Source organism: Neopelma chrysocephalum, unplaced genomic scaffold (genome assembly GCF_003984885.1).
Source record: "Neopelma chrysocephalum unplaced genomic scaffold, ASM398488v2 Primary Assembly neopelma1_43, whole genome shotgun sequence".
Lineage (NCBI taxonomy): Eukaryota > Metazoa > Chordata > Aves > Passeriformes > Pipridae > Neopelma > Neopelma chrysocephalum.
In genome coordinates this window covers 9,507,861-9,570,696 of record NW_020897702.1, presented here as the reverse complement: position 1 = coordinate 9,570,696, position 62,836 = coordinate 9,507,861, and the positions used below count along the sequence as shown (strand labels likewise).

The 62,836-nt window shown below is 40.8% G+C and overlaps 1 protein-coding gene and 1 long non-coding RNA gene across 4 annotated transcripts; one reads left to right on the top strand and one right to left on the bottom strand.

Moving 5' to 3' along the window:
* Window positions 1–4,671: 4,671 nt before the first annotated feature.
* LOC113964711 lies at window positions 4,672–11,931 on the bottom strand. Its single transcript, XR_003533266.1, has 2 exons — window positions 11,841–11,931; window positions 4,672–5,800 (listed from the first exon to the last, which is right to left on the bottom strand). It is a non-coding gene; the product is annotated as an uncharacterized LOC113964711 (long non-coding RNA).
* On the top strand, window positions 11,443–59,438 carry ELMOD1 (ELMO domain containing 1). Of its 3 annotated transcripts, none has more exons than XM_027677292.1 (12): window positions 11,443–11,564; window positions 28,610–28,715; window positions 29,018–29,112; window positions 40,244–40,389; window positions 40,538–40,566; window positions 41,758–41,855; window positions 45,997–46,126; window positions 49,159–49,292; window positions 50,507–50,575; window positions 52,952–53,002; window positions 54,506–54,639; window positions 58,059–59,438. In XM_027677292.1, exons 3-12 carry the CDS (start codon window positions 29,096–29,098, stop codon window positions 58,229–58,231), a joined length of 981 nt encoding a protein of 326 aa, XP_027533093.1. In that variant the 5' UTR covers window positions 11,443–11,564; window positions 28,610–28,715; window positions 29,018–29,095; the 3' UTR covers window positions 58,232–59,438. The 3 variants fall into 3 exon arrangements, with proteins under 3 accessions (XP_027533093.1, XP_027533091.1, XP_027533092.1); XM_027677290.1 differs by lacking the exon at window positions 11,443–11,564 and adding an exon at window positions 11,859–11,981; XM_027677291.1 differs by lacking the exon at window positions 11,443–11,564 and adding an exon at window positions 12,132–12,210.
* The last annotated feature ends 3,398 nt before the right edge of the window (window positions 59,439–62,836 follow it).

The window sequence follows — 62,836 nt, the reverse complement described above, 5'->3', positions numbered from 1 at the left end:
TACTGCCCAGGGAGATGGTGGAGTCACTGTCCCTGGAGGTGTTTAAATAAAGATTGGACATGACACTTTGTGCCATGGTCTAGTTGACACAGTAGTGTTCAGCCAAAGGTTGGACTCAATGATCTCAGTGTTTTTTTCAAATCTAATTGATTCTGTGATTCTTTGACAGGAGCCAGTGCTCTGCACCAAGACTTCGTGATGACCGCGGTGATGTTCTCCCAGGGCATGCAGCCACTGCTTAGGGGAGGGACATCCATGCCCAGAGGTCTGGGGCTCACAGCGCTGAGGGGAGCAGCTGGAGTGGCAAGGGGAAGGGCGCGAGCGGTCCCCGACGACTGCCTGCCATGGACACATGCTTACTGTCACTGTGCCACCTCCTGTTCCTGCTCACTCCATGCTCCCCAGTTCTGCGTGCCAGCAGGGCCTCTTTGTGCTACCTTTTCTCCAGGTAGAGCCAACTCCTTGTCATCCTCCTCTCCTTCAACAGAGTCTCCCTCTGAGTCTGCACAGAACAAGTGCGATGCTTTAACCCCCCGTGCAGTGGTGCACCATCCCTCAACCCCACGCCTGCCTCCACTCCTTCACTGACAGCACGTTGGGGCAGAGCCTCATCCACCATGAGGAATCCAAAACCAGCCAGTGGGAGGCACATCCACACTGCAGGTTAAAGATAGCTTCCCCCAGGCCAAGATGAACTAAAGGCAGCACCCCTCAGGCTGGGGTGCATTAAAGACAGTTTCCCCCAGGCCGAGGCACTCCCTCAAAGAGACCATCACCTGGACAAGCCACCAGCACTGATCATGTTACCTTTGGCACGCTGCCACACTAGGGACAGAGGAAGACAAAACCATGCCCGTCCAGACAAGGCCACGTGAAGTCGAGCCTCTGGTTGTACATAAATATTTCACTGCTCCATCCTTGAGCTGGCTAGCAACCCCAGTAAGGCTGCAGAGTAAACCCATGCTATTGAGTGACCTGCCCCGCTGAAAGGAAGCATCTCCACAGCTCATGACTCCCTCTGTGAGAAAGTGGTCCCTTAAATCAGAGATTCAGTGTGTAAACCTTTCCTTCATTTTTCTTCATCATAGACTAAAGGAGCCCTTAGGGGCACTACTGTGCCCCTAAACATAGCCTTTCCCCCTTCTTTATCCAAAATACTGAAATTAAGGATTACCTACTTTTTCTGTCTTCACCTGGCAAATATTCTACTTCTCACTGTAGCTTATTACCAAAAGCCTTTTTTCTAACTTTTTTTTCTTTCTCCGTTTAAGTACCAAGCTAATTTTTATTTTTCCTCCCTCAGTCTCCTGTGGATATGTAACTTTCCTCAATATCAATTATGTGTGGGATTCCCAAGTGGATAGTATGTAAGGTGATTGATGAGCATGTAAATCTGTAGGCAAAAGCCAGCTCCTCAAGTTTGTCCCACACTCTGGAAGAATCTACCCATGGCTGTGCTTACCCAGAAAAAAACAAATAAATGAACGAACCATATGCTTCCCTTGGAGCATATACCATTCCCTGTGCCAGGCGCGCAGCTATTCTGTGTGCAGGAGGTACAAGTGCACTAAGGATGTGAGGCTAACAGGGCACATCCACCAGCCAGTGAACATAGTATTTGGTCAGAAGGGTGGTTCCACTTCTGTCCTTCCTCCACAGTTTGTGGCATTACATCACTCTCTGTCCTTGACCCACACAGAGGGTAGCAAAGTCTTGTGATAGCACAGATCTTCTGCTTCAGTTTTCTTATATGCAAAGCGTGAATATTAACTGCCTGCCTAGTAAGAGTATAGCATATATCTTGTTAACCTTTGTGAACACCGAGCATTAGCATCATCTGGTCTTCTTGTGAGCCAAAATGAATGGGAAAGAACAACCAGGCTGCATCAACAGCTGCTGTCTCTATTAAAATATTCTCTGAGGCTCTCAGCCCTGGAAACCACCCAACCCTGAAAGCTACTAAAAAGATGATCCTAATGAAATCAGTTTGTAATTCATTACCAATTTGTTCTGACAAGTGGAAAATACCTGCCCAAAGATTGTTCCTCTTAAGTGCCCACATTCCATATTGTGTGGGCTCTCCATTCTTCTACTTGCATGTCCATGTGTGTTCTCTGGGCGAGAAAAAACTCCCTGTGGGGTTGGGTTTTTTTAAGTATCTCTGTATGATTTGCATTGGTCAAGAATTTATCATGCATATGGCAACATCATTTCCACTGTAAATGCATCAAGATTTTGCTTCTATTAACAACATTCTCACATAGGAAAATTCCACCACTTAAAGAGAAAACAGTTAAAGGCTGGTTAGAAGGGTTTTAATACAAGCTTACTCTGGTCAAATCAGAACTGTTATTCTCTTCAAAATTTAGGCCCTGAAGCACTGTGCAGTCTTCTCCCATGCTAGATAACATGGATACAGACTCCTTCTACAGATACCACAGTGCTTATTGACCACAAGTAAAAATACATCTCCATGTGATTAACAACATTATCACTGATTAACCCATGAAATAGCTCACGGAAGTAGGGATTCAAATACATTTACCTTTTATGTTAATATGATCTCTGATTTAAAGTGCTTTGGCAGAAGTCTCAATATTTCTTTTTAAAAACCCAGTTTTTATGATTAATACTATTTTGGTTTTAAATGTTCTAGTTTGATATTAAGGTTTAATAGTTCTCTTAAGATGAAGTTTATATTAGAAAATCTTTGCTCTGGCTCTGTTTTTTTTCATTGATAATGAGGAAACATCTTCTAAAGAAGAATATCATGCTCCCATTTACTCATATGTGAAAAATAAAATGCTGCTCACTTTTCTCAGGAGCAAATTAGAATATTTGCTATGCTGTTAGCTATTTTATCTTTGCCACATTCCCAGGGAGAGTCAAGGTATTTGTCAGTCCCTGGGAATCAACTTCTATGATAACAAGTAAAAACACTCTTGTTTCCTTCAACAAACAGGAGGTTACTGGTCCATATGTGGAAAAACAATTTTACTCCCTAGCAAACTAAGCCAAGCCATGCTTTAGCCTAATGTGATCATACTGGATTTCCATCACTTTCAAACCGAATTAAAAGAGAATCGCAAGAAGACAGTAGGATTTTCTGTATCAAATATCTCGATTTAAGAAACTGCAGTTTAAGAATCATGACAAATAGGATATATTTCAGGATAACAGTTTGTTACAGAAGTAAGAAGAAACTTCTTAGCACAAAATCCAGCTCAAAATCATCCGCGACTAGTACTGCAGAGGAGTACCGTAGTAAACGATGAGACACAAGATGAATTGTTTTAGGGTAGCATTCATGTAATAGTTAAGCACTTTGACAAATATGTGTCGACCTAAATTCAAAATGTGCTACTGCTGCTGCTTGCGATAGTAAAACTCTCCATAACAAACCTCTGCAATGCCAAAGGCTTATATTTTTCAGGAAGACAGCAAGGCTGACTCTGTGCTGAATGTCATTCTGATTCTGCATTTGTGCTGTTCAATGCTAGATTTCATATTTTTTTTCAAAAAAAAAAACTCAAGAAATTTTTTAGCAATTGTATAAGAATGGAAAGAGATGTGAAAAATCTAGGTCCTGGTAAAATCAGTAATGAAAAAAAAACTCTTGTATTCTCAAGAGACTTAAAATGTCAAGTAATATCAGTACGCTTTCTGACTTCTAAGCTTTAGGCTATACCCTCTTCATACCTCCAAGCTTTTTTCCCACAAACTTAAGACTTTGTAGTACTTTTTTTTCCCTTTCCTTTAATGAAATCTGCAATTTTCCTGAAATCTCAAGACTCAGCATACTGGAACTTTAAGAAATACATTAAATAGCATAAGTCTCATGATAAAATTGTAAGATTTGGCAACACTGTGTTTGTGGCACAAATACATGATTATTTGCAGGTTCACTGCCTCCTTTAGAAGGTATGATGCTCTTGTAGGACAAGTTTCTTTAGTGTGACGACACAACTTTTTCTGGGTAGGAAGATTCCAGTTCTGTACTGGGACAGCTACAGGTCTTGTCATATAGAGAACCAAACTGGTCAGTGAATGTTTAGAATTATACAGAGGTTAGCTAAATTGACCACTTCTGCTATGCCATTAGATTGCATTAATGAAATGCAAGCCTGTCTATCAGAGCCAGGGAGGAACAACTTTAACTTCTGTTGTCAGAGACACAGCAAAGGTGTGCCTATATTGCTGGGAGCCTGTATTGCTGACCATTAATATTGCACTAGGACTGGGAGCACAATCTGTAAGCTTCAATAAACAGAAAATCTTTGATCCTTTTCTGGTGAGTCCTCAGAAAATTCCTCTGAACTTTCAGGCATAAGACAGAAATTACTGTAATTATGATGTGCATGCTGCAAGTCTGAAGACATTTCATTGTACATACTGCCAGTGCAAAGCATCAGTTCTTGTGAGGTTCCTGCAACACGCGGACACATATGTCAAAAACTAGATAATTTCTTAATTTGATTAAGGAAGAATTTAAGACATGTAAATTCCCTAGGCCCAACTACTGGAAAGCATGATATCCATGAAGTTCAGATAAAAGTTCCCAGTGAAGATCCTGCCAGCTTTTTCTGCTCAAATAAAAGCTCTCAGTGAATAGTCTTCAGCCTTCAAAGTCCCACATGCCCCAATACTAAGCAAACCACACATTGCGGGAAATTGTTTTGTCCTCAGTTTTAATTTTCTAGTTTTTCTCTGGGCATAAACAATCTTGGAGACTTGGGGCTTTAAATCTTTCCAAAGCCATGCAGGCTTTGAAGAAGAGATGATAATTCTCTGCTGAACAGGAACTGTTGCTTTCACTGCCCATATGACTCTTTCTCCACAGTTCAGGCAAAGTCTAGGGAAGACCTTGTGCCAATCTAATACACTTTTCAGGCTGTCAGAAAAGTAATATGAAGTACTGAAGGAAACATTCCAAATCAGTGAACACATGGTTTAGTTTAGCCTTGAAAACAACGTTGTTAGAAAGATTCAAACAAAATATTTCTGTTTTCTCTGACATGAAGACTGAAAATTATCAACTCTTCTTCAAAGTCTGCATGTACTTTACAGTCTCACTCTTTATGCCTGTTTTCCATAAAGAAATAGGAAATATATTTTTTTTTTAATTACTGTTGGAATTGTATTATACTCTTCTGGCCCTACAGTCAAAATCTTACACTAACCTGGCAAAATTCAGTTCTGTCACAAGCAATTAGGATTTGATAGGCATGCAGAAAGCAATGCAACCTTACACAGGGATCCTCCCTGATATCTACACTGGGCAGGCAGCCTGCTTTCCTGCATATCCTTGGAAACCATAGTTTCTCACAGTTATAACTTCAGGGCACAAATGTATCATAAGGACAATAATGGAATAGCAGGCACTAATTCTGTCTACTTCATCAATCAATACATTTTTAAGGATGTGGTGCTTGCAGTCTGGACACAATCTGTGAAGTTATTTTTTAAAGACATAGTATTGTTTACATACAAAGAATTAAATATTTCATTTCCATCATAAGTGAGATCCTTGAGGCCTCCAGTGAGACTGGAGAGAATATTGCAATGTATTCCTTAAACTGGAACTCCATCCTTTCAGTTCCATTCAGGCATCATCTCAGGAGGTCTTATTAGCTGTTGCTCATGCAATAGGTTTACCTTCTTCGTAAGAAGAATAGCTGTGCAACCCTAAGTTAAAATTTTCTACACAAAACATGGTTGGATACTTGGGTCACCCCCACTTGCCGCTCTTGTAATCTGGTTTTCATTTACTTCTCTGGATCTATATGCACACTTGACATATCTGAAAAACAGAAGTTGTTAGTTTTTCAACTGAATAGGCAAAACCAAAGAAGATGCATCCTAACTTACTGAGTTTTTTTTACAAACACCACTTCTCTGTGACTCAATTTGGCAGTCTCGATGACATTTACATAAATATTTACCCAACTCGCCAAGGTTGTGAATCTTCATGAATCATTGTTTGTGAAACACTTTGTAATCCTTGAATGAAATGTAGCACATGCATTCAGAGTATGGATCTGATGAATGGCAGAGGATAAATGAAAAGAATTGATGAAAAAATTATCACATCAACTTTTTTACTTGTTCAATAGTGGTTTAAAAAAATTTCTCTTTTACAAATGCAAATCTTTCTTTTCCACACAGACATAATATGGTTATATCACATCTTGGTGAAAATTAGGACACAGTTACAGCATATTTGAGTGTGTTCACTTTTATTAAGATAAATAAGCAGGCATTGCTAGCATATAGTATTTGAAATTCATGTCTACATCACTCTATTTTACTCTTCCTATATAGAAATATCAGTCAGAATTATTTAAATTAAAATATTATAACATTAAATGCTCTTAACTCATACGTAGACAAAGTCCTTTCTGGCAAAAAGCTTTGCTTAAAGAGACAGGTGAACTAAATGAGCATACTGGCTGCTTCACTTAGCTGTCATCTCTCCAAAGGCTCTATGAGTAAGCCTGACAAACTTCATCTCCCATGTTTTCATCATCTACATGCTTGTGTTAGTGTCTTCTGTGTTAAACTTAATAGCATCTTTAGTCAAAGGAATACAAGTGAGGCAAAGCGTGGGACTGTAAATGAACAAAATAACAAGAAGGTTGGTTTAAAAAATTATCATGAAGCTTGTGTACACACTGCTCCAGTTGCTGTGATATCAGTCCATGAAAGCCATATAATTCACCATTGCAGGACAATCTGTATTTGATGCTTGTCCTAAGCTAGGCACAAAGAATTGACAGCTGTTCAATATTTCAAAGTAGAATGTAGATTTGAAATAGATGCTCAGACATGACAATAAAATAGTTTTTAATGTGAGGAATCAGATTTCTTAAGCATGAAAATTATAGAAGTTAGAGTTTGGAAATATATTTTTTCACCCATCCTTCTCATCACTGCAGCAGAATGTTTCTTTACAACATACTTCTATAGTGTTCTGCAGCTCAGTTTGTAGGAATGCATTTTGGGGGTGAGGATATCTGCAGGGAAGTCAACAAAAACCTACCAATTACACAGCACACTGTCCTAGAAATGGAATCACCACCTACTTGAATGTGCATGGAGACCAAAGAGAGGAATCTATGACTGAATCACATAATTCAGGGTCATGCCCACTACCTGAGCACTACTTGGATAGGGAGGAATGAACTACAAACCCCAGATCCCACTCAGTAAATCCCAGTGCAGATATACATGATTGTATAGAATAAAACCAAATGGCCCCTACATATGTTGTGCACTATCAAACATAAAACAGAGATGCTGACTCATGCTAACACATGAGTATCCTCAGATGAAAGGCTCCAAAAGAGCAATAATTCTTACCCATAAGCGAATCTACAGATGTTTAGTACTCTCTTTGTAGATTCTCATGGATACCCAAGAGAGCCTATTTCCAAATATTTTATTTATTTGAATTACGAGAAGTAAACTATAAAGTTCCAGGTAGATATAGAAAAGTTCATGGCTATGCTGGCACAGAAGTAAGAACTGTGTTGGGAGCACCTGTCCAGCTGCATCCATACTACAGTCCAGCAGCTGGAATTCAATTTACTATAGACACTTTTCATTCCAGAGCTTGCTATAGTTAGTATATCTCTCACATGATTTCTGGTCCCACTGGTAGCCTCCAAGACTACAGATTCAAACCCTGCAATGATTCTTACTGGAGTTTTCTTCTTTTTTGGTCAGCAAGTACCTTACACCCCAAATGTGTAGAAGCACTGAATGGTTTCAGTTAGAAGGGACCTTAAAAGATCATGTAGTTCAACCTCAAAGATCATGTAGCTCCCTTCCACTAGACCAGGCTGCTCAGAGACCCATCCAACCTGGCCTTCCACACTTCCAGGGATGGGGCATCCATATCTTCTCGGGACAACCTGTTCCAGTTCCTCACCACCCCCACAGTGAAGAACTTCTTCCTAATATTTAATCTAAATCTATCCTCTTTCAGTTTAATACCATTACCCCTCATCCTATCACTACACTCCCCAATAAAGAGGTCCTCCTCATCTTTCCTGTAGAGCCCTTTTAAGTACTGAGAGGATGCTTTAAGGTCTCCCCAGAGCCTTCTCTTCTCTAGGCTAAACAACCCCAACTCTCTCGGCCTAATCCTCATATGGGGCATGATCCATGAGAGCAGAATGGTGACAAACTATGCTCAGACAAGTGTTCTCCCATCTGCACCTTTACCTTAACATCCCACTCACTTGGACCATATAACACCTTCCAGAAGACGTCTGGAATTTTGCTTGATGATGTCCTACGCCTAAGGTAATCTGAACTTGATTCTGCTGTGAGCAAAAGCTGTAGCTCAGACTCACTGATGACAGCATTCTTTTGTCACCTGTTTGTTACTGGCTTTGGAAAGGCTCCATTTCACCACATAGCAATGTTTGGTCATTTCTTATAGAGGTCTAACACCAAGATCCCATGCAATTTCATAAAAACATATGAGTTTCCAAATTACAAGAGTTGAGATGCCTTTTCCTGTGGAGAGCAAATAGCTGTTTAAACTGAAACCTTACTCCATGTGCTCCAATAGCTAGGAGAAAGGTATAACCTTTTTAATGCAAAGCTTTTCTCCACAAGCAAAAATATTTGATCATCTCAGTCAAAGTAATAAAGAAAAAAGCAGCTGGTCTTGCAGTACTTAATCCACTCTTGTTCCTTTGATATCTCAAGTCTCATTATACTTAGCAGTATGCCTCCATTACAGCTATTTTCTTCTAAATGCACAGCACTGTCACCAGTTGCCTAATATACTATGGTCTCTTAAATCACACTTGGGTAGATTGAGCCCGAAGATCAAACACTAAGAAATAAAAAATAAAAACTTTCTGGTGATCCACAGGTCTCTGGAAAACTGTCAGGTTAAAGCCAAGGGTGTGATCCCTGATAACCCCCAGATGACTAGAGTCCCCTCAAAAGAGGCAGGTGAGGAAGACTGAAAGCAGCCTTTGAAATTTTTTATTTATGATGAGAGTATCCTGTCTCATGCTGAGTAAAAACTAGAGAGATTGATAATCTGGACTATAGATTTTGAAAACTGAGGTAAGAAAAATCCTTATGTAAATAAGGAGTTTGTTCTTATTCCTTCTTTATCTTTTTGCACTACAACTTTTTAGATTATTTCAGGAGTACTAGGATTGTTAGATAAAATATATTTTTTTCTTGTCTGTTTTAAGTAAAAGAATACAAGCGTATCTAAAATATTTTTGCCACCACCGTATTGTCACAAAATGAAAAATTACTTGTTAAAAAGAAAACAAAATAACACTATAAAAACATTACTAAAACGTAACTCCTTATGGTGCATTTAATAATGCACGGGGGACACATTGAGAAAAGTGCTGGGTGGTGTCAAAATATGTTAGGTTCTTCACAAGGGCATAGCACATGACCTTGTTATCAATTTCATCTTTAGCAGTAAATTGTGTAACAGCAAGAACTTCCATCCAAAATAATGAGGGACTTGAGCTTTTGATTTTTCACCAATATCTGAGCAAGGAATGTTGCTATCTGGGTTTTTTGCTGCTTCTGTCACCTTCTTTCTAATGCTAAATTAATCATGCAGGTGACCTTGCTGGTTTTTATTAAGCACAGCAGGCTGTATGAGCTATTGCTGGAAAAGTGTGACATTGCTCAACTAGTGGGGTCCTACATCTACTTTTTCTAATGTGGTTTTCACTGCCACTTCTAAGTACGAGCTATATTTCTGCTGTCATGCACAGTTTCTCTCATTTGCCATAAATTAAAAATAATTATGCTGTTGGAAAGAAAGTACAGCATAGTAAAATATTCTGTAACTGCTTATAATCAAAAGACCTGGGGATATTTTATAAAATGCTGGTTTGCCTCAACTTTCCATGAGAACAACTGAACATAGAGTCATAATAACCTGGGTAGCTTCCATCCCAAGATACTGAGTGAATGGGTACATCAAATTGAAATTTGGTAACAAGTGTTTTTAAAAAATCCTGTCAAGTCTGAAATGGCACTTCATGACTACAGTATAGCCACCTGCCACTATGTGATTCCAGAGAATGGGCAGAATGCCATCTGGAAACTCCAAACCTGTTGTTCAGATCCCCTAAATTTGCCATAACAGTAAGGAAACAAGTCAATAAGTCTTTCCAGCTTACATTTTGAATTCCTTGATATTTGTGAACAAGCGCATGTTGTCTGAGAAAGTGAGGCCGCTTCTGTAGCAAAGATCTGGCTTTTCATGCTCATGATTCATCTTGCATAATTATGAATGAAATGTCTTACAAATCTCTGTTCCTAAACTTGGGAAGTGTAGCTGAACTCTGCTCCTGAAGCCCCTGAAAAGATCCCTAACACTGGATTTCTCTCTTCAGAGAGCTAGGGACCTATAGTGGCTCCTCTGGCCTAGTGCTAGAGAAGTTTCTGACAGGCACAGGACCTGAGAGCAAGAATGTGTTGGGGGTGGAAATCAATTGATATAGTAATTAGAAAAACTGCTGCAATGCAGGAAACAGGAGAAAGAACTACTTTTCTAGTTGCATTGATGCATGGAATTAAACTTGTAAGACTACTTCAACGTGCAAAACACGATGCAAATAAGAGCTGAGGCAGTAAAGCTGAAGTCTAATACTGACTATTTTAGTTGTTCCTTTGAGCATCAGACCTTGTTTGCTCATGACCACACAGCTGTAGTGGAGGCTACTGGGACCCCCTCTGTTCCTGCCATTTAATCAGCTCTGCAGATCACAGCATCTGCCAGCCAGGTGCATCAGGCTCATGACAAGTGGAAGAGGGACTACATAGCTCTACCTAGAAGGAGAATTAACTACCGTTCTACTTTGTCTTAAGACATGAACAGCATTTCCTAGTCATTAAATGTTTAGCTCAATGACACTAAAGTTTTCACCATACTTCTTGAATGTGACAGTTGATTATGGGATCAAAATGAAAAAGGAGATTCAGAAGAAATTAAACCATGTTCCTGTAACAGGTATGCAGAAAGCTGTTTTCAAGTTAGGCATAGAAAATACTTTGAAAAGTAGGTTAATTAGCATTTTCAAAGGACTTCTGGAAACCCGAGACTATTGGACAATGTTGGGATGCCAATGTGGCCTGACAGCCTAATTACAGCTTCAAAGGAACATCTGGACAGATGCATGCAGCAGTAAGGATGAACAAAACAGAGACTATTTGCCTACTGGCAGTACTTACAGTACTGGACAACTTTAAATGATTCTGTGGATGCTCCACACAACAGTCATTATTCTCTTGGGGGGAAGAGCCATATAAATATACTGACATGCCTGTGATCCTGGTTAGCAGACTTTAAACTTTGAAGATCAAAAGCCTTCAGGATATACTGCTGGGGAAGAAAGGACGCTGATCTCCTTGACAGATCGGTGGGATGGCATATGGAGGCAGAATGCTGACTCGCTAGATAATACCCTAGCTAGCCGGGACCTTAACTCCTTGGAGATGTTCCCCGCTTTCTTATGGGACCTTAAATGTACTACTGTGGCTGGATTCCCCTGAACCGCAGACAGGTATCGCCTTTCCTCGGCAAGAGTTGGGAGGGCGAGGGGGGAAGGTCTCGAAGTCCAGAGAGGAGAGGTGCATCCTGCACCGGGGGCCAGGTACCACGATGGCAGGCGGCGCGCAGGGACCCAACGCGCCCGCGGACGCTCCCCGCGCACCGCCTGCTATCGGCCCCCGGCCCCTTCCCTTCCCTGCGGGGCGGGCTCGGGCCCCGCCGCAGCCTCCCCCCGCGCTCGCCGGTAGGCGGCACCGCCACCCGCCTTCCTCCGCCTCCTCCTCCTCACCTTCGCCGGGCGCCGCGCCGGGTGACCCAGATCGCGGCGGCGGCGGCGGCAGCTCCGTGTCCCTCCCGGCGAGGCAGGACGGCTCGGAACGGCTCGGAAGGGCGGCTACGCTGCGCCGCGGGGATGTAGCGGCGCGGAGCGGTGAGTGCGCGGCGGCAGTGGGCCCGGCGGCGGCCCCGCGGGTCGCTTAGCGACGGGAGGCGGCTCCGGGCATCGCATCGCAGCACCCTGCGCCGCTTCCCCCCCTTCATCTTCGCTTCCCTGCCCGGCAGTGGGAGCGAAGTTTTGGCCCTTTGAATGCGGGACGCTTCCTAGGAAGACCTTGGGGCGTAAGAAAATTTGGAACCGCTGAGTGGTTTGCGCATTTAGGGTATTTTTAGCTGATTTTAAAATTTTTTTAATTTAAATTTTTTTTATTTTTTTTTTTACTGCCCCATCCTTTGTAATTGGGCAGGAGGAGGGCGGCGCTGGGCGACCGACAGACGCACGGCCCTGCGGCTCCGCAGTGGGCTCTGCGCCCTGCCCTGCCTTGCCCCGCAGCCTGCCCTGCCCCGCAGCCTGCCCTGCCCCTCAGCCCACCCTGCGCGGCCCCGCCGGCGTGGCTTGCCCCGCCGCACCTGCCCTGGAGTCTGTGCGCCTCAGTGACACCAACATGTTCACATGATAATGATGACTTCTTTTTTTCATGGCATTCTCTTCTTTCCTGTCTCCCCTTCATCCCCCGCATGGTCATTGTGTATTGAAGTTACGCTTGCTCCCGAATTTACTCCAGGATTGATGTCTGTAGTCTTTGATGTTGCCCTTTGTCCTTGCCGTTTCTGGTTTTCTTATAATTTCTTTTAAAATGGTAAAAGAGAGTAGCGAAAGTCTATGTCAGAATGGGGGCGGCGGGGCGGGGGAGGGGGGGGGGCGACGCGGGAGAGGGAAGAACAACACCTTTGTCCCAATTCAGTCAACTCAACAGCCAGATCACAACAAGCTGGGTTTTTTGTGACAAAGGCATTTGAAACAAAGGAGCCATTTTTGAAACTGGAAGAAATTTGTTTTGTGGCTTGCATGCTTTAATAAATCCAGATTTTCATTCTTTTCTTTTCTGCATCCCCATGCCCCACCATCCCACCCTTCTACTATTGTAATGTATCCTAAAATGACATAGAAGAAATAGCATCCCTAAAATCCTGCATCATCCCTATGCACTACAGCAAGCTTACACATTGCCTTCTGTTTCAAACATTTCATTGCGCGTTTTTAAAGAATGTTGTTTTCTACTGATAGATCAATGAATAGTTGAATCAGTTGAGTGTGCTTGTGATAAAAACATCTTGTCTCCCCAAGAACAGAACAGCAAAAGACTCCTTATGTATTATAATTTGGTAGGTGTTGCATACTTATGTCTGTTTAGCAAAGTGCAAGTTCAGATGAGACTTGCGATTCTTAGGAGACCCTGCTTTTCTCTGACTGTCTTAAAAAATGTGGACTACCGCACTGCCAAATCAAACCGGTGGAGTCTAGAAATATCTTTTGACTTGTTCAATTCTCATAATTTGCATGTCATTTTAAGCAATCATTTCAACTAAAACAAATGCAAAACTATATTGCTCTAGCAATTGACTTATCAAGGCTAATAGAAGCTCAGAGACAGGAAGGCTATGGTTTTCAGGAGTGAAATCATGTGACAGCATCAGATGCTGTATGTGTCACTCTAAATAGAAAATGGACAGAAAATAATCCTGGGAAAGCACCAAAAAATGGAAAAACTGTGCAACAGAATGAATTTGTTAACTTTCCTGCTGGTTCACTGATAATATATGTTCTGCTAGTGTAAAAACCTGCTACAGCTGAGTGCATAACAAAGTGCCTACGAATTCTTTGCCTGCTCAGCTCTTGAGACAGGGCTTTATTAACCATGGGACAACATCATATTAGCTGCACTGACACGTGTGAACCCAAGAATTTCCTGTGATCAAACATCTTTCTGTTGCTCTTGACGAGGAATTACAGCCCCTTCACCTAAGCAGAGAACTTGTACTTGCAGTTAATCTGTGATCAGCTATAGACCAATTTAAAAAAAAATCTGTTCAGTTATACAGTTAGGGCACAGGAACTATACAGAGTTAGGTGAGCTTTATTTTTCCCATTTGAAGTCTTAGCAGAAAAATTGCAAGAACAAGAAGCTTGGGTTGCCTGGAGATCAAATCTTGTTGGATTTAATGCCCTCTGGCTGATGAGACTACCTTTTTTTTTTTTAATGAACATCTGCTCAACCTTCTTGATTGGAAAACTTCTTTTATTTGCCATTCCTTTGAAATCCTTTGCTGGTAATGCAGGGCAAAGGACTGTGTGAAGTATGTTACTCTCATTCAATGCAAGCTTTGGGAAGGAGGTGTGAAGAGTAAACTCCAGAGTAAGGTTTACTGGAATACTGAGAAGGAAGCCAGGTGGTGAGAATCTAAGCAGGTAAGAAGGATAAAGTAGAGAAAAATAAAATGAATAATGAGCCTGATGTAAAGAGATGTGGATAATGTTTATGTTAGTGCAGGACTGTGGCTCTGGTTCAGGCTTAACATCCTCAGCATCCATCTAACATGATATGAGCTCGAATACTGAGCAGTGCTGTACTGCAGGATTTGCCAAGCCTGAGCCAGAGGTGGAAATGCTGCTTGTTCCTGCCAGGCAGTGGAAAGGGAAGTCTGACAGCAGAGACTGTGGGAGCAGCTACCCAAGTCACTTCTTATGGTACGTGAGACTGCATGAGCACTCCTTTTCAAGGCAAAGCAAGCATTTTGGTGGCAAGCTGACCTGTTTGACTTTGCCTTGAGACAAACTATGAATATGTTTACACTAGTGATTTGGCTCACATCCAGCTTGAGTATCTGACACATTTCCTGAAAACCTTCTCCAGTTGCCTTGTGGTGGTTGAGGTCTCAGGGCAGGCTTGCTACAAGAGACCCGAAGTCTCCCATTGAAACTAAACCAGGACTTCCACTTTGGAAGCGTTCCCATTCAATTACTGAGTCTTGCATGAAAGACATTGGTTTCTTTAAAGTACCTCTCAGCTGTAATCAAGTGAGCAGTTCTCATCCACTTTAGCGTAAAACCAGTAAAGAGCCCCACACCAGCTTTTTTAGCTTGAAACATTTCTGGCAGTTTGTTCTGGGGTGCTGTGTCCTATTTCCCTGAAAAATGTGAGCAAACACTTCTCAGCTTTCTGTTACAGCTGAGAGGCCCTTCAAAAAGATAGTTTCTAGCATTACAGTAGGTATAGTACTTACTACATAGGAGTGAATATATATGAGTGAAACTAATCAATTGGGTATGGTGTTTTTTACATGTCCTAATCTGTCTGCAGATCCTCAGGCTGAGCACTCCATCCTGCTTCAGATAGATATAGTCACAGACATGAAAAGGAGCCTGGGGAATAGGAGAAATACAGGAGGTGCAAAGACTGGAATTGAAAACGATTGACAGTGTAAGCATGTAAAATTGCAAATTGTTAGAGCAGATTTAGGAGGTGCAATATACTGTGGTCCTCATGACTATGTCTGTAGGAAACTGTGTACCTGTCAGATCTCCCCTCTCCGATGATATTGTACCTAGAATTACTTCACAGGCATTTTCAGTCCAGTTGTCCCTGCCTTTTTGTTCTTCACCTCACTTCATTGGTTTCTTGGAGCACCTGAGAATAAATAGGAGGAACTATTTTGGGAGCACATCAACTGCAACCCAGCATTTAGTCCAAGGGACCAGATTGGAACTACTCCAGCATCTACATAGAGTGTTTTGTTTAAAAACAAGCAGCCTTTCCCCAGCCTATATGGTTTCAATTTCAAGTGCTTGGCAGGACTTTTTTCCTTGGCAGAGGCACTTCTGTTGGTCTGTGCTCTGCACTGATGTAGCTGTACCTTCAGCAGTAGTTCTGTATTTTGCTTTTCTGGGGAAAGATACTGAGATAGAGAGATTAAAGGACAGGACCAAAACCAAAAATATTATTTAAACCAAGTCCTGTCTCCACAGCATTCTGTATCATCCTGCTAACTCAGTCATTGATGTCTTCTGATGGTAAGAAGGAAAGGCAGCTTCTGTAAAGAAGGCTTGTTTAGGCCTGTGTGCAATCAGCTATCAGTTTCATAAACACAAGAGTTATTCCTTAGCATATGTATACCATCTGCCATGTGTGCCCATATTGTATGTCTATGTCTGCCACAAGTGAACCAATAAGTTTCCTAGGACTCCAAAATCATAACACTGTTGGGGTCAGCATATTGAGCAAGTGCTTCTATGGCCAATTACAGATTGCACTGATAATGAACAGAAGTTTTCCACTGTTTTTATATTCTTCTTTCTCTTTTTAGTAATCTTGTATATATGAAAAATAAAGATAAATCTCTACCTTTTGTTGTCTTCCAGGATGACTTTGGTATTGAGATTTGTCCATGGTGTAGCAAGACCATTTGTTACTACACTCATAATACTTGCACAATCATGTGGGTGTGCAGGTGATATGAATTGGGCCCCTTAGTACAACGCTGTCCTGTGGTCATGGAAACGGTAGTGCTCCTCCATAGCTCTGGTAGGCAGTTATAAGAGCAAGTCTCTTATTCCCTCTCCCACTCTGCTTTCACAAAGCCATATCCATATCAACATTGACTTGGATGCGTGCCATCAAACAGGTTGTGCCTCTGAAACACTAAGATCAATGCAGGGTTTGTTAATTTTGGGCTTGCTAGGCCTTCGTGCTGTCAGTGTTAAAGCAGCCTGAGGAGAACAGATGGGCTGAAGGAGGAAAAGAGTTGTTCTTCCTGAACCACGTGAAGAAGGGAGAAGAGTGGGAAAAGGAAAGGAATGGTGGTGCTCCCAGAAGATGATATGGAAAACAGGACATACCAGAGCGCGAATTAAGACAAGGCTACGCAATCTACTCCCAGCTCTTTCATGCAGGCTACAACATTATCTCCAAGAATTTGAGACAGTCGTTCTTCTTTGAACCTCATTTGTCCTGACCAGCATGTGCTATATCATACAGGTTACTGCCTCAAGGATAATATCAATTCATGTTAATGAACTATTATATCTGCTGCAAGTATTCTGCAAACTTGTTTTATTTATTTTCTTTTAGAAGTTTTTCTCTCACTTTACACTTATGGGGTAAATGGTAGGACTATACAAAAAAAAAGTATGCTCACTTTTCTAATTAGAGACACTGAAGGAAGAAGACTTTGTGTTGCATTGTGTTAAGAATAAACCCGTTATGGCAGTCCTGTCAGTCATCCTGTCCTAGTTTGTATTTCTCCTGGCTCTGCTTTGTTGTTCTTCCCCGGGTGACGTTGTTACAGGAAGAGTTTCCAATGGTCTTCATATCTCTTCTTTCTTTTTTCTTTCCATGTTGTCTTCTCCCACCTTTCCAGTTTGCTGCTATCAAATCTTTGCCAGTATCCTTTTCTGTTTGAGACTGAGCACCTAGAAGAAAGCAAACATTTGGTAGGACCAAGCAGGAAGTAGCAGAGGGAAGGAGAACACCAGAGCACCTTGTACTTCCTTTGTCACTCACCTTTTCCCTACTTGGTTGAGAAAGTACATTTTGTGCAATTACCACATAAAAATGGTTCCTGTACCATGCTTCAAAGTGTGCTTCATAGGTCTTGCTCACCAGCCGGTATAACTTCATTGACCTTCAGACCATTCTTTCCACCTTTACCTTTTGCAGATCTTCATCACCTTTTTCTCTTACTTAGTCATGTTAGTGGTGGTTGTGTTGCTGTATCCCTCCTTTCTACAAATCTCCCTGTCACCAAACTCTATCATAGCTTTCTTTATCCACTGCCTATAGAAGCAGCACTTGATCTTGATGCTACTTGGAGTTATCTTAAGCTACAGTAGGGTGAAGTGAGTCTTAATGCATTTTTACAGTTGTTCACAACCCTTGTTAATAGAAACTAAAATTTGGTAAGATACTTGTGAGTCTTCCAAGTTGAAGAGTCAACTGATAGCTGCTGGTACATAGGCCTGTCTGGATAACAGATTTGGGAAGATACCCTAAAGTGATGTGGGGTTTTTTTTTACCGTGTTGCCATTCAAAACTTTTCCTTAAAGAAGAGCTTAAATCTGTTTCAACCAAAACATGGAGTTTGCAATATATATTGAAGAAACTTAAGAAAAATTTTCTGTTTTCCATGATAAAATAGATTATTTCTTCCCCTTCTCCTCACCCCAGGCACTGGAAAAACCAGAACAATCTACCCTGCATATGTCCTTCTGGGCAGAAAATGCATAACCAGAGATTCCAGCAAGGTCATATACCTGGAGTTGTCCTGATTTCCTTCCTCCTGGGATGCAGAACATCTCACTGAGCAGCAGACAGGAGATGAAATAATAGGCCATGAAGCTTGCAAAAAAACTGCAGTGGGATTTAGGTCCTTCTGTCCACTGATTAAGTATGTTGCTCGTTTATTGTGGTCCCTCTGCAGACTGCAGGACTCCAGGCAGCTAACAGCTGGTGCATAACACTTGCTGTAGGATGCCCTTGGTTTCACAATTGTGATGCTTTGTGACATCATCTAACTGTCTTACTGCATGGGAGATCATCATTCTTGAATCCTGTGTTAGGGAACAGTTTGTCTGTAAAACTACAGCAGGAAATGCAGAAACTCTCATGTACCCTACTTGCCCTACACTTGCATGACTGTCTCTCAGAGCTCTGTGGAAAAGTTGTCATTCCCATGCTGAAGTAATTTGGTGCAATGTTGAGAAAATGGCACCACATGGAGTAATTTTTTGTTAGATCAGTATGAATTGTGTCTGATCTTCACCAGGTTCCTAGGTAAATAAATTGCTTTATGCTCCTTTAGCCTGAAAGCTGAGTTTGACCTTAGACCTGACACCTCTGGTGTCCTTGTCTTAACTTCCTTTCTTTTTTTTTTTTGGGTGGCGAGGGGTGTCAGCAAACTACATCTCAAAGTCCTTAGTTTTACATGCTTTCAGGCTGATGCTTGGTGTGAGCTTGTATTAATAGGATGGCTGAATTCACTCTGCTTGGTCCAAGCAAATATAATGGTAGATGGAAAGGTAGGGAAAAGGATAGAGCAAGCATCTCTGGTGTAATTCCATTGACATTGCAGATCTGCATGTGACCCATTGATAGAAAGATGTTCCTTCCCCACAAACTACTGTTTATTAGGAATTGATAGGGCTCTAAAGCAAATCCAGACTTTAGTTAATTTTGGTGGCAAGGGAATACATCCTCTTTGCCTTTTAACTTGTACTCTCCACTCATCTTCAGGCAATGAGGTGGAAACCAAGAAGGGAAGGCAAACGCGCATCAGTCATTCACTTTTGAAAATAGTAATTTTGGTTTTTTTCCATGAAGCTTCTGCAGTAATTAGTCTGGGAGCTAACCAGGCAGCATATTTGGATTTTATGCATCTAACCTTGTAGGTTTTATTCTAAACTTGATGGAATGTTGCTATGAAGTGTGATGTTTTATTTAGAACAGACTTCCTTGCAATTCAAGCTGTTGTACAGTGTGTCTGGAAGCAGATCAAGTGGGCCAGAAACTTTGTACTGCAAACCATGTAGACATGTATGAGCCACCCAGACGATGCTGCTGTTCTCCTGGGTGAAGTCAGCGGTCAAGTGAAAGTTCATGAGAGGTGGCTAAAAATTATACCATTTTATAATATATGAAGGAGGGGGGTGGAGGAATTTGCTGTGGGTTGAAGGCTGTTTTCAAGTATGACACTTCATTTTTAGCTGATATGTCATCTACTCTGTTCTCTTCCGTGTAAAATACACTTTCCTCAATATGTAAGGTGAGCTTGTTAAGAGTGAAAACACCATAGACAGAGACAACACTGGGATACTTTAATTCTGTTGAATTTAGGCATCTGACAACATTTCTAGAAGTTTACAGTTCTCTGGGATGTGGAAAGCTTCCTGTGTTTTTTAACTTCATATTTATTATTAGAAATAGAATGTACCCAGCAAAGTCTTCACTGGTAGTCTGAAGTGACTTCATGTAGTTTTGTCCTCCACATCTTTCAACATTGTAATAGAGCAGAGCTAATAGAAATTGGTAAAAGTATTACCACAGTTCTGCATCCAAAGCATGTCTGTATGCATGAACATCTCCTCTGTTGAATTTCTGGGATATAGTTTGCTTTGAACAGTCAGGTAGAGAGCCATAGCCTTCTCTTTTAATGGGCTGTAGTGGTTTGAACCAGGTTTTCCCCCTGAAACTAAGAAAGTGGTAACCCCCAGGGGGTGGTGACCCTTGGGGCTTGACCAATCAGTGCTCCTGCAAAATATAAACATATCTCTGGAGACCGGAAAAGAAGCAGTAGTACTTCTTGTGGGGAGAAGAAGAGGTGGCCATGTTGTAGAGGCCACGAGGAGAAGGGGCTCCGGCCCCTTAGGGGGCTTTGCCCCCCCCAGCCCCCGGTTGGGGGGCTTGCAGGGACTCGGAATGGTGTTGAAGCTGGGCTGAGTGCCTGCGGCTAGGAACTGGGGGAGTTTTCTCCCCTGTAAGTAGAAGTGGGAGACGCTGGGAGCAGCGACGGAGCAGCAGCGGAGACAGTAGCGTCCGAAGAGCAGTGGCAAAGAGCCAACTGATAAGGACCAAAAGGAGCAACACAAGCCGGTATGCAGCTAAGGCAGACACAGAGGTGTCTGAGGAGAAGGAAAAGCAGCAACAGGACAAGAGAACCAAGCCAGCAGCAGGAACAGAGTTTCGCGGGGTAAGAACTGGATAAACCAAAACCCCCAAACTCGCTAGAGACCCCTCCGAGAAAGAGGAGGGGGTGGTGGACTGAGAGGAGTCCTAAAGTGCAGTATGCACTGCTGAGAGGAGCTAGGAAGCTCATGGCCTCCTGAGAGATAAGCCAGGACGGCCGAAGGAATGTGTGTGTGTGGGGGGTGACCTTGGCCCCCCCTGCTCCAGCTTCAGAGAAGCTGGCAGCCATCTTTGAGGCAGAGCATGGGAGCTCTGCACAGGGGCTTGATTTCCCCTGAAGATACCAGACTGTCACGAAGACCCCCGTGCTTCGTGATATGACCGTGGTGGAACGACCTTGTCTGGGGTTACGTAGTCCACGGAAAGACCCCCGTTTGAAGACGGAGGGCCGAGGGGCTTGGAGACCCCCTCGTGTGTGCTGGCAGAGAGCCAGCAACTGCTTCTGCTGCCTGGAAGAGAAGAAGAGAGCCTGCTGCCTAGAGAGAGCCTGCTGCTGACAGACTGGAAGGGGTCTTTTCTTCTTCTTCTCTCCTGGACTTTTATTTGGAGGGAGAAGAGATTTGGCCCATTGTAAATATTACTGTCATGGTAGAGATAGATATAGAGTTAAGATTGTATGCAGTGTATTATAGTATTTATTTATTTGTATAGTCTTTGTAATATATTCCTTCCCCCATATTGAGTCTCGTGTTTTTGTCTGGAAAACCCATCTCACATGGGGTTGAGATGTGGGTGGGGGGCTAGGAATCAGAATTGGATTTTGGGCCTTTTCAAACCATGACATGGGCAGAGATCAATAATAAAAGGTGGAGATGCTTCTACAAGTCTGAATTCTGGTTTGATGTTATCTTCATTAAACTATAGGTTATCACTGAACAAAAATCTGTGGAGGAATTGCATTATGTAGACTGAATTGGGTAGTGTTAGAGGTAACTTGCCATGTGAGACTTGATAAGTAAATTTTCTTGAAGCCAGATACAATCCTATGTGACTGCCTCTTACAGGTATTGCAAGACCCTCTTGATCTTTCGTCGTTGTGTATCAGGGATGCTATTTACCATTTTAAAGAGGCAGTAATGGTGCTAAGGTAGAACTACAAAATTAGAGACTTTCAAAGCATTGTTCTGTAGCTTGAGAGAAAGTGGGGGTTTTGTGCTCTCCCACCCCCCAACTCTGCTTTTAAGCTTTTATTCAGGGCTCTTTTTATCGCTTAATTGTGTTGTATGTGCTCATGCTCACAGGACTAAAATTCAGTTAAATTTCACTTCACATCTAGGCTTTCTTTCACTCTCCTAGTGAAATACTGAAATGAAAAATGTCAACCAGTGATGGAGATAAGGAGGGGAAAAAATTTTATTACCTGTGACAGTGTGACTGAAGTCAAGTCTTGCTTATTAACATCATCAATCAAGTGTGACATTTTGTTCCAAGACTTTCTTCTAAAGAGTGCTTTACGTTGAATACAGCCTCATCATGGGCACATGGAAATGAAAATATCCTTCTGTACTGAGATGAGAAACTAAGCTCACACAAAACAGGCATCCACTCTTGATCTTTGAGGTGAGTCCTAGCAGTGGCTGCATCCACTGCTGTCAGGCAAAGCAGCTTCTGAGCCAACACAAAGTGCTTTTGCACTCCATGGAACTGCTGTTTGAGGCAACCTGTTCTTGGGAGCTTTTTCAGCAGTAGAGCCATTTGCCAGGATGCGTTCTGAGTTGGAGAAGTCAGAGCAGTGTTCTTGCTGTAACAAAGACCTATAAATGACTATGCTGCAATTGAGATGGTTGAAGTTCCTCTGGTTTTACTAGGGACTTTTATGCCACCTTTGGGCATGAATGCAAGCTGGCAGATGCAGATAGGTATATATCTATTCCATGGATAGCCTGATAAACAATACTTGCTGAGAATTAGAATGGCTTACCAAACTGGAGTCCTAGAGTTGTTGGGGATTTATTTGTATCTGGGGGTTTTGTGTGTTACATTGATACCGGCGGGACTCTTGGAGGCTGTCATTTTTGAGTTGTACAACCCTTATAATGATTTGTTTATGGTCAAATTGTATGGTGTAGGCTTCTGAGTGGGAGTGAAGGGGAGAGATAAGATAGAGGGAATGATTTTGTTCCATCCTAAAGCTAAGCTTGTTTCTTGGGAAACACTAAAAAGTGTATAGGAATTTAATGAGAAGTTGGTAGGTCTTAAACTGATAAAAGAGCGGGGACTTGGGCACCATATCTGATGTATCTCTATAGCAATATAGTACTATGAGTACTTGGGTATAACTCAGGTTATCTGAGACCTTCCCGTAAAAGTGACCATGGGGGAAGTAGAGAATCAAAGGCTGAAAGAGACATTAGAGTATATCCAGTCCAACCTCCTGCCCACATCAGGGTCAGCTCTGCGATCAGGCTACTCAGGCCTTCATTCAGCTGGGACTTGAAACCTCAAAGAACAGAGACTGCACAGTCTCACTGGAAAACCTGTGCCACTGTCTGACTGTCCTATTCAGGAAAAATTTTTGCCTTGTATCCAGGCTGAACCTCTCCTGTGAAAGTTTCTGCCTGTTGCTTTTCACCTTCCTGCCCTGCACTGCTGTGAAGAATCCATCTAAGACTTCTCAACAACGTCCCTGTAGGCACCGGAGGTGTTGTTACATCCCTCCAAAGCTGTCTCTGCCTGGGGCTGAACAAGCTCATCTCCCCCCTCCCCCCACCACCACCTCAGTGGCCTCTGCTTAACTCTCTTCAATTTATTGGTGTCTTTTGTGTATTGCTGGAGCGCCAAACTAGACAGTGTCTAAATATGGCCCAGAGTGCTGAGTAGAGGAAGATAATCTCTTTCTTCAATCTACTTATTGGCTGTGTTTGTGTTCATGCAGCCCAGAGTGCTGTTGTCTGTCTTTGCATACTGCTGGCTTGCTGCCAGCTTGCTATCCTCCGGGACCTCAAGGGACATTTCATAATGTGCATCAGCAATTCTTCCCCTTTCTAATTCTAGTTATCGCAGATTGGTGTTCGAGATACAGAAGCACTAACATTCCCTTCAGAAAAAAAAAAAAAAGGAATATACAGAGGCAAAACTCTTTTGCTGACGTAAGGCTCAAGCCTATTGTCCCTCACAGATTAATACATGCAGGTTTTTGAGGTAAATGACGGGTAAGTGGTGACCCAGGATACTGCTGGAAAGAAAAGTTGCAGCCTGAAATCAACATCATGATGATGGCATTCAGAAAACCATACTTTGAAACTGTAACAACTAAACTTAAAAATAAATTACTGGGCTTTGGGGTTTTTTGGTAATCTAAGGATCCACATAAACAAAGTTCTATATTCAGCCTGCTTGTATTATTGGTTCCAACAATTTTTCTCTTCAGCACAGATACTCTTTCTTTATAATTGGAATATAACCCTTGTAAGTGTTTGCAACATGCCAGGTGAACCATTAGCTTGAAAAACAAATATTGTCAAGGAAACTACCTTGGGTTTATATTTTACTCTGAAAATACGGTGATTTATATTAAATAACACAACTTTTCTCTTCAGCTGTATCTTCAGCTTTCTTGAAGACAAACAAGGCAAACCCTGAGCTTCAAATGAAGAGGTGACTTTTAAGGCTTACTCTTCATTTCTTTGAGCTTCCAGCAACTGTTAACCTTTCAGATTGATGCATGTTTTACTGTACTACCAAAAAGATCATAGAGTCACAAGAAATTCCAATAGTTGATGTTTATTTAAGGACAGCTTCAGTTATATTTTGAGGCAGAGTTTGCAATGGTTTTGCAGTTCTATGTGATTACAGTAGTAATGCTTCTCTTCCAAGAAAAGCTGTGGTTAGTTTTAGGAGGGAAAACTGCTGTCTTGTTTAAAATAAACTGGATGAAACAATTGGCAATGAATTGATATGTGGGTGTGGTGTTGGAGGGAGAAGGAAACTGCTTTGTGGAAGTGGTGTGGTACAGGATAAAATCCTGCAAGCCGAGAACTTGAGCATGTGGGACATCCAAACTGTGTCCTTGCTCCATCATTCTCAATCTAGAGCCTTACAACATGGATCAGTCTCTTCATCTCGAAGAGCAGACTTCAGACATTGAGTCAAGAGGTTTTCTGTAGTGGATCTATATTGTTGGTGCAAGCTACTTCTAGAGAGTTAATGGAAGATAGATGACAAAGTCAGACCTACTTGTCTTTAGACTTACTTCAGCTGCATGACTTAAAATCAGAAAAGGCTGAAAATCTGACTACAAAAGGAGAAGAAAAGTATCGTGTAGGTCCCTTAGTGAGAAAATGTGTGCATAGCACGAAGCTGGAACATTTTCTTAAGCTCTAGAAAAACACAGCTAAAGTAAAACCATATAAAAGTGCAAATTTGGGCTCTCGGTGGTGAGTGGAAGCTGTTTCCACCAGGTTGCTCCCTATGGGGCACTTGCTGGCTCTGGGTGTCCCACTGAGAGTCTGGTACTTTTTGACAAAAGTGATATTTGAGAAGTGCATGAAGGAGGCTGGACGTCAAGTCCTTCTCCCTGACCAAAAATGGGGTGGTGGGGGAGGGAGGAGGGGATGGTTTGTTTGTTTTCTGTTGTCTTTTTTCTAAACACACCTAATACAATTGACTTTTTGGGTAAACTCTGAAGTGTTGATTGAACGTGTTATCCTAAGCTATAGCTGCTCTTCCTGTTCACTGAGATGCTGGAAGTAAAGTTTCACTTATGAGAAATCTGTTACATTTTGAGATAAAGAGACTGGCAGAAATTTGGTCTTGTGGCTCTATAGGTTTATGAATAGTTGAACTTAATCAGCTGTGAATTGTGATAACAATCTTTCTAAAGAGTTTTCTTTAGAACACTGTTTTCTTCACAGAAAATCTTTACTGAATTCCCCTAGAGAATCACTTATGGAGATATATGGAAATAGGGAATCCTGCCCTGCAGTCCTACTTGTTTGAAGATGACTGTAAATTCTCAACTTCCGATTTGGCTTCCCAGTCTAGCCTGGATGTAAATAGCTTAGTGCCACGTGTGTGTGTGTCCACAAAAGTGAATTGTTGCAAGAATCGCAGAGCATGGCACTGGTTTTTTATCTCTACTTAGCAGATTACAGCATTTAGAAAGCCTGTCTGCCACACATAAAAAGTAAACTTTTTACCTTATGAACCAAGACAGCAGCATAGATTGTCTGTGCATCTGCTTGAGCTGGAAGTCTTGCCTCTAGGTCTTGAAGCCTTCTTGTTAACAGAGTCAGGTGGAATTTGATTACATTGAGCCCCAGTGGAAACTGCTTTTGAGACCATGGCCTTCCTATGGACCTGGTTATTACCTGGGCCTGTGCTATAGGGAACTGGCTGTTGAACATGCAGAGTGAACTGTTCCTCTCCAAGTTGAAAGGCTTTGATATTGATTTCTATGGCATCAGGACTTCAGCTGTAAAGTTTCTTTCTCATGACTTTCCCGCACATGTTTTAGTTAAAAGGGAGAGAGCAACAAAAATTATTCATGTAATTCCAAGGGCGTGCTTTTAAAGATATCCAAAACTGGCACTTTTAACCGTTTGTCATGCTTGTTTTGTCACTTAGTTTTTTGCTCTTTCTTTGCAACTAGTGACCTTCCTTTGAGTTTAGCTTTCTGGGAAGAAGACAAGGGTGTATGAACAGCTTTTCATTCACTCATGGCTAGGCTTCGCGAACGAAGATTTGGGAAGGGCTCTACCCACGTTTGTTACAAGCATGCTGGTGGCTAAAAACGCCAATACAAGATAGACACGTCCGGTTGCAAAAGGCACAACAGAAAGACTCCTTAGGTGGTATATTCTGCAAGACACGATTCTTTCTGCATTGTCTTTTCTCCTCAAGAGTGATCCTGTGTGCTTTCTCAAAAGCATCAGCAGTATTAAAGATAGTGTGTCTCCAGACCTCCCGATTGGAGGCCAGAGTAGACCACTTATGTTGATCAGTATGGCCAAGGCTGAGATGTTGTTTCAGGGAGTCCTTGTATCTTCTCTTTGGGGCTCCTCTCTTGCAGCAGTCGGTGGCAACTTCACCATAGAGCACGATCTTAGGGAGGCGGTGGTCCTTTATCCTTGAGACGTGCCCTGCCCAACGCAGCTGTGTTCTCAGCAACACGGCCTCAATACTTGTAACTGCTGCTTGTTCAGGAACAGACATATTAGTCACATAATCTGACCAGTGGATGTTTAGGATTGTACGAAGGCAGCATTGATGAAAGCATTCTAGGAGTCGCAGATGGTGGCAGTAGATGACCCATGATTCGGATCCATATAAAAGAGTAGACAGCACTATGGCTCTGTAAACACTGATCTTTGTACTTTTCTTCAAGTGTTTATTTCACCAAACTCTTTTATGGAGTCTTCCGAAAGTACTATATGCCTTTGCTAACCTGTTGTCTATCTCTCCGTCAATCTTACCATCCAAAGAGATGAGGCTGCCTAGGTAATTAAACAGCTACATTGACTTAAAATACAGTTTTTGAAACAGTCTAATTTTTAATGAGCATTCAAAATGAATTTATAATTGGCTGTAGCTGGTAACTGTTCTTGCAGGGAGAGTATCTGGAGGCTCCATGCCACACTTGGATGAACCGGTTCTGGAGTTCAAGCAAGTTGAACTTCTTTTCCCTTTAAAGCAGTAGTAAAGCAGCATAATTTTCAGCAAGTACCTTGATCAGAATCAAGAGGGAGCTGACCTTGGAGACTGAGGCCAGCTCACACTTTTAGAGGGGGTTGATCTGACAGCTCGTGGCAATTCTGGCAGTCCTTTATACTGATGCCCTTATGGGTCAAATTTTGTGTTGGAGCTTCCTTTGTTCAAGTTGATGCTAAAATGCTGAGACTCAGCTGTAAGAATTTTTCACAAACTGTATCTTTTAAACAGCAAATTATTAGACTGGAGAAGGGGAGCAGGTTACATCCCCTCCAGTTTTTGCCTGTCTCCTGCGCTCCCTGTGCTTTCTGCAATAGAAGACGTATCAAAAGCTCTATCAGGAAGTGTTAGGAGCCTGCCTACTGTGTTCATTAAAGAACCAGAGTTTGATGTTATCATCTCTCTACCCTTGCAAGCAGGTGTCACTGCAGCCAGCACCAATTACAGCTGTATTCAGGGGACAGCAACATGATTCAGCCAGTCAAAACTAATATAAATGAATGAAGCTTTCACAGTTCAGGGATTATATATTTTTAGCAAGCTGTACGTGATGTAATCCGACAAGATAGCTGCATTTTTCTGAACTTAAATGCTTGGTCTGTTCCTGTCAGCAAGCAATAACAGAATGTGAAACTTGCAAGTTACAAAGGGGAAAGAGTATGAGAACAAGGTAGGGCAAGAAGATTTTTATCCCGTCAGTGCTGATAGGTCCTGGAGAAGAAAATAGATTTGAGGTTCTCTAGATTTATAACTTTGTGACAAAAGAGGTCAAATTTCTTAAGGCTTTCAGTACTTTTCAGCATGCTGCATGCAGTGCTAATGGAAAACAGGCTCTTAAATAATTTCTTCACAGCTTTTACTTAGGCCTTTGTGTGTGGTTTATACTAGTACAGAGCTTGAAAGTGTGGTCTTGTTCCCCTTTAAGTCTTGGATTAAGCTGTCCCAACAGCAAACACATGTAGCAGTACCTGTTTTCTGACAAGTAAAGAAATTAAAAATGTTTTATTACCTTTTACAGGATATCAAGTACAGTAATCTGAGAAGTCTGCATCGTTTAGTCAAATATCACTTGTAAGTGAATACTTCATTTCAGGAACATGAAGTAAAGAAGTGGTGACCAGGGAGAGTCTGCAGTACACAGGCAGGGTTATATTTATAATGTTTCTTCATTATTTCTTCCAGTTCTCCTCTACTGGGACTAACTGGTAATCATAATGAATATTAACTGTAGGACACCAGATCTCAGAACCGATGGGCAACCTGGTCAACTCTATTTTAAGACCTCATATGTATCATTTAATATAGTTGGTCACCAGGAAAATTGATTGATATCTCTTGTAGTGAATTAAATCAGGATCAGTAGTATCTCTTTGCTTACATTCTACTTTTACTCAAGGTCTCCAAGTGCTGTTGGAAGTTCTGGCAAACAGAGGACTTTTAATAGCAGAGTGAACCGAGTGTCTCTTGAAACTGCCACTTGGAAACTGCTGTGAACCAGACAGGTATTTGAAGAACACAAGAAGCATTTGTCTGGATGTTTCTTTAAGCTTTCTCACCTTCTTCTGTATTCTCATTCAAGTTTTTACTTCTCTGAAAGGAGACATGGGTAGTATAGTCTGGTCAAAGTATGTGCACAGGCTAAAGTGTGAACAAATTATGATTTTTCATTTTGTTTTTGTTGACAGAAAGTTTTATAACATCTTTCCCATGTCTTTCCATAGATGTTTGTTTCAAGAGCCGTTTAGACAACTGAAATATCACTTTTTTTTCTGTTAGTAAATAAGTCTCAATTCTATTTCTACAGCACCAATATCCCCTTCAAAGAAGAGGTCATCAGTGATCAACAGATTACAGCTCTAGCAACACAAACCAAACCATCACTATGAAGCACTTCCTGAGGTAACTGTTCTGTATTTTTTCAAAAGTGTTAAATTATTCTGATTACTTTAATGCTGCAGTGAGTTAAGTGTTTTTACTGTTACTAGTATTACAGAAGCTGTAAACTAGTTTATACAAGATTGCTTTCTATTCACCTAGATCTCACTATTTAATTAAAGCTATTTTAATTTAAATTTTCCTTTCCAGTTTTTTATAGAAAAAAAGAATGTGTCAACTGTCTTGTGGGATTGGAGCAGTGATGTATCAAATATGTCAGGGGAAAATAGGGGAAATAGTAATGTAGAACAGTGCTTGAAAAATTATGGGCTTTTGCTTTCCCATTTTTGTCTACTGTCTGGATTTTTGGAGTGTTATTTGTGAAAGCAGAGAAGGGGAGATGCTTGGGGAGGAGGTGCAAGTGTTTTTGAAGCTGATCATGCTCAGTTTGGGGGAGAAATGTCAATTACGTGCTCCTACATATGACTTGCAGTTGTTTCTCCATAAACCAGGGGTAGAGCGAAGGACTTGAGAGACAACAGCTATAGGTGCAGAAAGACCATGTTGTCTTTGTTCTGTAGTCAATGGAGAGGGTTGAGCACTTCTCAAAATTAATACAGATCAAGAGCCTAATTTGTGCTCATAATCTATCTGGATGAGAGAAACCTTTTCAAGAGAGCTAAAACATATGCTTCTGTATAGAGCATCTGTCACTATATTTTTCTCCCTTTTTAGACTGTTTACTGCAGAGAGTCCTATACACTATGGATATCAGCATCATTACTTCTAGGCTAATCATCTATAATGACTTTGCTGCCAAGCCAGACTTGGTTTAAGCATTTCTGTGGAGTGTTTGGGTCAGCTTCCTCAGGTATCCTGAGCCAGTTGCAAAAGGACACTGTAAGCAGGACATATACAGGCCAAAAGTATAAAGCAAATATTTGTTTGCTAACATCCACAAAAGACAGATAAGACTGAATGTGCTAAACGTTAGTGTGCTTACCTCCCTGATAGGCACCAGCCTGGAGGGAAAGAATTGGCCTTGCAAGTGGCCCATGTCTTGGGTGGTCCCAGATCTTCCACCAGCTCCATTGGTATGGGTCCAGTAAGCTGACAGTTCACAATTAACCTGGATAACATCCCTGTGGTGCTTTTTCGCTTTATAATTTTATATAGTCTCATTCTGGAGCCTTCCTTCTGGGATCCTGCTAATTATTTCCATCTCGGCAGTCCTGCCTCTATAATTTTTACCTTTCTTTCTCTGTACAGACTTATTCAGCAGCCTGACCCAAGGTCACAAATTGGTGCCATAAGGGATTTGGGTCATGAGTCCTGCATAAAGTGGACTCTACCATCCTGTGAGTGGGGTGAGACCCTCTGGCTGGGGTCTCAGAGGGTGTTACAGCTTGCCCCCATAGTGATCTGGTATTTCCTGAGCATAAAATAATTTTGGTCCCTCCTGATGGAGATGCTGAGCTGCTGCCAACTTCTAAACTACTATCTCTCCTTCTATTAAACTACCTGTTCTGCTCGCCTTTGTCTGTCCTGGCTCCTTGGTGATTTTTCCGTGTTGGAGAAAGTGTGCTGTTTTGAATATGTGGGTTCCTGAGGCTGTCTTGAAGAAACTGCCTCCTACTTCTCTTTATGGTATTTCTGAAGTCAGTGAATCCTAAAAAATTTGAGAAGTCTTGGTGGTGTTGGATTCTCTGAAGTGGTAAAAGTAGATATTCTGAAAAAAATTGCTTATCTAAATAGCACAGTCTAGGACTTTGTTATGGAAAGTCCAGTATTCCAAATGCTGAACAGGAAGTTGGATTAAGGAATGGGGAAGGGGGAGAATACAAAGCACCTAAAATAGGAAAATACTATTGAAATAGGGAAGCTATTTCTGTTTACTTACAAGCATCTGGATTTTCTTATTTTATGTTAATCCTTTGACATAAACTGATAAGAGTACTCTCATCATAATTTGTCAATATAGAAGAAAAACAGATATTAAAAAGTAAGCTGGGGTCATACTGGGGATAGTGATTTCTGTTATATGTGTTGCAGCCTGTGGTTGCAGGTTTGTGTGATGAATAATAAGGCAGTGAAGGGTGGAGCTGCAGGGACGTATACATGTGAGGCAAGGATATTAAGTCTCCTAGCTTGGGAATCAGCTGGAAAATAAACAAGGTAATATATATTGTGTCCCCTGATGTTTGTCCATTACCGCTAGCAGCAGCCACCTGAGAGCTTAAAGTATTCTTAACTGTTTGTGAAGATCAAATGCAGGGCTGGGTGTTGTGTGCTGATGGCAAAGACTGCTCAGTGGCACAGTGTTTTCCTTCTCGCACATCATGGAGCAGACACTGGACTAGTTGATGCTGATGGCAGAGATTATCTCTACTTTGAAACCAGTGAGCTTAGTTAAGTCTGCGCAAACTGCAAGTCATCTTGTTGATTGCAACATGGAAAATGCCATAAAACGGACGGAGAGAGGAACAGGGCTTTTATCTTTGAAGTTAAAATTACCTCAACTTCGCTTTCTAAGTAGCGGCGGTACTTTCCCTGAAGCAACTTCATGTAGCGTGTATTTGCCTGGACACCCAAGGAGGACTTTGAACAGTGGCTTTCAAATCCAGCTTGTTGTAAGAGAAAGCTCTTACCTATAGGCAGACTGGCCACTGAGCTCTGAGTTAAGTTTGTCAGCTGGAGACACACTGTAGTCTCTGGTTTTTACTGGAGCTGGTCTTCTAAAAAAACACTGCAGTTGTGAATACAGATAATGAGTCATTAGTGTAATTTGCATGCTACTATTACTCATCTGTTGGACCTTTGACATGACTTTTTAGAATCAGCTTGACATCTCCTGTTTCTCTCTTGACAGTCTGTTTTGTATTTAATATTAGTGAATTGTCTTTTTCTTCCTCCCCCCCCCCCCGACCTTTCAATTTAAGAAGCCTTGTTTAGTGTTCTACCGTTCTGTGTTTAGTGAGGTTGAAAGACACCTCTGGAAATCAAATTCTATCACATTGCTCAAAGCAAGGTCAGCTATATCAATTTGCTTGAGGCTGCATCCAGTCACATTTTGAGCATCTCCAAGGGTGGAGATTCTGCAGCCTCCCTGAACAACCTGTTCCTTTTGTTTAGAATCCTAGGTGTGTTATGATCAGGTTCTTCAAAATTCTTAGAAATGCCTCTGCCCAAATTAAGGCGCAAACGAGACCATATACGAAAGTCAATAGTATGGATTTTTATTTAACATTAAATGTGAGGTAGAGATAGAAAGAAATAGGAAAAAGAGAGAGCATGGTAGAGAAAGAGAGTGACAGAGAGACAGATTAAGTAAAAAAAAATATGACCACTCCATGGATTATGACAGCATCCCGTTGATCCTCTTCTTATGGTCTTCTCAGGGGTGAGAGTCACAGTTTTGTCAAAGTGATGGTTGCAGTCTGGATCTGTCAAGGGAAGCCCACGTTGGTGAGGGAAAAAGCCCCATGTGGTGATGGAAGAAGCCCAACATAGTGAGGGAAGAAACCCAAGTGTGGTTAAGGAGGAAGCCTCTGGTGGTAAGGGAAGTCCCATACATTTATTATGCTTAGGATAGATAGGAACATCCCTGGTACCTCCACTAGGACAGGGAGTTTTACACTGGATGATGTAATACTGGATCACTGGATGTTTTCTGAGTCTTTGACACCTTCTAAGATGTTAGAGCTGCCTAATGTTACATCAGTGCAGTTGAGTCCATTATGGCCCATTATGGCCTGCCAGCAGAGATGAATATCTTCAGGCTCCATGTGAATTGTTGCAGTAGTTCCCCAGAGAGGAGTTATCATAGCTAAGTCATTTGTGTAAGGACAAAGAAACACTACCCTGCCTTGCAGGACTTGCCTCTTTCCTTACCTTGTACAACACACAGCTTGTAGCCTGAGGTGTCGAGTGCGCATGCCCATAGCATCTGGGCAGTTCCTTCAAATGTAATCAGCTTGCATCTTGATTGTCTGAGCCATCAGCATTCCAGTCTCTCACACTTGTGGATATATTCTTCTCCTGGGATAATTGAACAATAGTACCACCTTTATCTTATCTCAATCATTTATCTTATCATGGTCCAAATTAGTAGGGATGGGCTTTGGGTGAGCAGTTGCTTCTTTGCACAATTTGCTACAGTGGACAAAAGTCTTTCAGTGGTTTTGACAATGTTTAAGCCATTAACCAATTTCAGTCTCTCAAAAGATTGGAAAAGACTTTTAAGATCATGCAATCCAACCATTAACCCAGCACTGTCAAGTCCACCACTAAGCCATGTCCTCTGAGTGCCACATCTACGTGTCCTTTAAATACCTCCAAGAATGGTGATTCCACCACTACCCTGGGCAGCCTGTTCCAATACTTGACAATTCTTTTGGTGAAGAAATTTTTCATAATTTTCAATCTAAACATTACCTGGTGCAACATGAAGCTATTTCCTATTATCCTGTCACTTGTTACTTGGGAGAAGAGAACGACTTCCACCTGGCTACAACCTCCTTTCACACAGCTGTAGAGAGTGATGAGGTCTCCCCAGAGCCTCCTTTTCTCCAGGCTAAACAACTCCAGCTCCCTCAGACACTCCTCACAGGACTCATGCTCCAGACCCTTCATCAGCTTTGTTGCCCTCCTTTGAACATGCTCCAATGCCTCAATGTCCTTCTTGTAGTGAGGTGCCCAAAACTGAACACAGGATTCAAGGTGTGGCCTCACCAGTGCCAGGTACAGAGGGACAATCACTGCCCTGGTCCTGCTGGCAACACTATTGCTGATACAGGCCAGGATGCCATTGGCCTTCTTGGCCACCTGGGCACACTGCTGGCTCAGGTTCAGCCACTGTCAGCCAAAACCCCCAGATCCTTTTCCACTAGGCAGCTTTCCAACCACTCTTCCTGCAGCCTGTAGCACTGCCTGGAATTGTTGTGACCCAAGCACAGGTCCCAGTACTTGGTCTTGTTGAATCTTATACAGTTGGCATCAGCTCATTGATCCAGCCTGTCTAGATCCCTCTGCAGAACCTTCCTACCCTCTAGAAGATCAACACTCCCACTCAACTTGATTGGAAAAGGAGAACCTTTTATTAAACAGACAGTCTAGTAGTTGGAATAACTCTAAATCCTTGAATTTAGACTCTTGTGCTCATAGCTCTAATTCAAGGTGATGTCCAAATGAAAAGAGCTGGTTTAGGTTTCTTTTCTTTCCCAGCTTACTCTGATATTAATTATTCCTGAAATCTGAAATATTACTTATGAAATAATAAAACTGTTTCTCAGTTAAATACTGAATCTTTCAGTGCTTTTTTTTGTAAAGGGGTTTTGTGGAGTCTGTCAGTGACAATTCCACTTTGACTTTATTTTATCTTTCGCATCTGAAATAATAACAACTTGGAGAGCCAACTGTAGCAGACATTTAGATTTTCTTCAGTAAACCCTAGAAACTTGACACCCTCTCTTGATCTACTGAAAAAGAATCTGTAAGCACTAGCAGATTTTAAGCATAAGGTCTGTTACTGGAGTCATATCAGATAAAATGAAAATCAAATCAGCAAACAGCAAGAGAAGCAAAGTGAGGAAAGCTGCTGTTAAAAACTATTCTTATGTCTTCCTTAGTTGCCACGGTGACTTGCTTTCATGTCTAAATGAGGAGATAAGGTGGATTTCAGTTGTCAAGTCTGCAAAGGCATAGAATTAAAACATTTCTTGTGTTTTAAAGGAGGTGATAGCAGGTCTGCCTATGGCAGAAATGGTGATCGGTACATTACTTCTTGGTTGACCTTGTATATACGCTGTAAGTTACGCACATAAACCAAAGATAGTCAAGGTAAATAAGCTCCTAACAGGGTAGTATCACTTGCTTACTCACCTATTTGGACTCCTTATCAGCCATAACTAGTTTGATTTCTCAAATTGTAATCAGAATTCTCAGAAAGGAAATACTCCTGTAATCCACTCTTTTCTGAGCCGAGTATGTCCTTCAGGAAAAATAGTTGTGTAAGAATCTTTACTATCCGTATGACCTGAAACAGGATACACAGGAAAGAAAATGATGTGTAAGTAGATTCAGTGACTTTTTTCATTCTTTTAAACTACTGGATTTGATGTTGGGGTATTTTTGGTTGGTTTTGGGGGTTTGCTTGCTTCCCTCCCAATTTTAAGTCCAGTAACTAGCACTGAGTATCTAGCTGAAGTTTTCATTTTACCCAAAGTATTTGTGTTTGTTACTGACTCTGAAAATACTAAGGTTCTGAAATTACTGGGGGAGGGAATAAGCACCTTCCATTTTATTAGTTTCAAAACTGTTGCACAGTAATTAATCTCTACTTTCCTTCAAGAGGTATTTCACGTTGCATTGTACGTACATCTTGTTATTTAGGTGAACAGATCACGCAGGAAAGAACTTCACAGAAAAACTAGGCAACTTTGGAAACTTTTGGTCAATTTTGCTTCTGCCAGTTTATCATGCAGAAGGCTGTCTAAAACCAGTCACTCTGAAATAAAAAGACAGACTTCATGAAAATGTTATGTCATAATGGACTGGAGAGAGATGTAAATTCTAATAGCCATTGCATGTGCTGTTCCTGTCACAATGACAACATCAGATGGCTAGTCAAGGGCAAACATTGAGAACCCCTTGTTGAGAACCACTTGTGTACTTCCCTTCACACCTTTAGGGTGTGAAACAACATGCTCAGCGTTCTCGGCTTCTTGCTGCCATGTGCTTTCTTTCCCCAGACAGATCAGCACATGCTGTGGAGAATAGAAGCACTGTGACTGTAGCAGCAGTACTCTTACTTTTTGACTCTAAATTTCTCCATGTCTTGCAAGGATCCTAACAATTGTAGAAGCTCCTTTCTTCATCCCCTTCCTCATGGAAGAGAGCTCTCCAGAACCTCTGCTGAGCCTCATTATTGCTGATAGAGATCGGTTGCTTAATTGGTTTTTTCGTACAGCATCCTTGGCAAGGGAACTGGCTGTTCATTTGGCATGTGCACATCAGCATCTTATTGTGCAGTTCTTTCTTTATTTTACTTGAATAAATGTTCATATACTGTTGAAATGCAACTATGAATATATATGGGTCTATACAACAGCTTGTAATACAGAGGGAGAAGGAGCTTGTATTGAAATGGGAAAGAGCAGAGTGTGAGTCTCTGAGGAATGCCTTAATTTCTATAATATTTCTGTTTTTAAACCTCGCCTCAGGATCTGAAATCATGCTGTACATGGCCACACAAACTGTTTTCTGTGCTGCAAGGGCAAGAGGGGGGAAAAAAACCACAAACCAACCAACCAACCAACAACAAAAACAACAAACAAGAACAACAGAAGAGATTGACTGGAGAGGAGTTTTGGAATTGGACACTAAAACAAACCAGAAGTTAATGCCACTGTGCCATAGTCAAACACATGGCTCATGCTGTACTTTCATGGGAGTTCTTTTTCATGATACACTATGTTTTGTTTTATAGCTGCCAGTGTCTCAATTTTGCACGCACTGAAATGCGTAGTGGCTAGCAGAAAACTTGTCTTACATAATCACTAGTGTACTTCTATTACAGGACTTCTGCAAGCAAGAGGTGCCTTTTATAAAGAGCTTGTGTTACTTTTTATGCCTTTCATGTTGTAAATGGAAGATTTCAACTAGTGTAAGCCTGAGATGGATGAGTAGTAGAAAACTGAAGGTACCCACAAAGGCTAACTTTCTTCTAGTCAAAACTAGTGTGTTTGTTTGATTAGTAATAGCTGATAAGTATGTTTTAGTGAATCACAGATGTAGTGTTTGTGTGCTGTAGTGTCATGCTTTTAGTAGATGGATTTTTATTAACCTTTATGCAAACCACAGCCAAAGCAGAACTTTAGTGGAGAAAGTGGTTGCAACTATATGCTCACAACATTATCCCATCTGGAGTTTTTCTTTTGATTTGCAAATCTGTCATTGATCCTAAGGCAGAAACACATAATTCAAATGCACTTAATACCTTCCCTCCTCACTCCCCCCCCCAAAAAACTTATGCACATCACACAATACAGTACTCAAAACCTTGTTTTTAAATAAATGGGTTCAGTCCTGGAGGCAACTAAGTATAGGCATGAACTTTCTTAAAGGACATGAATTTTATGGGAGCTACCTAGCTCGTTAGAAGGAAATCTTATTACATGGACTGTTGACATGAAGTTACATGACTCTGAGTCTTTCTTCTCATTTTTCTTATAAATGAGCTCTCTCTGTGGTTGCTCTAATAGAGACCTAACCTTTGGAAAGAAAGCAGACCTAAAGAAAATAACTCTAATTTCTACTACAAATATATGATGAAAACTCAGAACTTTGTTTTACCATACTCCACCTTTCAGCTTGGCATTTTTCTCTTGTGTTTGTTTTTCTGTGCCTTCAGCCTGACTACAGAGCTGAGTTGTGTTGAGGAAGCCAAGGGATGGCTATTCTTCAAATTCTTCAGGGATGGTAGACTAGTCAAATCTATGAAGTTTGATATCAAACGTCTATTGGAAAACCAAAATGTCCAATATTAACCTATAGGGTTTTCTAAGCCACTATTAAAGGTTACAGTTGAAGATATTAGTTGACTTAATGTGAGATTGACTCTTTAACAGACATATATCCTAAGAACAGGTTGGATGGGGCTTTGAGCAGCTTGGTCTAGTGGAAGGTGTCCCTGCCTGTGACATGACTGTTGGAACGAGATATCTTTAAGGCCCTTTCCAACTCAAACCATTCTATGATGATTCTGTGATTCTACTTCTAACTATTGAATGGCTGTTGGTTGATGATAGCTTTGTCTCCTGGTAACCAGTCTTGTTCTTAATACTGAAGGTGATAACCTTCTGTAAAACACAAATTAACTTCTCACAGTAGTGTGTTCTGGCACATTTGCAGCAGGGATGAGGGGATGTTTTGGTGTCAGCATCTGAAACTTTTTTTTGTCTAAAACTTGAATAAATCATGGGGCTGATTTCTCATTCTTTAGGTTTCACTTTGTATCTAAAATAGTGGCTTCCCATTGCATAAAACCAAGGGGGTTTGCCTGCATGCAAGCATTTGGGAGTGTTAGGTGAATTAACTAAAAGTGTGAAGATAAAGTGGATGCTTTTAAAGCATGTTAAATACTTGTGTTGATGCTTTCCATTTAGGCATAAAATGTCTTTAGTTCCCTTAGCTTAATCCCCCTTCAAAGACGATTAAACTGAAGTTAATATAAAGCAGATTAAACTCCTGTGTAGACATTAACATGCATTAATTCATCTTCCCTTCCTTGAATGTCCTTCTACAGCATGCCCTTCAGGATGATTTTAGGAAGTGATCGAGCTCTTCAAGCTTTTTTAAATCTATAACTGATTTGAGTATCTGTAATTCAGTACTTCGAAATAACCACCGCACTTCATTGAAAAGGTTAATAGAGTCTCCAAACAAATAACCGTCCTTCGAAAACATCAACAGCAGAAAATAATGGGCTAATGATGAATATGCATACACACAGGCTTAGAACATAATGGCCCAAATTATTTTTGACTATTTATTGGCAAGCTATCATGTCAAAGCAGTATTGATGTTTTCCCATAATATAATAATGGAATATAATCACAGAGAGGCTGAGTTTGGAAGAGACCCATGGAGGTCATATGGTCCATCCCCACTGTTTTAGCAGAACCATCTAGAGCCAGTTACCCAGGACCACACCCAGATGGCAATGTTCCCACTGTCATATCTTTGCAATTTGTCTTTTATGAGATGTGCCTCTGAACCCAGGGACCATGGGTGGATCCTCCCCCACCTGGTGCACCCTGTGAATCTGTGCCTTCATAACCATAGAAACAAGAAAGCTAAATTGTTTCCAAATAAGTTTTTTCCCCTTAAATCTGTGTTTGGGGTGTGTTATGTAATTGTGGCAGTATGTGGGCTTCAGTAGCAGCTGCAGTGCTAATAAGGTTTAAAATAGAGCATTTCTCATGTATGCAGCCTTTTTCAGGCTTTCATAGGATCACAAGATAGTTGAGCCTGGGAGGGACCTAAGCAGGTCTCTGGTCCAACCTCCTGCTCACAGCAGAGTTAGCACTGACACCAGACTGGCCTGCTCAGGGCTTCTTCCAGTCAAGGCTTAAAAAACTCTGAAGAAGTAAACTGCACAGCCTCTCTGGGAAACCTACACTACTACCTGACTGTCCCCATGGTGAAAAAACTTCTCCTCACAAGACTGATCATCTTGTGATCATACTTGCTGTCCCTTGTCTACCTGCCCTGCAGCACCATGAAGAGCCCAGCTCTGTCTCCTTCATGATCTTCCCGCAAGCACTGGGGGCTGCTGTTAGTTCCCCCTGGAGGTACCTCTACTTCAGGTGGAACAAGCCCAGCTCTCCCAGCCTCTCCTCGCAGGATTTGTTCTCCAGTCCTACCATCTCCACTGAAATACATCCTGTTTGTCAAAGTCTGTCTTCTGTTGCTGGGGCTCAAAACTAGATACAATAGCTAAATAAGGGATTTCTTGGCTTACTGTCGGTTCTGTACTTTGAGAAACTGTGCAGCATCAGTGCTGTGTAACAGTTGATCTTGGGAAGAACTGGTGAACCTCAGGGTAGGTTCTTAAACACCCTTTCTGCTGAAGTGGAAGCTTTGATTTCCTTAATTATAATTCTTAGGGACCTGAAAAGAATGCTGTCAGGATGTCAAGTTTGTCAGGATAACCAGCCAATCTGTTTGGAGCAGCTGGTTGCAGAGGCAAAACTAAGTGAGGGTGTAATGACTCCCTGGATCCTCAGCATCCATTATACCAGGGTGAGCTGTACTCCCTTCTCATGTTTCCCAAAGCATTTGTAGGAACTATACAGCCTTTTTTTTTAAGGGGACAAAGAGTTTTTTATAAGTATTCTTCTGAGAACTCTGGAGTTGACTTATTCTGTGCTTCCAGTTCTGGTGCTTTGTGCATGAGTTTTTTGTTGGCTAAGACTAAAAAGCACAATTTAACATTTACCAGGATAAATGTTTGTAGTGTGATTGCTGCTTTTGCTTTAAAGGTGTCCTTAGGCAATGGGAATTTAGGATGAGGAAGTACTTTCTGTTTGGGTGGTGACAGCATTGAAACAAACTCTGCTCTAGACTCTTATTTTCAGGCTTCTTCTTTTGCCAGGATGTTTGTCCAGGTATGCCTGTACTTCTACTGCAAATGCTTGTGGCGCTGCCTGAAATTCGTGGTCAGGAAACTAACAGGTCAATGTGAATTGCAAAGGATCTGTTACAATACCAAACCTGGAGCTGCCAGAACTATGAAAATAGGTAACTGCAAATACTTAGTTCTGCATGCCTTTGTAGCTTTCTGCACGTGCTAAAAATAGTATGACATTATTATAAATAAACTGTTAAATGGATCCAATGTAAATTTAGCTTGTCTGACATGGTGCTTTCAAATACTGTTCTCTTACAGAGGCATCACTGAAAGGTTCAAAAAGTAAGGTAAGTGAAAGATCTCATCATTCACCTTTTGTATTGTGTCTCGTGTTGTTGGTTTGTTCAGTTCGCTGTTTGCTCTCCCCAAAAAATCACTTTAAGATTTTATATGATTTTACATTAAAACAATTTTCAACTGAAGAGGGTCTTGTGGCTGCAGTAGCAGGTGATCTTCCAAAGTCAGGTAGAGTGTCCTATGCTCCAGGGACAGGCACACTGTAGCAATGATGGAATCAAGGGGAAAACAGGCCATGGTGGAGATGATGAGAATGATGTTTTGTAACTTGGGGTTTCTTGGCTTGATTCCTCATCCATCTTAGAATATCTGTAATCTGCAGTCAGTCACTTACACACTTACAAAAAAAATCAGGTTTTTTGTCTGGAAAACAACTTTCACAACCGGAAAATCAACTTTACCAACTTTATTCTTTTCTTTTGTTTTAAATACATTAATGGAGAAAAGCCTCTGTCACTTCATCCTTTCACTGTGCCACTGGTTGTGCTCACCTAAGTTCTTCTCTAAGGCATTTATGTATATGTTAAATAGCATCATTCAGGCTTTAAATTCTCTGTCATGAAAATGAGTGATGTTGAAAACCTTACCTCAGCATTAACAAAAATGATGTCTTGTAGCTCTTAGTTCAGCATATTGCTTTCAAATATATTTCTAGTACAAACAGAAAGACAGAATCCTATTTAAAAGCTTGCATTTAAGCAACTGTGTAGTTTACAAACAAAGCATCAGAAAATTCAGATGACGTTGGTTTTTGAATACTGAACTTCCAGGAGCATCTCTACAAAGTGCAATGACAAGTGAAATGAAAAATGTTGTGCTGTCTTACTGCAACATGTTGGGAGAGGGAATGTCAAATGAAGACTAGCAATTCTGGTGGAATTAAGTGGATGGTCTGAAGCTCCTTCTTGATCTGCACTGAGGCCTTTGATCACCTTCACTGACAGCCACCACAGAAATGCGATACGCTACAAGGGCATGGCAAAGCAACTCAGCTTCTTACAGGGAGAGTGCTTTGAAACTAGTCAGTAGGGTTGAATAGACTGGAAAGATGTGCACATACATTGAGTTGGGTCTTCTGGGCTCTTAATCTGGAAGCTTTTGCGTATCATGTTTGCCATTGTTAAATTCTATTGAGTAATAGCTTTTATAAGAATTAATATGTGTTTAAAACCTCTTTTTAGCGACTGCAAACATCAGTAAATGTTCACCCTGATGCTATTGAAAAAACGATAGATGACATCATGGAGCTGAAAAGGATTAATCCAGATATAAATCCACAGTAAGTTCACAGTTTCCTTACAAAATGAATGGGAATTATTGATATCTTCAGTGCCTAGGTCCATGGAGAGCTGGTTTTTCATAGTTATTGTGGCACACCATTTGAAGATGAATTCTGTTTCTCAGCATACAATTCCAGCTTCAGTTCTGCTGTCAAAAAATTATGGAAAAATGAATTATCTTTTATGGTGACTGTAATAAGCAAGTTCTATCTAGCTGCTTCCTGAATCACACTGTCTTAGTATATTGTTGATGCATGGACTTATGGGTGTCACTTCCCCAGGGATACAATTCCACCAAAGCAGGGAGTCCTGGCAAGGACAGTGATGGCTTCTTAGCAAGGCTATATGTGGCCTTTTGAGTGGGGAAGAAATCATCCTGTTGTAACTGATACAAACAGTATACTGGTTTACATTTTAAAACTGCCTTTAATTGTCCAAACACAAGTTTTAATGATACAACATAACTGATATTGGTAAGAAGAGAATAACAACCAACCATTACATTTGCGAGCGTGTATTTCAAGAGTAAGCAATAACACTTTTGTGGTTGCCTTACCTCACAGCCCCAACTTAAGGCACGAGGTGTCTAGGTCAGGAATCAGCAGGAGAAGTGTTGAAAGCTGTATTATTCAGGCAATCAGTCTGAGGTTCACTCCTCTTCCCAAGCTTGAAGTAGATATACATAATACAAAATGGGCATCCATACATTGATAGCTACCTTTCTTTAAGTGATCAGCAGCATCAACAAGGTCTTGCTGCAACAACAAAACCCAAAACCTAAGTTGGTAAAATATCTCCTTAAAACAGTGAGGAATGGGGGCCTGAAAAGTGCAAGGTGATGCCACCTCCATAGAAACATGCCCTGCCACTAAATTGCTCCTTAAAGTAATCATAGTTCTGCTAAACTTTGGACATCTGCACTGAAGTTTTATGTGTGAGCCATTTATTTTATACTGAAGTTTTCTGGAGAAATTTCATCAAAAGCAGGTCAGCTGTTTCTCTAGGCATAATTAAGGAAAATCCAATGCCTTGTCTTCTCTTGAACAATTAAAACCTGCATCCAAACTGTCTTGTTCAGAAGCTCTCGCCTTGCCTTGCATAGTAGACTTGAAATCTCCCAGGGTGATGACAAGGGGGCATGTGTCATACTGTATGTGTTTCTGCAAATCTATATGCAGTCATTTTTGTTAATGTAGCATCTTTGCAGAGCTGAACTAGCTCCCCAGGGGTGCTTGCACTGAACTTTTCTTGAAGGCTGTGGGCTGCTGTGACCTGAAGAGGAGGAGGCAGGACACAGTAATTTTCCTTTGTCAATGCCTCTGAGATAAGTGCTTATATTTAGTGGTAGGAGCAAGTAGGTTGAATAACCAGGTGGTGACATGTGCGGTCTACTCTAACCATGGAATTAGACACAGAATCATAGAAAGTCTTGGGTTGGAAGGGAACTTAACAATCATCTAGTTCCCATTCCCCTGCTCCACTTTTGGACTTGCCTCCATCTGGCGGAGCACCTGAAGCTGAGTACAGTGGGGATGCATGCCCAGGTACATTGCTCCTATGCTCTGAAAACTGCCGCAGCCGGTACAAGGATGACAGGGAGGAGGCGTGGGACATCAGCAACTCACCAGCATTCCTGTGCTTGGCAAGCAGGAGAACAAAACCTTAATGAGAAGGAGATTGGGGAAATTAATTCCACCCCCAAACCCCCACCCAAATAACATTGCATGGAGTTTTGACTGTCTTTAGATAAAGTGGAAACATGGCTTACTTTGAATGTGATCTGCAATGTGTATCTTAAATATATATATATATATAAAAATATAAAATTGTGTGTGTATATATATGTATATATATAAAATTTCTCTGCTTTGCCACATCCTGTGGTTTGCTGCTTTAAACTATTCTGAGGCTATAGAGTAGCTAAAAACATTATGGCTGTGGTTTAGTGATGCACTACAGGATTTCACATGCAGTCTGTCTGGCATTTCAGCTTTCTTTGAAGTGCAGTCTTTCTGTAAAATTGAAGGCTAGAGCAAATGAAGCATGTTAAAAAAAAAAAAGGACAAAGCCCCCCTAAATAAACAGATAAACAGCAAAGGAGGGAAAATGCTGCAAAAGTTTTTCTTAAAGGATTATAACCTCAAATAGCATACAATTGCAGCACTAGGAATGGCCTAATGCTGACATCTCTGTTTTTGTAGATTAGCCATGGAATCTTTAGGTTGGAAAAGACCTTTAAAATCCTTAACCGAGCACTACCAAGTGCACCACTAATCCATGCCCCTAAATGCCACATCTACATGTCTTTTAAACACCTCCAGGAATGGTGACTCCACCACTTCCTTGGGAAGCCTGCTCCAAGGGTTGATAACCCTTTTGGTGAAGAAATTTTTCCTAATATCCAATCTAATCCTCTGCTGGGGCAACTTGAGGCCGTTTTCTCTTGTTCTGTTAGTTGTCACTTGAGAGAAGAGACTGACGCCCACCTGGCTGCAACCTCCTTTCAGATAGTTGTAGAGAGCGATGAAGTCTCCCCTGAGCCTCCTTTTCTGTGGGCTGAACACCTCCAGCTCCCTCAGCTGCTCCTCATTAGACTTATGCTCCAGCCCCTTCCCCAGCTTTGTTGCCCTTTCCTGCGCATGCTCCAGCATCTCAGTGTCTTTCTTGTATGAGGGGCTCAGTACTTTACCTTGTTAAACCTCGTACAATTGGCTTTGGTCCATCCATTCAGCCTGTCCAGATCCCTCTGCAGAGCCTTCCTACTCTGCAGCAGATCAACACTCCCACCCAGCTTGGTGTCATCTGCAAGCTGACTGAGGATACACTTGATCTCCTCGTCCAGATCATTGGTAAAGAAAGTTATTAAACGGAACTGACACTAAAACTGAGCCGTGGGGAACACCACTAGTGACCAGTCCCCAGATGGATGTAACTCCACTCACCACCACTCTCTGGGCCGTCCAGTCAATTTTTTACGCAAACAGTGCACCCACCCAATCCATGACCAGCCAGTTTCTCCAGGAAAATTCTGTGTCAAGCCATGTTAAAGACCTTACTAAAGTCCAGGCAGACAATATCTACAGCCTTTCCCTCATCCACTAAGTGGTTCACCTTGCCATAGAAGAAGATCAGTTTAGATAAGCAGGACCTGCCTCAAAAGATAAGCAGTGAAAATCCTTCTGCTCAGAAAATTTAACAGTATTATGGAATAAACAATATGTTTCAGTATATCAGACAAGACAGATGAGGAACGTGTACAGCTTAATATCAGTGCAACCTGCGTGCCACAGAGGAATGAGGGTGCAGACTTAGCTACACCCTCCAAATTCATACTAGATGTTCTGATAATTTCAGACTTTATTCCCATATAGAAGTAAAATTTCTATGAGCATGGCAGTTGTGTACTGCATAACTTGCATTTCATATTATAAAATCTTAATGTAAAATGAATAAGCTGCTGCTTGGTGCAGGTTTTTTGGGGATTTGGGTTTTTTGGGGGGATGTTTTTTCATTTGTTTTGGTTTTGGGTTTTTTCACGATGGATTAGGAAATGTAAAAGGAAACACAAAATCTGCATTATAATGAAAAGAGACATTATGAAAATTCTCAACATGAGACCAAAAAACCCTGCCTGGCGGCAGATCTTTGAAACTCTATTACTTCGGGGTTTTGGCTTCTTTATGCTAGCTTTTGTGGCATGGAAGCAAAATGAATATTTTTAGCTTTTTGCTGACTTTCCTCTCCCCCTCACCCCTTTTCAAATTCACATCTCTGATCTCAGGGTATTGTTTGAGAAGCTGTCACTTGAATGAGGAGGAAGATTAAGTAATGTGCTTGTTGTAGACATTCAATGCTGCTGTGTATAGTTTGTAATGGGATCTCAATGTGAAAATCACTGTCCAGTTTTTTAAAAAATCCCAAATTTTATCATCTAAGAAAGGCACTAAATATGACTATACATTTCACAAGGCCTTGTTTAATGTAATATTGATTTCTTGGAAATTTTCCGATTGCAATTAAAGTGTTAGACTATCAATTCATGGATGTAATGCTACTCATTAATTAAATGGGTGGGTACATGGTAACTCTCTTTCATGGCTACATATGACTGAGTTGGATTATGTTGCCCCCCACCCTCAGATTGGGAGTATCTCTTCAGGCATGCCTGCTGCAGATTGTGGGGTACAGAAATCTTATTGCAGAGGTCGAAAAGCTGCGCAGAGAGCCGTATGATTCAGAGAATCCGCAACATGAAGAAATGCTTCTGAAGGTGAGTGCTTAGGAGATACTTAAAGGGCATCCTTTGTTCATGTGAGCTCCAAACAGCCTGGTTTATAAACCTCTTTAAAACATTGAGAGGTATTGTCACCTTCCTCCATCGTGTACTTGTTTTAAGATAAAACTATACAGCATTATAATCAGGTCTGGGTATAACACCTGCCAAGCAAGCAGCTCACTCCCTGGTTGATGAATGGATTTTCCTTGGCTGGACTATATGTGGGCATTGGATACGTAGTTCTTATAGTGCAGAGCTGTTATCTGCAGTGAGCTCTGGAAATATAGCCCTATGTCCTACTTCAGTACAGCTTTCTTCAATGTAAGAAGGATATTTTTCTCTATTAACCAGAGTAAAATTTTTTTCTTCAGTTCCTTTTATCTTTGAAGACAATAGCTATGTATCCCAATGGCAAACATCTAGATTTTTATTGTGTGGAATGGAAGGATTAACATTTATAGTTACCAAATATGTTTTGAAATGAAAACAAAGTGAAACTGTTCTTTGGAAAATACAGGTAGAGTTATGAAAACCATACCAATTGGGTTTTACTTCCTTCATGCTTTCAGGAAAGCCTCACACTGGAGCAAATGATAAAAGCATTTTTTTATCTTGACACCATAAGCAGAGGAAGAGCCAGTGAGTTCCTGTATTAGAAAGGAACTGAGGAAAGAATAAAGGGTCTGGAAAACAGTCTAATAGCAAGCCCTGGTATTTCTTCTGATCCTGTTTCTGACCCTATTCCACACCTCAGAGAAATGATAAAAAGCATAGAATAAGTGATAGTGAGCTTATTATCTGCAAGCAAAATGCCTTCTTAGAGAATTTTCAGAGTTCTTATAAAAACATACCACATGTTTGGTTGTTGTTTGGTTTTTTTCACATATTTGAAACAAAAATATTGAAAACTTAAACACCACTACATCCAAGCCATGCTCTCTGTTGCAGTGCAGTGCTTTACACAAATTACAGTGAGAGCTTTTGGAAATTTTACTGTAGCTACTCAGCCTTCCAGATACTTCCAAAAATCCCAGTAAGCATATTATATAAGCACTATCAGATGTTTCTAAAAAATGCCTCACATGGTCAGAGTTTGTGTAGGTGTCTGGAAAGATGCTGTCTTTAAGGTTGACCCCCCTGAGAGGTGGGAGTCTCACCAAGGAGTTGCTAAAATCCAGAGCTGCCCTGAAGGAGGGCTCTAATCATCAAGTAGGCTTAGGCAGATGGACTCCTCCTGTTCAAGTCTGGCCCCAGTGCAGCCAAATGCACGAATTTCTGGGGGTAGAGTCCTTTTAACCAAAAGGACACACAGATTTACCCATTGAGTAAGCCTGTGCCTTGGAGGTGAGCCTACATTGTTGGTCCCTGAAATAACACTGCCAGTTAATGAGTGCCCTTGTCTCCAAGAAAGCGTTCCTAAATACCTGGGCATCTACACTGCCCAGAGAGCAAGAAGTGGGGTCTGAGGATGGGATCATAGGTGAGAAAGACCAAGCAGCTGGCTGTGGTCTCTTTCAAAGCCACTCAGCCTGTGAGGGCAAGGTCCTGAGAATCATGACAGCAGTGATGTGTAGTCATGTAAGTGCTTTAAAAACATAACTGCATGATCATAAAAGCAGAATGGAAACAGTATTTGTCCGAGGAAAGATTAAACAGTGCAGTTTATGCAACACTATGCAAACTCATGCTGTTGAAAAAAGTATCAGTTTCACCTGAGTATTAGCACTTGTTTACAGCAGGTGTTTTGCTTTTGCAAATGTCAAATGGAAATATGTCCAAGGGTTTAATTCATTTTCCAACCCACACTGTGGAAGAATAGGCCAGTTGCTTTTCATTCCTTCTATGCACTCTGCCAAGTGATCTCTGCAATGGGTAATTCAAGTTCCTAATGACTATCATTTATTCATGTTTACCAGGAGGGCACTTTATGAATGAGAGACAGATTAACTTAATGTGATTGAACTAATGATTAATACTGTATTTACTGTTGATGGATGAAAGATAGCAAATATGGTTTAAACAATGATGCTTTACGCAGTCATTGCAAAGTGAAATCATTAAAGTTTTAACATTCCTAGGGCACTTAATTTTAAATTCAACTAGGATTGCTAAAATTAAAACAATTTCTGTTTTTACTGGGGAAATGTGCATACAGCTCTTTCCCTTGGGTAGGCTTTATCTAAGTGCATTTCTTGAGGCCCTACTCACCAACTCATGATTGGTTATTAATCCACTTTCTTAATTCTAAATACTGATTTCTTAATATACTTTGGAAAGAGTGAGTTTAAGATATGGCACGTGAGGTTTGTATTTGTCAGACGTCAATTTAGGCTGCTTTTAGGCGCCCAGCAACATAGTATTTAGGCACTAAAGTCGCTGGACCAGTGCAGCTAAGTGGATTTATTCCAGCTGGCGATCTGGCTTCTTAAATCGCTTTCACCTTTTTTTTAATGTGAGATCAATGAATGATTCTTCCTTTAGTTAAATGTGATGGTGGCACATGCTATTCTTGTATGGATTTTATTTTTTTTTGTGTGTGTTCTCTGATTCGCTTTTCAGCACTGTTGTAGCCAAGTCAGCACTCTTGATTTATAACCTTTCCAGAGACTTGCAAAAGATGCCAGAGAAAAGATTGCCGCAGAGCCTCAGGGACTTGAGGGCTGATTGCCTGCCACTCTGTCAGTGATTTACAACCAGATCCAGACCATTCCTGTCTCTGTGCTTAGGGAGGCAGATACCACATTGATGAACAAAGCATGAGCAAAACAAGTCTTTGTGTGAGATGTTACAGCAGGTGTCGAGGTCGGAAGGGCCTTGTAAGGCTGAAACATCTGCAATACTTCAGAGCTGTTTGGGATTTCCCCACACACACGCACACACAGAGGAATTTAATTTAATTTGATTTTGTGTCCCAGTTGCTGGGATAGCAATGCAATGAAATTACATCAGAACTTAGTTTAAAAAGAAAAAAAAAAGCCATACTAATGTGTGGAAGTTTAATTATGTTTTACTTGTAATCTTCCTAGTTGTGGAAATGCTTGAAGCCCAATTCACCACTGAAAGCTCGGATTTCAAAGCAATGGTGTGAAATTGGTTTCCAAGGTGATGATCCTAAAACAGACTTTAGAGGGATGGGTCTCCTGGGCTTATATAACTTGGTGTAAGTATGTTCCTCTGTATGTGGGTTTATGTGTGTCTGAAGTCATGAAAAGCAGCATTACTTGCAGATTTTAGCAAGTCTGTGGGAATAACTTATAAAAGTGGCAGGGACTTCATATTAAACAAATGAAAGAATTTATTTGCTTGCCTAATTTTCGGAGGGTTTATCTCTTCAAAGAATTCTCCTCTCTTTCAGTATTCCTCATTCAACCTGGTAATACCACTTGCTAAGCCCTTTTTTTAGTTTCTCTGTGACACACTGAGTTAGCACTCTCTTCCCACGAGAAGGAAACTGTAAAGCATATTTTCACCAGTTGCTAGATCTCCTTCAACTAAATGCCCTGGAAGTATGTGGGTGAGAGGGTTATGTAACTGCTCAGCCACCTTCTTTGGGAATTTCATGTTGAATCCTTAAGCAAAACACTTAAAATGCAACCACTGATGGCAGACTTCTGTGGTTTGACTACTACTTCAATTTCTGTTGATACTCAAAATGAAGCAGTGAGCTTACATCACTTCTTCCTTCCAACTCAGGAGCACCAGGTGTTAGTACCATAGCTGTGCTTGATAATTTGGGAATTGACTAATGCCTGTCATTTTCTCCAGCCGTTGTATTTACTGCAGGTAGTTATGTAATTCAGAAACATTTGATAAAATAACCTTTCCCTATGAGGGGAAAAAGAAATATTTTCTTCTTTTACAGATTGAAGGACATAAATCATCCAGTGTCCGTATGTTCTTTTCTAGCAAAGCTCATTTAAGGATCTGGACTCTTGACTCCAGCTTTGAACTTCCAGGGGAAATTAATCCCTACTGTGTATTTAATTTCTTAGTGTTCCGTGATGACTCTTATCTTGCATAATGAATCTGCCAGATCAAGAAGGCTGAACTGCTTTCTCCTGAGCTCAGCACCTGACATGCTCTAACAATAAGCAACTGATTTCTGTAGGATGGGTAGAGAGGGGACTCTGGTAATGCGCATTCACTAAGCACTTACAGGATTGCACTTGTAGTTTGAGACTGCTTTAATCTTTTATTTTGGGGATCTGAGTGGTAGCTTAATGAGTTTAACATGTCAAGCACTCCTCATACTGTGTAACACATGCAGTGACCTTTAAAAGGGTGTGTATGAACAGCTCAGTATGTCTCAAGATGCTTTTTTTGTTGTTGTGTTTCTTTAACAATTCACCCTAAATACCCTATATATGTCTGCAGGTATTTTGCTGAATGGGACACTGAGATAGCTCAGCAAGTTCTCTCTGATTCTCTTCACCCTAAATACAGGTAATGCTTGAGACCAGAAATAATAACTTGAGAGAGCACTGTGCTGGCTCTGTCTGGGGAAGGGGGTTGGGTTTTCTTCTCTTTGTTGGGTATATGCTTGGGTATTGCCACATGCTGTCTGTTTTTGAGTACTGATCCTGTAAACTGATCAAGTACAAGAGGCAAACTTGTATTTTGAATTTTGGAAATAGTTAAATTTAGTGTTAAATGTTTTCACTTCTAATTTCAAGTGATTTTTGTATTTTTATTTACCTTTCTTTTAATTTGTTTGTGTTTTTTCATAATTAAAGAGAAGTCACTAAGAAGGAACTAAGGTATTTTTTTTCTTTTCTCTAAGTTTTCTGAGCCACTACATGTAAATAAACATCAAACCATACTACAGTTTGGCAGGTTATAAACTGATAATCTTTGTTGCAACACCAACAAAAGATCCATATTCTTTTCTTCAAACTTGACTCAAACATAGCTGGTGGTGCAACACTGGGTACAGATGAGCATGTTTATATATCAAAAACGAAATTCACCTTGCTTGATGTAGCTGAAGTGACTGACTTGATAATCATAAGTAGTCTAGGCCAAAAATTTGTTAGCAGAGCAGAAAGGCTCCTTTATTTATAGTCATATACTCTGTCTACCTTGACTAATGATGATCCCAATCTGGCGAGTCCATTGTCCTGATTGTTGAGAGATCAGGTACCTTCAGATGTCAAAATCTGTGTTATGGGAAATTTGGGAATATGAGATTTACTTCATAATTATTGGAGGGGTCCGATGCCTCTTATCCAGTTACATAGAAATCAGTTGCCTTAAAAGACATTTTTCTTCTGCCAGGAATGTTAGATATCCATACAGCTGGTCCACATCTGAATCCTGTGAAGCTTTTGATCTCCTTAGGTGTTTTTTTGTGATTGAGTTCCCAAGGTAATTCTATGACAGAAAGCCCTTGGAACGTATTAGTATTCTTCATTTGCATGTTTGATTACCAAGGGCAGTCTTGGAGTGCTGTGTGAGTATGTGCAATTTCTATGCCTTGACAGAGCATTCAGCAGAAGGATAGATGCTGCTGGGGGTGCCCATGGTGATCTTCCTGATGCAGTTGCTTAGCAGCTGTGCTGTTTTCTGATAGGATCATGATCAATGAATTTTCTGTCTTAGTTGAACTGTATTGCTTACCCACATCCTAATTATTCAATGCCACCCTTATTATTCAATCTTTACCTGGGGTTTTCTAAGTGTTGTTATGCCACAGCCTGCAAAGATGGTTAAGATTTTAGAGAATGAGTGAAGAATAAGGTGTTGCTGTATGCTAAGCCATTTAGAAGGTGAAGTTTTGTCATTGTGCATGCCACCTAGTAACACTCAGGTGAGGATGGATATGAACCTATTAGTATTTTAAATACTTAATGACAGCAATTTTTATATACTATATTTACATGAAGCTCAGGGAATTGTTTTTAGTGTAATATATACTTATTGTAGTTCAGGTATAGTCCAAGAACTATGCTTTCACACATAGTTGTCAATAATATGGGATCTAAAGCTTGCAAACTCTGATTTACTTAACCAAGGCAAAACTACCACAGCCATGTCAAGGTTGTAGCCCACTGGTTAGGGTCAGTTCCATGCCTGCTTTTAGCTGGGTATAAATGCAGACAATGATTTCTGCTAAACTTCCTCATTTGAATAGACTCAGACCTGGCTAGTGCAATATTGGCTGACTGATTGGATCACATGGCTTTTTTAAATTATCGAACAGCTGAAATTTAGTCTAAAATCAATCTGTTCCCTAGCTAATTTTATTTTAAGGGAGGTTTCTTCTGTGTCCTTGAAAATCTCCACATTATTATGCCAAATAATAGAAAATGCTGTTCCTTATTTTTGGCCGTTGAGTGGTTTCTAATTTGGATAGTCATAAAAACTGACAGCCAGAGAAGTATTTTTCAGGCTTGCTGCCTCAGGTGAATCATGCCTCCAGTGATGAGTGTCGCATATATCTCTGAAAACACAAAAAAAGCTAAAACCATCTTTGATTAGTTAAATGTAATTTCAACTTTTTGTATAGCTGAAACTTAACTGAAGTGGATCATCTTTGTGGTCAATATAGAAAAGAACTGGCTTTTACTGTGAGCATTGACATAGGTACCTATTTTATAATGGTGACACAAGTTTATGGGCAATGATACAAAGCCAGTTACCCATTTCAAGTCTGTTTGTATCAATCCATGTGGTCAGAAACAGAGTTAAACATGCTTAGCCATGTCAATGGAAGTAAAATACCATGTTCAAATGTTATAATATCAAAGAAATTGAAAGAAAATATTTGTCAGTTTGTAATTCATGGCAATATCTGAGTTTTAATTACTTTTTTTTCCTCAGCCAACTCAGCAAAGCTGAATGGGAGAAGAAAAAGTTTGATAAGGCAATTGGGTAAGTTTAAAGATCTTTTTAAAGTTGCTACAAACACAGCAGGTAACAATGACGCTGTATATTTGAGCAGAAAAAGGTGTTCCCTGGTTACATTTTAAAGGAAATTTCTGGGAGCATCTGTTGGCTTAACCACACCTTGATTTTGATCAAAGATTACAGGAGAAACAGTTTGTTACATTTAGAAAAAAATAACCCAAAAATTCTGTAGCAAGGAGAACCTTTCTCTGTATGCTATATATGTAGTGCAGTGATGAATATCTGTTTAATTCTTCTTTATGCGTAATGTGATCAAATGTCTCTTCTTGCTGTCAAAGCCAGGTTCTGAACTGCTTTTACGAAAATACAAGAGGGAAAAAACTGTAATGACATTTTTTTCTTCTTAAGAAGTGGGTTTGGTGCAGCTGCATTATTTGCGAGTATGGAACTGGATGTTCTTACTGTGTGTGTCTGAAGATCTGTAATGTATCCTACTGTCCATATTTCACTTTTCTGTTAAACATGCCTCTAGGTCTCATGCTGCAGTTGACTTCTAGACTAGTGTTTATTATTTTTTCCTCTTGAAATACAACAAAGGTTGAAGAAAAGGAAAGTATTTTAATTTACTTGATAAAGGCAGTTGAAAAAATACCCAGAGCAGTCTACAGAAGACAGCTGTGTTTAGATGAGAAGAAAAAAACTGTCACTGAATATCCAAATATGTTTGCTTTTATCACTAAATGTCAGTGTGAGACTTTATGTGTTTTCTTGGGAAATAATCACTGCCAGAAATGTCAAGTCCTTTATGCACGAGTCTCACAAATTAACTTGCAGATTCTGAGTTCTGTTGTGCCTAAATATACTTCACTTGATATCTCTTAGCAGGACAGGAGTTTGCTTCATGAGTTTGATTTTTCTTGGGTTTTTAACCAGTATGCTTTGACTTAGGTTTTTGCCTGTTTTCTGGCCTGTGTATCTAGTTCACTTCTAGGAAGAAGTTGGAGGTGACTCAGCTGGATCTTTTTCACAGGCTTTTTAGCCATATGAATGTCTTTATAGGATGGATTGTTAAAACCTGATATTCCTAACTGTGGGTAATGAATTCCTGTGGGGCAGATAATTTAAAGTAGCAAATGGTGGGTCACCCTGCAGCCACAGCCACCGTGTGGAGTCCTTGCCCTGTTGCAGAGGTGAGCGCAGGAGCACAGGGACATCTGTGCTTGTTTTTATTTCGTGTGAACTAATCAGTGCTGTTCCACTGAAAAGGCTGGCACAGTGATGAATCTCCTGTTTTCACTGTGTTCCTGTATTTCCCAAGGGAAACCTGCTGGTCAAATGTAAGAGGCATCCAGGATAAATGTTTTTCTTGCTTTCCACCCCATATGCACCTTGGAAACTCACAAAGGAGAAAATTAATATACCTCAGTATATAACACACAAAATCTGCAATGTTAGGGTTATCAGTGTTTCTTACAATGTGCTGAAAGAAGGTGAACTCTCTACAAATGTTGCTGCTTTTACTTACAGCTACTCTTTTGCTATTGTGGGCATTAACATAACAGACCTGGCATACAACCTGCTTGTGAGTGGAGCTCTGAAGACCCATTTCTACAATGTTGCTCCAGAAGCACCAACACTCACTCACTTTCAGCAGACGTTCTGTAAGTGGGGGGATGAATAGGTGGGGGGTCGGGAAATACAAAACTTGTAATCTGCTAACCCTTTTTGTACTAGCCATAGTTAAAAAAAAAAATAAATAATCTGCTGACACAACACAGAGACTGTAGTGCTAGTCTTGCTCTCCTGTCTTTAGGATGCTTGGATTCAGCTCTTAGTTGTGATAGACTCCACTACCAAACCAAGGGGTAAAATAAAACAAAAAACCAAAATTCCAGACCAAACAAAAAACACAAATCAAAAAACTGCATTAAGTGCCTGAACATATGACCTTCCTGGTTTTTTAAATAATAAGAAGAAAGTAAAGGGACTTTAAGGACTTTCTGGAATTTGCTTCCCCATAAATCCAACTGTCTTACGATACTTCCATCGCTGTGTTATTCTCCACACTTCAGCAGAGTTGCTCCCCTGCCAAAATAATGCTTTCCCAGCTCTTTCCCCTGTATTTGATCATCCCTTCTACAGCAGAGGCCTGCGCACCTTGCACAGTGGGAGTAACACTATCTAAACTTAAAGTGTTTGGCACTGCTTCCCACAGCATTTTCTTGGAGAAACTGGCTGTTCATGGCTTGGACAGGTGTTCTTTTTGCTGGCTATAAAACTGGCTGGATGGCCAGACCCAGATAGCTGGGGGCTGGTCACCAGTGATGTTCCCCAGGGCTCAGTACTGGGGGCCAGTACTGTTTAATAACTTCATTGATGGTACGGACGAGGGGATCGAGTACCCTCTCAGCAAGGTCTCAGACAACACCAAGTTGGGTGAGAGTGTTGATCTGCTGGAGAGCAGGAAGATTCTGAAGAGGGATCTGGGACAGGCTGGATCGATGTGTTGAGGCCAAAGGTTCAGCAAGGTGAAGTCCTGGTTCCCTCACTACAAGAAGGATAGTGAGGTGCTAGAGTGTGTCCAGGGAAGGGCAGTGGAGCTGAGGAAGGGTCTGGAGCACAAGTCTTATGAGGAACAGCTGAGGGAGCTGAAGTTGTTTAGCCTGGAGAAAAGGAGGCTCAGGATGGACCTCATCACTCTCTGCAACTACCTGAAAGAAGGTTGTAGCCAGGTGGGGGTCAGTCTCTTCTCCCAAGTAACAAGTAACAGAACAAGAGGAAATGGCCTCAAGTTGCCCCAGGAGAGGTTTGGATGGAATATTAGGAAAAATTTCTTCACCAAAAGGGTTATCAAGCTCTGAAACAGGCTCCCCAGGGAAGTACTGGAGTCATCATTGCTGAAGGTTTTTAAAAGACATGTAGATGTGGCACCACATGGCTTAGTGGTGAACTTGGAAGTGCTGGGGTAGCAGTTGGAATTGGTCCTAAAGGTCTTTTCCCACCCAAACAATGCTATGATTCTATATCCTATTCTTAATTTGTATTTCTTGCCATGTCTAAATCTCCCACCACTAAATCTGAGGGAAGAAGAGACATATTTTAGTGCCTTTGCAGTGTCATGTTACCACCTATTGGCTTCAGGATGGACTGTTCTCTTGGTTAAGCCTGGGACTTTGCCCCACGACCAGTGTGTCTGCTGACCGATATACGCAGTCCATTGGGATGACAGTGGAGGAAGTGCTGGTTTTGACAGTTCTTATCCATAGAGCACGTGAATCTACAAGTTATGAAACTGGATTAAACTTCTGTGGTTTTGGTATAATGGGCCAGTGAAGGTGGTAGATGTTCATATACACCCCATCTGCCATCCTAGGAAAGACCACAGGTTATCCCAAGAAAAACTTGAGGTTATCAAATGGATTTTATTGTAGAGAAACACCAACATATAAACTTTCCTGGAGCAAGGACAATTTGTCCAGAATTTTTCTGTTTGTCTGATAAACCCCTGTTCTTATGCTCTTAAAGTTTCTCTCCTCTCCATACTGCAGTCATCCTATGTTTCCTTCAAGTTTCCTTCAATCCCAGATAACATTAGGCTTCATTAAATGTCTACGGGCTGCCTGACTGAACTGGAAAGTCAAAATTACATTGACCAGGCAGCAACCTAGGGGGACACAGTGGTTGTACTGCGCGGACCTCCTAAATGCTGAATCCACATGTCACCTCACCTGCACCCTTCTGTTCCCTCAGGCTGTGGGGACACACGTTAGAAGCTGAGAATTGCTCTTGGCTCACTGGCCTTGGCCTCTGTTTCCTTCTCTGACTGTACAAGCAATGCATGAAACTGCATTGCTCCATGGCATGCTTGGCATGGTCACTGCTGAAGTACAGGAGGTGCCTCTTGGAAATCCCCTAGATTTTGGAGGTGGAAGATCTAACAATATTCTTCATTTTATGTAGTGGGGTGTTTTTTAAAAGGGGTTTTACTGGGCTTTTCTTTGAAAGTAACATCTCTGAGAATCAAACTGCCTGTGACTGCCAGAATCTATGGAAAAGATTCGAAGATGTACCTAGAGTACCTTTTGAATGAAGTTTCTCAAATTGATGATGGAGTAAACAAAATGTCTATCCAAAAATGTATTGAAATTGAAGTTAGAAGCATGTGTTTTAATTGTCATACAACAGAAAAAAACATGGATAAAAGCAATTAAGATTTTTTTTTTTTACAGCAAATGTCCTTACTTTCTGCAATACAGAAAACTGACTTGCACATTTTGCTGTGTTGGGGTGAACAATTACACTCCTTCAATGATACATTTGCTGTGGAAGTTGGGATCAAGAAACTGGGTCCAGTTCACTGAAGCTCTAATGCTGGATGTAAAGCTTTTCCTGCCAGTGAAAGTCTTTGAGGGCAAGGACAGCACAGAACTGAGAGGATAAAGGCCTTAATCAAAGCCCATATATTAAACCTCCTTTGGAATCACCTTTCTTCCTGTAACAGGGATGTCTTGCCAAAGCTAGTGGTTCTGTCTATCACCATATCATCCATCTTTTCGGAACCATAGGCATAAGTGTTAAACAACATTTTCAGCAAGGTCATGCACACACAAGGTACAAATGTGCACGAGGAGAAAGAGTTAACACAAAAAAACATGATGGCAACTGTTACTTTACCTAAGAGTATGGTCTTTTTTTAGTGGAGAGTAAGCAATGTTCCTATTAGGTAATATCTGTGAGGCAGAACTTGAATATAAACAAAAGGCTGGTGGGGCAGCACCAGCAGCATCTTTCTCTGCTTTTATACTCACTAGTTTAATGTTTCAATTAGTGAATCCATATGTCAAGACAACTAGTGACTTCTTGTGTTTATGGTGAGAAGTTCTGCCAGTGTGCAATATTCATCCAATTTTTTGTCCAAAATACATTTAGTCTTGTCCCTGCCCAGTGTCCTGAAGTGTCAGACCTCAGTGACCAGAATTCTCTGTGCAGATCATAATTATTAATTGCGGGCTTCTTTCTAATTTTGTATATCATCTTTACATACTGTATTCATCTCCTCTCCCTTTTTATTATTTTGTAGGCTATTTAATGCATGAATTCCACAAATTCTGGATTGATGAGGATCCACTGGACATAATGGAGTTCAATCGTGTCAGAGAGAAATTTTACAAGCGAATCTTGAAACAGCTCCAGAACCCAGAGATGGCTCTGTGCCCTCATTTTGCTGCATCAGAAAGTTTAATCAATATGTAGTTACTCACTTGATTTTCTTTGGAAACACTTTCTCACTCTTGTGTTAGACCACTGTTAGACCATCTCTAGCATACTGAATGACCATGGCAATCGTGTGCATGTTTTTGGCGCAGTATTCATCTATTTTTGTAACATGATCCCCTTATGCTTCTCTGATTGGGGATTTTTCATTTTAAATGGGTGCTCATATTGCCTCATTATGCAGTGTTACCTTCTGAATTGATGTCCAGATATCAGAGTTTTTCTATTTTTTTAGACTTTCCTCATAATTCAGCATTGACAATTGTATTTCTCTAGCTGTGTTTTGTATATGTGGAATAAGTAGCTGGATCTTGTATTGTGAAAGCTTTTTAGCTTCTTGATATGTTTTAAGGCTGGCATAACTTGGCATTTCAAGCAAAATATATGTTTGGACCTCATCTAGAAGATAATATGTGTAATTTAATCTGATGCAGGCAAACACATTAAAGTCCGGTTTTCTCCATGCAGCCACTATATGCTTAATGCAAAATTAACGAGGCTTATGAGACACAAGTTTCAGTGAGAAGAGTTTGTGCAGAATTACAATCAGCTGCATGAGTACCAAATGGTCTGGTGATGCTAATACATTCACAGTGAACTGCAAACACATTCACAACTACCAGATACTGGCAGGGGCCAAAAATTATAACATCAGGCTGTTCTCACCAACACCACCATGCTGAGGCATGGTCTAAATTCCTGCACATTCCTTTGAATATACTGAAGTTAGTATTTTGTCTCACATGCTGGAAGGCAACGTGATTTGGTCACGTGATGCTTGGTGAATTCAGGGGGTCAAAAATCTAAATCTTCTGTTTGAGCTACTGAAAATGTTGCTTTTGTTGTCAATTCAGTTCCTAAGATCTGGGAGAAATAATTGATCAGAAGGTTTAGAGCGAAACTTCTTCTCTTGAGTTTCCCAGACTACTTATAAAAAATAATTTAAAATGGCAAGCTGCCTTTTTTCTAAAACCATAAATGAGTAAAAAGTGTTTGACACTAAGATTGTGTAGTATATTGAACAACATCTACCATGGCATTTCATACCCATGGTATTTTTTACCTTCTAAGCAATCAATTTTAGTATTATATGTTTGTGTAAATCACTTGCATATGGAGATTAAACTAAGTAGTGTCCAACTACTTGTGAATTATATCAATAAATTATACATCATTCTAAACTGAAGCACTGTGGGTTTTATTTTTGAGATATGCAATAATAGAGATGAAAGCTATTTTACTTTAATGGATCAGGTAAAATGGGAAGTAGCGGCTCTGTGGTATTCCCAAATATGAAGTGTGATCTCAACTTCCTCAGATCAGGTGCTTCATATCATTTTAGTTACTGCTTGGGCCATGACTTTATAAGCAAAAAAAATAAAACAATAGGAATATTTAAACTTCTTGAGAAACTGCTTATTGGATTTAAGCTCTCTCGTTTCTTTGCTGAAATGTAAGATGGGGTTCAGGGCTTCTCTGCAGGGCTGGAAACTTGCACTCATTGTGGAGTTAATCAGCAAAATTCTATGGGTACTGCAATAATTAGTCCTCTCCAATGAATTTGGAAATAGGGAGCATTTGCATATTTTGCATGAAAATACAAGGAATAAAACTCTGCATGTTTAACTTACTACCATTGATTTTGGAAAGTTGTTATTTATAGTCCTTAGGTCTGAAGGACTTTTTTATGTCACTCTTGAAGCCTCTAAAATAAGTTTCTAGTAACAGTTTTCATAGTTTCAAATCTTAGACTCTCACTTTCTTTCCTTGTCCCACTCTGACTGAAATACCCTCTGCAATTTGTTAGATTACACTGGTTTATTTTTAATACTCAGCACTGGAGTTCATGGAGTTGGGGGAAGGGGAAGGAGGCACAAAGGTTCCTGCTACCTTCTTACTGGTGTCATCCTCTCAGTTATGCCTTGTCTCAAGGTGTCAACTTCAAATAAAATCAGAAAATCTCATCTGACTCCATGTCAGATTGTATCATTATAATCTAACTGGTTCGGGTGATAAATTTTCCTGTCTTTCAAGGCAATGGATTTAATGAAGCTAAGTGTGATATTCCTTCTTCTGTGGAGCCTTTGCATGCGGGTGCCTTCAGATCTTACCATCCTGCCCTCTTGTGCTTCAGCTTTGTCCTAACATGCTTGTTCTCAAAATCCTTGCCAAACCTGCGGCAATGTCCCTGGTGAGTGCCTAACACTGGCTGTGTGCTGCTGAGGGAGGATGTTTGTCTGGCACTGCCTTCCCTCCTCCCCAGGAATGACCCCCATGATGCAAACCTAAGCTTTTCTTTAAGAAATTAGAATTTACACTGTCACTGACACAAATCCAAACTGACCTGTCAAAAACTGGGTCCTGCTGTCCCTAGAGAGAAGAAAATGAAGAAACAGGGAAAAAAAAGGTATAAAGGTTATTTCAAGAAAGTAGAATCAGTATTTATACCCACTGCAGGGTGCAGAATTTGGTTTAATTAAGAATAAAGAAGATTTCTGTTGGATCTTTTGAAAAGCCTTCCACAGCCTCATGGTTGCTGCACTTCACAGATATCTCCTCTCCCACAGGTTCATGCCTGGCCATGTGCATCTTGGGAAGCAAGTGCTGCCTGCCCAGAATGTAAAGCAATTTTATACCTTTCTTTTTTAACAGGTAATTTTTGTCAGGCAAATATTTTACATTGGCAGTGCCATGCAGCCTTGTGTAGTTTTAAAAAGTCAAAGCTGCTAATTTACTTTATAAAATACAAGACAGCATACTGAACCTATGCAGAATGTCTTGCCTTGGGTGGGGAGATGAAAATATGATTGATGAAAACATAATATGGGGAAGTTGTATGTGATCTAAAATGCAGAAATGATTACCTTGATCTGTTTAAACCCAGAAAAAAGGCCCATGTAGTGTTGGAGTTCTTTAATTCTGTGTGCAGAATTATATAAGGGTGGTCTGTATTTCTCTGTTACAGATTCAGCCACTTCTCATAGCACAGCACTTCCTTATCCCAGTTAATGTGTATTTAATTTGATACCTGGGCTCCTATAACAACATTGGTGGATACCAACTTGTCTTCAGTAACCTTGGTTCTCCACCAGCATCTGTGGAGCTGGAGCTGTGAGAGCCGAGAGGATCTATGCCTGGGGGTTTGACTTTTTGGCTTGTAGCTTTTTTTTTCCTTTGAGGGAGGGAGAAATATTTTTGCTCTGATTCTAACTGTCTCTTTTTGAAGGTACTTCTGGTGCTGGTGGAATTTCTATGTACTATTTTTAGAAGCAAACAACGTCCATCTTACCTATGTGATTTGTCTTGGAGAATGGTATCTCCAGGCTGTTACCTGGAGCAGCACCAAATCTGGGTTGAAAAATTTACTGTCATGTACAGGGTAAAGGGGATTAATTTATGGTCCTTTTTAATGGAACAGCAAATCTTTAAAAGCACTTGTACCCACTGTGTGCCTGTGGGGCACAGCCAAGTGGTGATGACTTAGCAGGCTAAAACACTTTGCTGCAAGCAGGGCATTTTCAGCATGCCTCCAGTTGAAATAAGTGCTGTTAGGTAGAGCAGGATGTATGTGAACGGAGTGCTCAGGTTCATGAACCCAGATCTGCTACTACTGACCCAAAGAATCACTGGTATCATCATGCACACACTGGCTTCCATTATGTGAGATCATAATTTCCTCCTTAAATCCCTCCCTTCACGGATTGGGGTTAGCTTTTAATGTGTCGTTTTTGTCAGAATGTGACCAGAGGTTTTGGACCCTCCCACAGGGGTGACCAGCATTGCAGCTTTGTCCACTAGTGGGGTATTGCAGGTTGTAGTCATTCCTGCCTAAGCTCTAGAGGAAACCTCAATCTACAACTCTGCCACTTGGATGGATCTGACTGAGGTAGAAATCAGTTACAGCCTGAAATAGTAACTGGAGTGCAATTCTATAAATGTTAAGTCCATGTGTGTGACAAGTACTGTTGGGGAAACAGGGGAAACTCTGTATACAATGTAGGGAAATATGGGAATTCTGAATATATTTCCGTCTGTCCCCCAGTTGACTCTTGACAAGCTTGGCATCATCAACATATGAACATTTTGGCATCATAGGAAGAATCCTCTGGAATTATAATTTTCAGAGAATTGTTCTACTTTGAATCTTGTTAACCAGCTTGATTTCCACCCCTCACTCCTCACTTGGAACTTGGTCCAATGCGAACTCTAATTTTGCACTAATGAATCCTCCAGGCTACACTGAGAAAAACAGTAGGATTCCCCTCTGTACTCTTGCATCTGCAGTACAGTGCAGCTAAAGATCACATGAATTATTAAAATAGATGTTTTGCAGAAAACAATCCTGAAACAGATAAGAAAATGAATTATTCATTGTTTTCCTTAGTTTGCGGCAGTGCAGGTTTTCTATAAGACTTGCCAAAGATTAGACAGAACTTTTCATACAAGATCCTATAGGAATAGAGCAGGACTGGCTTTGTGCTTTTCCCTGTGAGCACTGCACTTAGAAATCAGGTCATTACTTATTCTAGTAAAGAAAACTGTTCTTCTCTGTATAGTACTATAATTAGAAAAGAGATTTAGCTC

What these genes read in the sequence shown, in the direction of transcription:
- ELMOD1 (XM_027677292.1), top strand. An exon ending in TGAAAGGTTCAAAAAGTAAG is followed by an intron (nt 40,567 to 41,757) that starts GTAAGTGAAAGA and finishes ACCTCTTTTTAG; the next exon opens with CGACTGCAAACATCAGTAAA. An exon ending in TCTCTTCACCCTAAATACAG is followed by an intron (nt 50,576 to 52,951) that starts GTAATGCTTGAG and finishes TTTTTTCCTCAG; the next exon opens with CCAACTCAGCAAAGCTGAAT.